We start from the raw sequence: 72,089 nt of genomic DNA, 5'->3' as shown, positions 1-72,089 counted from the left end.
CAAGACATTAATTTGAGCACCCCTAATGACCAGCAAGGAATTTCAGGATGCCACAGTTCTCCCCTCCTTAGAGAATTTCATCCTCGAAATTAGACGTTACTCATGTCCTTTTGAAACAAGTAGGGGTACTTTTTCCTTCATTTGATCTTCATTTTCTCATTTGGCTTCTTCCATATCATGATGTCGCCATAATACCTTAACCAGAGGAATCTTCTTAGTCCTAAGAATTTGTTCGTTTCGATCCAATATTTGTACAGGCTCTTCAATGTACCTCACTTTCTCATCCACTTTAATGGCTTCATGATCGAGTATGTGACCAGGATCCGGTTGGTATTTTCTCAATATCAATACAAGAAACACATCATGCAAATTTCCCAACTTAGGGGGCAACGCTAAATGATAAGCTACATCCCCTATCCTTTCAAGTATCTCAAAAGGTCTAACAAATCTAGGGCTTAACTTACCCTTCATTCCAAATCGATATATTCCTTTCATTGGCGATACCTTAAGGAATACATGGTCTCCTACACTAAACTCTAAAGGTCTTCTACACCTATCTGCGTAGTCCTTCTGTCTACTTTGAGCTGCTTTAAGCCTTTTTTCTGATAATTTCAACAACTTCAGTGGTAACTTGTACCAGTTCAGGTCCTGTCAATTTCCTTACACCTACTTCATTCCAACAGACAGGAGTCCTACATCTCCTTTCATATAATACTTCATAGGGAGCCATGCCTATACTTTTTTGAAAACTATTATTATAGGCAAACTCCACCAAATGCAATCTTTCATCCCAATTTCCTTTGAAATCAATTACACAGGCCCTCAACATATCCTTTAATGTCTGGATTACTCTTTCTATTTGTCCACCTGTTTGGGGATGAAAGGCAGTACTAAACTGAAGTTTAGTTCATAATGCAATTTGAAGACTCCGCCAAAAGTTCGAAGTAAATCTCGAATCCCGATCTGAGGTAATAGTTACTGCAACACCATGTAAGCGTACCACTTGACTTACATATATGTCCGCATATTTGTCCATTGGGTAGTCCATGCGAACTGTTAGGAAATGAGCAGATTTAGTCAAACGGTCCACCATAACCCAGATAGAGTCATGACTACTTGACGTCCTTGGTAATCCTTGTATAAAGTCCATTGTTATATGTTCCCATTTCCATTTTGGTATGTCTGATGGTCTCAAGAGTCTTGCAGGTTTACGATGTTCCGTTTTTACCTGTTGGCACGTCAAACATTGAGAAACGTGCTTAGCCGTATCTGCTTTCATACCATTCCACCAAAACTGCTGACGTAAGTTCCTGTACATCTTTGTACTACCCGGATGAATACTATAATTACTCTTATGTGCCTCCGATAGAATTTCCTTCTTAATTCTTCGTTGTCGGGAACACAAAGTCGCCCCTGGCATCTTACTACTCCGTCTTCAGAGACTAAGACACTGAATCTTTCACTTTCATAAGGTATGGGTCAGACTTTTGTAAGATTTTAACTTTCTGAATAATTTTAAGCTCAATTCTTAATGCACTAAGCATATCGGTAAGACAATCTACTTTTAATTTAAACTCCGAGTCTGTTACGGACTTTAACAAGCTCCATTCTGCCATTCTTAAACTGGCCATCTCCATAGTCGACTTACGACTAAGAGCATCTGCTACCTTATTCGCCTTTCCTGGATGGTATTTTATCTCACAATCATAGTCCTTTAACAATTCCATCCACCTCCTTTGTCTCATGTTCAACTCCTTTTGTGAGAATAGATATTTCAAGCTCTTATGGTCTGTATAGATCTCAAACTTCTCTCCATACAAATAGTGCCTCCATATCTTCAAGGCAAACACTATAGCTGCTAATTCTAAATCATGCGTTGGGTAGTTCAGTTCATGAGGTTTCAATTGTCTAGATGCATAGGCTATGACCTTGCCATGCTGCATCAAAACACATCCCAACCCTTTGTGAGATGCATCACTATACACTGTGAAACCATCATCCAGTTGGTATAGTCAGGATTGGAGCCGAGGTCAATTTCCTTTTAAGCTCTTGGAAACTCCTTTCACTTTCCCCATTCCATTCAAATTTCACGTTCTTTCGAGTCAATTTAGTTAAAGGACCTGCCAATCATGAAAATCCTTCAATAAACCTCCTATAATAACTAGCCAGTCCTAAGAAACTCTGTATTTCAATAGGCGTTGTCGGTCTCAGCCAATTTATTACCATCTCAACTTTCGCCGGGTCTACTGCAATTCCTCCTCCTAATACTACATGCCCTAAAAATATTATCTGGTCCAGCTAGAATTCACACTTACTAAATTTAGCATACAGCTTATGCTCTCTTAGAGTTTGCAAAACTATCCTCAAGTGTTGTTCATGCTCTTTAGATCCTCTCGAATATATCAGGATGTCACCAATAAAAATAATTACAAACTAGTCTAAATACGGCTTAAATACCCTATTCATTAGATCCATAAATGCAGCCGGTGCATTTGTCAATCCAAATGGCATAACAAGGAACTCATAGTGTCCATAACGAGTCCTAAACGCAGTCTTAAGGATGTATTCTTTCTTAATTCTTAGCTGATGATATCCCGACCTTAAGTCAATCTTAGAGAAGACTGAACTTCCCTGGAGTTGATCAAAAAGATCATCAATTCTAGGCAAAGGATATTTATTTTTAATGGTTACTTGATTTAGCTGACTATAATCAATGCACAAGCGCATCGATCCATCTTTCTTTTTCACAAACAAGACTGGCGCACCCCAAGGTGAAGCACTGGGTCTAATGAATCCTTTGTCAAGCAACTCCTGTAGTTGCACTTTCAATTTCTTCAATTCGACTAAGGCCATCCTATATGGGGCTTTTGATATAAGTCCTATTCCAGGCATTATTTCAATATCAAACTCAATTTCTCATTCCAGCGGTAATCCAAGCAATTCCTTAGGAAATACATCTTGAAATTCATTAACTACCCGAATTTCATCGAGCTTAGGCTCTTCCTTAATATAATCTCTAACCATGGCTAGGTACCCTTGACATCCTTTGTCAAGTAACGCACGGGCTTCTATTGCTGAAATAAGTGCTACGGATAGGTGAATCTGTCTTCCCAAAAATTCACAACTAGACTGATCAGGTAAGGTAAATTGGATCACTTTCCTATAACAATCCATCTTAGCCTGATACTTATGAAGCCAATCCATTCCTATGATAACATCAAAATCATACATGGCCATTACGACTAAGTCTATTTCCATATCCTTTCCTTCCATTGTTATCTTACAATTTCCACACACTAGTGTAGACAATAACATATCCTTTAAAGGCGTAGAAACACAAAGAGGCGTCTCAAGAGGCGTAGTTTCTATCTTATTCAACTGTCTATATCTTTCGGATATAAATGAATGCGTAGCACCCGAATCAAACAATGCATATGCATTTTTATCATTTATGAGGATCGTGTGGCATCTTAAAATTCCTTGCCAGTCATTAGGGGTGCTCAAATTAATGTCTTGCATTAAGACTTTGGCCAAGCCTATGGTGAATAATTATTTGATAAAAATTTCTATTTTGGCCACGAAGGATTATGGATTTGGAATTTATTAAGATAGGTCACCAAGTTTTGTGATTTATGAATTTCAATTAGGAGTTTATATAATTAAGGATTAGGTAAACTAATAGGATGAGATATGGGCCAAAGTATTTGCTTAAAACTAGCCCATGACCTCACCTCATTTTCGGCCATTTGGGCCTAGCCGCGAAGCCCAAGAAGAGGAGCTGTCGCCAGCCCATTTGCTGGCCCAAGCCTAGCCGAGAGATGGAGGCCCATCTTGCATGAAGAAGGCCATGTGTCTCCTCCTAGCTGCCAAGTGTAAGTCATGCAATTAGTAACCATTGCTAATGATGGAAGGGAAGAACATTAGGGGGGATGGAGGCCGGTTTAAGCGAGAAAAGAGAGGGAGAGAGAGGGCTTCGTCCAAGGTGAGAAGGAGAGAGAGAGAGCGAGGCACCGAGAGAGTGAGGCACCGAGAGAAAGGAAGAAGAGATCGCGCGAGGAAGAGCTGCCCGTCCGCTCGTCCGTCAACCATCCGTCCGTGTGTCCATCGCCGTCCATGTGCCGTTGTTTGCTCGGTACAAAGGCAAGTTGGGATCTATATTATGCTCTTGCATGTTGTGTCTTGCTTGTGTGTTTGAATGGTGGTGAATCTCAGATGTTTAGGGTGTGAGAAACCGAAGCTTGAGTGTGTTGTTCTTGAAAATGTGTTCTGTTTTTGAGTGTGCCGCCTGACCCAGAATTTTGTAGAGTCTTGCATGTGGGTTTTGAGTTGGATTTCGACTTTTATTTCTTCGCAAAAGTTGTAGATAACCTCTCAAAGTATAACATAATAAAATTTGAGACAAAATGGTTGAGTTTTAAGGGGTGAAACCCTTATTCTACGAAAACGCTAGATCTGGAACTGTTTTGTCGACTTCTTGGTGGTTTTGTGTGTTGCATATCCCTTTTTACCGAGAATCTCACTTTGACTTCTTCCTGAAAGTTGTAGAGAACATCCTAAAGACTATCATACTCAAATTTGAGGTAAAACGAGCAAGTGTAGCCTAGTAAAACGATTTTCTTTTAAAGACGGCAGATCTGGAAGTACGGTACTGGACTCCCGAGACTTTGTAGACTATATGGTGACTATTATTTGAGAATATCACTTAGATACCTTAATGAAAGTTGTAGGGGACCGCTTGAGGAAAAACATATCAAAATTTTAGGGGAAACGAAGAAAGATAAGTAGGCAAAACCCAGATTTTTCGGAGACAGCTAAACTGGACCGTTCGGTACTAGGAATAGGAGCTTCGACCGTCTATAGTAAATTATCTAGATCTAATCTGGCCTATATTTCTTCATTCAAAATATACCTTAGGGTATTGACTATAACCTGATAACATTTCAGAATTTTTGGAGGTCATTCGGATATTTTAATCGAAATATTTCAAGAACTGCGCAATCTGATTTTGTCCGAATTTTGCATGATGTATTGTGTGAGCTATATCTTCTTGTGTGAAACTCTTTTGGGCATGTGTTCTTCATGAAATTGTTACCTTTATGTCTTTTTTATTACATGCTCTGATTGTATGATTTTTGAAGATCATATGGATATTTAATTTATATGTTTTCCAAAATTGTGCAAGCTGGAGTTTGGTAAATTTCAAAAAGACATGATATATGGATTATTCTAAGTTGTATGGACCCCATGGATTGTATTGTCATTAGTGGTTGTATCTTGCTGCATGTATGACGATGATTGGAAATGCATATAAGAATCAAAATGATGAAAATGATCTTGTTTGCCATTACATCATGTGCCATGCTGATTTTGAGACATAAATTGGTGAACATGAATTATGATAAATGAGGAAATTGTTGGAGGCGGCCGATAATGCCCTTGGAGTGTCAGGATGCCCGGAATGGGGGGTGCCGGATGCCAGGTTGTATTGTGATACATGCCCGGATGTCCTCAGGAGTTTCGAGATGCCCGGAATGGTTAGGTGTCGAAAGCCTCGGAGGTTTGTGCCCGAGGGGGATGCCTCGTGATGCCAGTTGGGATGTGAGATGCCCTGAATGTGGGGGTGTCGGATGCCTGGTGGTGTGTGCCGGAGGTTTTTCTCATGATGCCAGGTTGGGGTGCGAGTGATAAAGTGTGGGATGAAATTACCGATCCCAGGAAAAAGAGATGTGGTGATCAAATTGAAAGATAAAAGTGGAAATTGAATCATGCACATATGATGTGATGACATATGTGTGGATGTGTGACATGATGATGATCACCTATGGCATCATGCACATATGATGTGATGACATACGTATGGATGTGTGACATGATGATGATCACCTATGGCATGATGATATGTGTCTGACATGATGATGATCACCCATGGTATGATGATACATGTATGACATGATAATGATGAGTACATGAGGATGTATGTACATATGGTATGATGACATATGCATGGCTGCAAGGTATGTTATGCTTGGATGCATGAATGGCATGTACTATGTTATGATTGTTATGATTGTATTGTGTCATGCATTGAGTAGTTTATTGAATCTTTTACCTGCTGAGTGGCTGTACTCACCCCTTCAGGGACCAACATTTCATATTAGAAAGATGCCGCTCCCTACCATCACGCGGGGCACTTTCTATGGCCTCCCATCAGATGTAGAGGTAGAGTGTACGGAGATTGACTTCGTTACCGTCCATGGACTGACATTTGTGCGAGTGCGAGTGCGAGTGTTGGCTATGTACGATGTGGGCCTAGCTGAGGGCCCTGTCATTCAGTAGTTTCTGTCAATTCATGTTCGCCGAGATGAGTGTTTAAAGGGATGTTGCCGCCACCACCACTCGACGCACCAGAATGGGTGTGATGGCCGCGTGAGGGGTAGAGAGCTGATGTTTCTTTTTGGGAGTAACCTTATTGATAGATGGAGGATGACACGCGATCATTATAGGGGTCGAAATATCCTTTTGGGATGTGGCCAAGTGTAGCTAAAAATCTTGGCTTTCTTTTGTTGTATTGACCCGAGAAAATCCATCAAGAAAATATGTAAATAAAAGTGGCTCGGCTTTATCTTTTCCTATGGTACTTAGTGGTGTGCATTGTATCATGATCGTTGGAGGGAGAGATGGTGATATTGAATTATGCTTCCGCTAATACGTTGCACTGGGACCGTCTTCAAATATATATATATATATATATATATATATATATATGCTGATGTACTGTGATGTTTCTACTAAGGGATGTAATTAGTGTTTATTAGTTGGAGAGATAGGTATCTGTGGCGATCTTAGGTGGTTTAGGGGTGCCGCATATCATACCTGAGATAACATTTTTGGAAGCTTCTGCTTCCTCTTGGGTGATCGCATACACCCTTCCTTGTGCTGGTGGCCTCTAAGGATTCCTTGGTAAGTTTGGCCTAACAGCATTCCGCTATGGCTGTTGCACCGAGCCAATACTCACCTGCAACCTTTCCTATGGGCAGTTTCCCTTAAGATGACCTATTCGTCCACAACTATAACATTTCGGTTGCCCATTGCACCTTCGACACTCCTCATTTCGATAAGGTGCCCTTTCCAAATTCAGACTACCCCTGCCCTTTCCAAAGTTCCCGAAATTTCCGTTCTTCTTAGACTCCCAAGTTTGACCTTGACCTATATAGGGTCTCTTACCCCGTCTCACATCACCAAAAGATAATGGTTTCTTATTCTCCGAATGTTTCCTTACCAACTCCTGCTCCACTAACTATGCCCTTTCATAGATCTCATTATAGTCTCTTATGTTCAAAGGCACCAGTTGTTTCCTAATATCAGTCCTTAACCCTTTCGGAAATCTCTTAGCTTTCTCTTCTTGATCCTCAATTAGCCTAGGAGCATATCTAGACAGTTCAGAAAATCTAGCCTCATACTGGTTTACTGTCAGCTCCTTTTGTTCTAGTTGAACAAATTCTGTAATTTTCTTATCCTTAGCACAGTCAGAAAAATGCTTTCTATTGAAAGCTCTCACAAACTCTTCCCAGTTAGCATCAGTACCTAGTGGGAAGATTGTGTCCCTCGAAGCTCTCCACCAAAACTATGCATTTCCCTCCAGCTGGTACTCTGCCAAAGTTATTTTCTCAGCATCATTGCAGTCCACCAACCTGAAAATTTGTTCCATTCCATCAATCCAATGTTCCGCCTCCTCAGGACTTCCCATTCCACTGAACTTAGGTGGCTTCAGCTTTAAAAACTGTTCCACCAGTCCTTGAGTATGGCGTTTTACTCCAGGTTGTTGCTGTGCTTGTCTTTCCATCAGATTTTCAATATTGGCCAATGCCTGCAGGATGTCTTCCATTCGGGGTTCAGCCCTTGCAGCAGAGGCTTCAGCCCTCGATGGATGAGCACTTCCAGCTCGCACCATGACTTTCTTGTAATTTCCAAGCATTACCTCAAGAATAATTTAAGACTCATTGTCTCCACTCAAAGCAACTACTACTACTACATAAGTAACATATACATGTTACTGGTACCTAAAAACAACTCAAAATAAACTACTAGGGATCTACGAGTGATTACTCATCACCCATTATTCAAAGTTAATCGTTTATTCCGTTTTATATCCTATGGTGTGCATTGCCATCATGTTCCTCAATTTCCAAATGAGGCTCCTTATCACTCCACCTATAACCATTGCTCTGATACCAAAAAGGGCGGCTGTGGCACCCCGAAACACCTAAGGTCGCCACAAGTACGTGTTACTATACCTAATGGACGCTAGTCACATCTCTTATGCAGAAGCATTGCAACTCATAGGCATATATATATATATATATATATATATATATATATATTATATCGGTCTTAGCGCAACTTATTAGCGTAAGCAAAATTGAAATATCATCATATCTCCCTCCATCTATCATGATACAATGCACCCCACTAAGCTCCATAGGAAAAGATAAAGCCGAGCCACTTTTATTTACATATTTTCATGATGGATTTTCTTCGGTCGGTATAACAAAAGAAGGGCCAAGACTTTTGACTACACTCGGCCACAACCTCAAAAAGAGACAACTCCACCCTTTATGTCGATCATGCAAAATCCTCCATCTACTAGTGTCGGCTATTGTCCAAAAAGTTGCAGCTCCTACTTCTCGCGCGCGGGCAGTTACACCCATGCCGGTGCGTCAGGCGGTGGCGGCAGCAACATCCCCCGCATCACTCCATGTGGCATCCCAAAATTCAAAGTCAAGTTATAAGGTGTGTTAAAGCCTCTAATTAGGTAATTTCATTACCTATGGTCTATGCTTTAGCCATTAGTCTTTTTTTTATTATTATTAGGTGATTTGTGCTTGTGTTTATGAGATTCTAAATTAGATAGATTAATGATAATAATCTATGCTTGGCCATGCACTTTATGGATTAAATTCCTATAAATAAAATGTCACAAGACTTTGGCCATGTGGAATTTAAAATTTAAAATACATAGAAGAAATTATAAAAAGGAAAATTTAAATTTTATTAGGTTGGGCCTTAGGCCCATAGGCCAAAGCCTTGATGGGCCAAGCTAGTCGGCCCAATTAGGCCCACGAAAGGTGCTGTCGATCGGCCCAAGAGGAGGCCCAAGAGAAGAAGGCCCAAGCGCAAAAGCCCAAGCCCGAAAGCCCATTATGAAGACAAGTGGCAAAAGGTCTTCATGCATTGGCTTAGAGAGGGATGGCATGCATTGGTCAATTGGAGTGGCAAACAATGATTGCAAATGATGAGGTTTGGGGGAGATAAAAAGGGAAGAGAGGAGAGAGAATGGCCGGTTAGCCATTCGCTCAAAGAGAGAGAGAGATTGTGCGAGAGAGGGAGAGTAAGGCCGAGAGGGAGGAGAAACCGAGAGGAAGGAGTCGCCGTCCGTCTGCCGTGTGCCGCTGTGTTCGCCGCCGTGTGCCGTCGTCCGTTCGGTGTAGAGGCAAGTTGGAGTCCTCTTGCTGCTCTTGCATGTGTGTGTGTTACATGTATGTTGTAGAAAAGTCGAATTTTGGGGGATTAGGTGGGGAAAACCGAAGCTTGGATGACTTGTTCTTGTGTGATGTTGCTGTTTTCGTTTGAATCCGTCCGAGTCAGAACTTTGTGAGAGCTTGCATGCATGTTTAGAGTCAGATTTTGACTTCAATATCTCGTAAAAGTTGTAGCTAACATCTTAAACTAAATCATGCTAAAATTTTGTGGAAAATGATGTAGTTTTAAGGGGTTAAACTCTCATCCTACGGAGACCTCAGATCTGGAACGACTTCACTGACCTTTTGATGGATTTGTGGTTGCATGTTGATTTGTGCTAAGAATATCTGTTTGATTTTTTCATGAAAGTTGTAGGGGACATCTTAAAGTACAACATACTAAAATTTGAAACAAAATTAACAAGTATAACCTAGTAAATCGACTGAATCTTGGAGACGGTAATTCTGGAGATGTAGTACAGGACACCAGAGACTTCATGTACCTAAACGACGACTATAATCTGGATTTTTGACTTAGATCTCTTCCTGAAACTTGTAGAAAACATCTTGATGGAAAACATATCCAAATTTCATAGGAAAGGAAGAAGGATAGGTAGGTGAAAACTCAGTATTTCGGAGAAGCATGCACTGGACGATTCAGTGTTGGATCTAGAAGCTTCGTGTGACTGTATAAAATAATATAAAAATAATCTGACTTGGATGTCTTCATAAAAAATGTAAGTTAGTGTCTTGGCTATAACTCGGTAAAATTTCGTAATTTTTGGAGGTCGTATGGATATTTTAATCAAATTATTGTGGAAACTGTGCATTCTGATTTAATCCGAAAATTACATGCTGTTTTGTGTGAATTGTGGATTTGTGCGGAATTCTATTTGGCCATGTATTTTGCATGAAATCATTATCCTATTGTCTTGATTATCACTTGCCTTAATTTTTATAATTTTTGAGAATTATATAGATATTAAATTTAGTATTTTTGAAAATGGCTCAAGCTGGAAATTTAAATAAATGTAAAAAGGGCGTGATAAAGGGATTATTTTAATTGGCATAAATTCCATAAATTTTATTGTACCATGTAGCATGTATGATGAGGTCTTGATGTATGCATGACAATGAATTGAGATGCATGTATGAATTCCATGCTGAATATGATTTGATTGCCATTACATCATATGCCATGCTAAATTGAGACCGAAATTGGTGAACATGAATAATGTTAAATGAGGAGATTGTTCTAGTGGATGATAATGCCCGGAATGTATAGAGATACATTGCCGGATGGCCCTGGGAGTTTCAGGATGCCCGGAAAGTTGGGGGTGCCGGAAGCCTTGGAGGTCTGTGCCCAGGGGGATGCCTTGCGATGCCAGTAGGGGTGCGGGATGCCCGGCCAAGGAGTGTAAATGCTGGAAGCCTCGGAGGTCTTTGCCCGAGGGGATGCCTCGTGATGCCAGTTGGGATGCGAGATGCCCGGAATATGGGGGGCCAGATGCCCGGTGGCCTGGAATGGCTGAATGCCGGAGGTTTTTCTCGCGATGCCAGGATGAGGCGCGAGTGTATAATATGAGATGAAATTGGTGATCCGAGGAAGGGTGATGTGGTGATCGAATGGAAAGTTAAAAAGTGGAAAATTGAACCATGCATGATATGATGATGATGTGCACATATGATATGATATGATATGACATGATGATGATTATCACCTATGGCATGATGATATGCATGATATGATGATGATGTGCATATATGATATCATATGACATGATGATGATGATCACCTATGGCATGATGATATGCATGATATGATGATGATGTGCACATATGATATGATACGACATCATCATGATGATGATATGCACATATGACATGATATGATGATGTTATGATGATGATGATACGAGTATGACATGATGGTATGCATGTATGTGTTATGATTGTGATGACGATGCATGATAGTATATGCATAGCTTCAAGGTAAGTAATGCCTGGAATGCATGTATGATTTGTATGATGCTTTGAGTGGCTATTGGATTCATTTACCTGCTGAGTGGTTGTACTCACCCCTTTTGGGGACCAACATTTCAGATTAGCAGCATGCCGCTCCCTACCATCACGCGGGGTGTGTTTTACGGTCTACCATCCGATGTCGAGGTCGAGTGCGAGGAGTTTGGCTATCCCTCTGTTCCTGGATTGACGTATATTCGAGTGCGCTGTTTAGTCATGTACGACGTAGGCCTGGCTAGGGACCCGGTTGTCCAGGAGTTCATCTCCATCCACATTCGTTGTGATGGGGTGATGCGAGGGATGTTGCCGCCACCACCGCCTGATGCACCGGGTTGGGTGTGAGGGCCCGTGTGTGACGAGTAGGAGCTGAATTTTTGGGGATAGTTAGTCGACACTGATGATGGGGATTGTTGCACGTGAGTTGTAGCGGGTCGAGGGTTCTTTTTGGGGTTTTAGGCCGGACATGGCTGAGTCCTGGCTTTTCCTTTTGATGCATCGACCCAAAGAAATCCTATCTTGAAAATATATGTAAATAAAGTGTCATGGCTTGTCTATTAATCATGGTGATTAGTGGTGTGTATTTGTATCATGGTTGGTAGGGGGAGAGATTGTGATGTTTTATTTTGCTTCCGCTAATGAGTTGCGCTGGGACCGTTTTTAAAAAGAAAAAACAAATGTTTATGAATTACGACGCTTCTTCTAGAGAGAGGTAGTAAGGTGTAACGTTGGTGCCTGTGGCGACTTCTGAAGGGTTCGGGGTGTCACACTCTGTCTCGACGAACGTGAAAAGATATGAACTCCTGAATGATCGGGCCCTCAGCCAGGCCTACATCATACATCACTAATGCGCGAACTTGAATGAACGTCAGATTAGGGATGGTAGGACAGTCGATCTCCACACACTCGACCTCCACATCTGAAGGAAAGCCGTAAAAGACGCTCCGCATGACAGCAGGAAGCGGCATCTTTCTAATCTGAAATGTTGGTCCCCGAAGGGGTGAGTACAGCCACTCAGCAGGTAAATGACCCAATAAACCACTCAATACATCACACAATACAATCATAACAATCATAGCATAAGACATGTCATTCAAGCATCCATGCATAATTTACCTTAGAGCCATGCATATGTCATCATACCATATGTACAAACATCCTTATGTAATCATCACCATCATGTCATACATGTACCATCATGCCATAGGTGCACATACATCCATGCACTCACCATCATCAGTCACATATACCATCATGCCATAGGTGCACATACATCCATGCACTCACCATCATGCATCCATGCATACATATGGCCATACCATGCATGATTCAATTTCAATTTTCAAATTTTATTCTTTCATTTTGAACCGCCACATTTCTCTTTTTCCCGGGACTAGTATTTGCATTCCACATTTATCACTCGCACCCCACCTGGCATCGCGAGGAATCTCCGGCACAAACCTCCAGGCATCCGGCACAAACCTCCGAGCATCCTGTACCCCAACTGGCATCACGAGGCATCCCCCGGCACAAACCTCCGGGCTTCTGGCTCCCCCACTCTCCGGGCATCTCGAAACTCCCGAGGACCCTCCAGCATTCAGCCATTTAAGGCTATCGGGCATCCGGCATTTACACTCCCTAGCCAGGCATCCCGACACTCTTGGGGCATCGTCGGTTCACATCTCCGACGGCCTTCTCACTTATCATAGTTCACATTTTCAATTATAGCTCAATTTCAACATGGCATATGATGTGATGGCAAACAAGATCATTTTCATCATTTTGATTCTTATATGCATTTTCAATCATCATCATACATGCAACAAGATACAATCACTTATGACAATACAATCCATGGGGTCCATACAACTTAGAATAATCCATACATCATGACTTTTGAAATTTACCAAATTCCAGCTTACACAATTGAAAACATGTAAATTAAATATCTATATGATCTTGAAAAATCATAAAATCAGAACATGTGATAGACAAGACATAAGGGTAGCAACTCCATGCAGAACACATGCCCAAAAGAGCTTTACACGAGAAGATATAGTTCACACAATACAGCATGCAAAATTCGGATAAAATCAGATTGCACAGTTCTTGAAATATTTCGATTAAAATACTCGAATGACCTCCAAAAATTATGAAATTTTACCAGGTTATAATCAAGACCCTATGGTAGATTTTTCATGAAGACATCTACGCCATATTTTCTCTAGATAATTAACTATAGATGGTCGACGCTCTTGTTCCTAGTACCAAACAGTCCAGTTTAGCTGTCTCCGAAAAATCAAGGTTTCACCTACTTATCTTCCAGTATTTCCTCTGAAATTTTGATATTTTTTGTCTTAAGAGATCCACTACAACTTTCATTAAGGGATCTGGGTGAGATTGTCAACAGATAGTCACCTTATAGTTCACGAAGTCGCTGGAGTCTAGTACAATACTTCCAGATCTACCGTCTTCAAAGGAAAAATCGTCTCACTAGGCTACACTTGTTCGTTTTGCTTCAAATTTGATTATGTTAGTCTTTAGAATGTTGTATACAACTTTCATGCAGAAGTCGAAGTGAAATTCTCAGTAAAAAGTGACACGTAGCACACAAAATCACCAAGAGGTCGACAAAACAGTTTCAGATCTGGCGTTTTCATAGAGGAAGGGTTTCACCCCTTAAAACTCATCCATTTTGTCTCAAATTTTATTATGTTATACTTTGAGATGTTTTCTACAACTTTCGTGAAGAATTCAAAGCCAAAATTCGACTCAAAACGCACATGCAAGCCTCTACAACATTCTGGGTCCGGCGGCACACTCGAAAACAGAATACATTTTCAAGAACAACACACTCAAGCTTCGGTTTCTCACACCCTAAACGTCCGAGATTCACCACCATTCAAACACACAAGCAAGACACAACATGCAAGAGCAGAATATAGATCCCAACTTGCCTTCAAATCGACCAAACAACGGCACACGGACGATGATAGACGAGCGGACGGACAGGCAACGAACGAGCGGACCTCCTCTCTCGCGCGGCTTCTCTCTTTCTCTCTCGGTTCCTCACTCTCTCGGCAACCCTCTCTCTCCCTCTCTCTCACTTGGCTTGGGCGACAGCCCCCTAAACCGGCCACTCTTCCTTTTATTCCCCCCTCAATACCATCATTTGCAATGATTAAGAGCCACCCCAAGTGGCCAATGGTGTGACTTTCCTTTTTGCCACTTGGCAAAACCCATGCATAATGGGCTTGAAGGTTTGGGCCGGCCTCTCCCCCCTCTCCTTGGTCGACGACAGCCCTCTCCATGGGCTTCATGGGCCGGCCTTTTGGCCCATCAAAGGTCCACACTCTTGGGCCTAAGGCCCAAGCCTAATTAAATCAAATTTCAACCCCTTTTTAAATACTAATTAAATCCTTATTGAACCAAAGTACTATAGTGTATAAATTAAATAACTATACACTTGAAATCACAAATCCATAAATTCTAACCCACAATACATATGGCCAAAGATAGATCATCCTTTTCCAAAATTTATCCATTAAATTCGGCCATAGTCCTTAATACAAGACATTAATTTGAGCACCCCTAATGACCGGCAAGGAATTTTAGGATGCCACATCTCATACTTTCATGTATTTGGCTGTAAGTGTTTCATCTTGACGAATGCAAATGATCAAGCTAAAAAATTTGAAGAAAGATCATATGAAGGATAATTCTTGGGTACTCTACATCAAGTAAAGCTTAGAGAACAAGAATACTCAATCTGTCGAAGAATCTATGAATGTTAGATTTTAGGAAGATATTAAGATTCAACTAGATCAGACTCAACTTGAAGAGTCTGAACCAGTTTCAATCCTAATAAAGTCTAATTCCCCAGGAGAACGTCAATCTTCTGAAGATCAAGGTCAAGCAAAACAGGAGTTTGAAGATTGGAAGGAGACAAATGATCAGTAGATTTCAACAGGACATGACAAACTGAATAGCAACTAGAAGCACAAATTAAGTCATCCCAAAGAGCTCATTATTGGAAATATAGAAGAAGGAATCTCAGACAAGTCAATATCAACAACGTCTGGGAGCTGGAAGAACTCAGAGAATTTAGTATCAACAACGTTTGGGAGCTAGTTCCTAAATTAAAAAGTAAATATGTGATTGGAACGAAGTGGGTTTTTAGAAACAAGATGGATGAAAAGGGCAAAGTAACCATAAACAAAGCAAGGCTTGTTGCAAATGGGTACACACATGAGGAAGGAATAAACTATGATGAGACTTATGCCCTCGTAGCCAGGTTAGAAGCAATTAAACTACTACCTGCATATGCGTGTTTTTATAATTTCAGGTCATTCTAGATGGACGTCAAGAGTACTTTCCTTAATGGTTTTATACAATAAGAAGTCTATGTGGGACAACCACCTGGATTTGAAGATCCCAGAAAACCAAAGTTGGTCTACAGACTGAAGAAGGCGTTGTATGGTTTGAAACAAGCACCTCGAGCTTGGTATGAGAGGCTGAGTAAGTTTTTGATTAATAATGATTTTGAGAAAGGGAAGGTTGACACAACCTTGTTTATCAAAAAAGAATAAAAAGATTTCCTACTTGTTCAAATATATGTAGACGATATAATCTTTGGATCCTCTAACGAAAATTTGTGCAAAAAGTTTTCAAAGTCTATGCAAGAAGAATTTGAAATAAGTATGATGGGAGAATTAACTTTCTTTCTAGGTCTACAAGTCAAACAATCGAAGAAATGAACATTCATTCATCAAGAAAAATATGCCAGAGATGTTATCAAGAAGTTTAGAATGGAAAACTACAAAACAACATAAACTCCCATGTCAAGTTCTTCAAAGCTTGACAAAGATGAAGATGGAAAGAAAGTCAATCAAAAGCTATACAGAAGCATGATTGGTTCTCTTCTTTATCTAATTGCTTCTAGACTAGGTACTTTATTCTGTGTGTGTATATTTGTTAGATTTCAATCTAATCCCAAAGAGTCACGCCTTAGTGCTGTTAAACATATCATAAAATATACTATGACTTATCCAAAGTTAGATTTGTGGTATCCAAAAGAATGAGACTTTAATTTACTTGGTTACTCTGATGCTAATTTGGTTGGTTGTAGAGTTGACAAAAAAAGTACCTTAGGGACATGTCAACTGCTGGGACAAATGTTAGTGTCCTGGTTTTCAAGAAAGCATAATACTGTGGCTATTTCAATAGAAGAAGTAGAGTATGTTGTTCTTGAAAGTTGCTATTCACAAATTCTGTGGATCAGACAGCAACTAAGAGATTTTTGAATAGAAGAATCGTGCAATGAAATTAGATGTGACAACACAAGTGCTATTAATCTTACCAGAAATCCAATTCTTCACTCAAGAGCAAAGCACATCAAAATTCGCCATTACTTCGTTAGAGACAATGTTTAGAATGGCAATATTAATGTTCAATTTATTGATTCGAAGAACCAACTAGCGTATATTTTTACCAAACCATTGGAGAAGAGCTTATTTGAGTTCATTCGTGAAAAGATGAACATCATTCTTTCGTTTGACTAAAGTCTATGATCATGCAAACTCAACAGATTAGCATGAGGTATTTGCATACATTTGAAAATCCTCCAGACTCAGATAGTTTATTTTATTTTTGGCATGTAAGTATTGAACAGGTATGTTTATCTCTAAATCATCACTTGCCTTTTTTATTTTTGGAAATTACAATTTCCTTGCTGATTTTTCAAATTTATAATTGGCAGATATCTTTTTAAATTTTTTGAAAAGGCACTTTCCTTTATGACGGTTTAGTTGCCTTATTTCAATTTCTTTAAATCTCTCTTATGATTGCAATTGTTTTTCAAAGCCTAACTCTCAAACCCTCATCGTTCTTGATTTCTCTTGCAAACTCTTTGCAAATTTTTTACTTTCCTCTACATGAGCATGTTGTCAAAGTTTTCCAAATCTGCTTCAATGTCATTCCAAAGGAAATCCTCTCGCATTGCTAGTCGCAGGCCTTGAAATATTCCTGAAGGACCAACACATTTTGATATGACCGAAGAAGATTCACCTTCTCCTCACCGTTCTGTAGATGAAGAAGTTACTCAGGATGTAAACCCATTTCAGTGAGAAAGCCCGAGGTACTTCTTAAACACTATAACTTTTTAAAGAAGGGAAGAAGCCTTATGAACTTCATAAGTAACTTTTTGAAAGAAAATGGCTATGAAAATGAAACTGTATTTTTGCAAGCCATGGAACCGTTAGGATTAGTAGAACCTGGAACTGCAAAGGAGTTTGCAAACTTCTTTTTGATCCACATTTTGGGTCAGAAAATCAACCAGAAAACAAAGATGATGATGAAGGAATCTTTAAAATTTCCAACAAAAGATTGGAGTTACTGCTAAAATCCCTAGAGAAAGAACGAAACTGTTTCGTTTAAAAGAGCATAAGAAATTTTTTTCTCAAATGCTTAACAGAGGAATTATCAACCCTCGAACTGTGGATTTTGACTTCCTTGATTCCATCAAGGTTAACTTGAGGGGAAAGTTTGCTAAACTTCAGTTGGAGAAGTTCTGTGTACAAACGTCAGAGGCATACCCTAAATTAACAACATACTTTTACTCTAATCTATCTATTTTGGATCCCACTCATATTTAGTTTACTATGTGTGATAGAGTTTTTGATGTGGATGTGAATCTCTTGGCTGACTTGTTGGGTGTAGAAAGGAGTGGATTCCTGCCTATTAATGTGTCAAATGCGTAGGCCACAAGGTCAATAGTACGTGATAGGATTTCTAGTGGCAATAATACTTACTCGGAACGCTTGCTTTGAATATCTTGCTACACAAAATAGTTATCAACTGTATTAGACCCAAGGCAGCCTTAAAAACTGATATATCCAAATTTGAATCAAAGAAGATGTGGGCAATTTGTAATTGTGTCTCTTTTTCACTCCCTCACACCATCATTCTGCATATGTACTGAACAATCATGAAAGAAAAAGGACAATTGCTGTACTCTACATTGATAACCAGACTCTTCAGACACTTCTAGATATAACTACCATCTCAACTTCGCTCCAAAACTCTTGCTCCAATGCAAATTGGACTAAAGATTATCTCAAAAATGCGATTGAAATATCTCTCTAGAGCACTGGATAGTTTAAAGAAAGAATATGCTAGCAAAATCAGGAAAGGAACTGCGGTTGAGAAGAAACACAAGGGAAAGAGTGTTGTTTCAAAGTCACCAAAGAGGAAAAGATCTATCCTTATGCAGGACGAAGAGGAGTAAGACGATGATTGGACAATCTCTACTATGGCCTTGTGTAATCTTAGGTTTAACTGAGTCAAAAGAAGAAGATGAAAGCAAGAAGAAACCAGAAGAAGAGAGCGATGCTGAAGAAACTACAGTGAAAGAGACTAACGGTGATGACTCAGATGGAGATTCTGGTATGAACCTAGAACAGGACAAGACTGAGAAGGAAGGAGAAGATACTAGGGAACTTTATGCCCTAGAAATTGATGAGACTACAATTGATAAGGAAACTCATGCTAGAACATGAAAGGTTAAAGAGGAAGAAGTTACCTCTCAGCCTGAAGGCATCACAACAAGGGAGTAAGTGAGAAAACTCCCATTATTGAACATACTGCTAGTGATGGCATCAATTGATCCCCGCTAGACGCTGAAGATGTATTCGCATCTCATTTTCCTGAAGTCTCACTTGAAGGTATAGCAAATGGAACTACTATTCAGGGGTAGCAACAAACTACACACGTTCAAGTTGATGTTCTTCACTTCTGGATACTCTACAGATACAATACGTTGAGGCTAGTGCCCAAATAAAACCGAAAGCCAACCATCCTCAGATAGTATAACTACTCTTAGAGATTAAGGCACAACAATATGCTATGGAGTTTGAAACTCAGAAGTTACATGTTGCTCTCGGATCTACCTCATAATTCCTTACAGGCAAGGCACATTCTCTTGACACTCAGGTTCAAACTTTGTATAAGCAGGCTTCCCAGATTGTGGCAAAAGTGGAGGCTATTCATCATTAGTGCCAAGATAAGCTTGAGGATACCATGCAGTCTTTGGAGGATTTCCAACTTGTTCATGTTCCCAGACATCTCTAATCATTTTCGACTCAACCTCTTTTTACAACTCACTGACTTTATCTTTTTGCTGCTGACAAAAAGGGGAAGAACTTATGCAGATTTAAACTTGAATCTTTTGTGGTTGTGTTTTGAGCTTAAACTTGTGGTGCTTGAACTTGTCTTTGAATTTTAATTGGTATTGGCATGTGTTTTATAGTTCTGATGAGACTAATGTGTTTTGTGGATGCAGACTACTATATTATTCATCTATTCTTTGTCATGTGCTGCTAAAGGGTTGTTTTACAGGTTATAATTTCTTATTAAATTTGCATGAAAGTTTTGTCACCATCAAAAATGGGGAAATTGTTAAGAAAACTCCTAATTGGTTTTAAAGTTGACAAAACTTTCCTTTTTTTATTCTTATTCTTTTTCTTATTCGCATTCTTATTCTGAGGAATATTAGACTTCTATGTAATATCATGGAATGCGGTCAAAGTCTATTTTACATCAGAAGTCTTTCCCACTCTGATGAAGATCTAGACCGAACCAATTCTAGAATGAAGACATAATCAGACTCAGGTTTATTGATCTTCTAACTAGGATTCAGTACAATCAAGACATATCTGTCTTTTTGACAAAGATTCGCACATATCTTTTCTAAATATATTGATGAAATCAATCATGGATTGATGAAATCAATTTTGAAGACAAATTCTATTTTGGGAATCATCTACTTATGGAAACCTAGATTCTGATTGTATGGGCGACCAAAATCATCGGATCTTCACCTCAATCTTCAAACGGCTACAAGATTTCCTTAATTGATTCTGTCCAACGGATTGATTAGAATAAATTCCTCTGGAAATTGCCAACGGATATAACGGCATGGAGTATTTAAGGAGGTCATGTGGTTCATTTGAGTGTGTGCGAGAGGATTAAAATTCCAAAGGCTGAAGTTACCAAATCACTTGTTCTTCTTGATTGCATTTACAACTGTACTCAAAGAGAGAAAAACACAAAGGAGTGACTTAGTGAGAGAGAAAGAAACTCTTCATTGAATGATCATACTCAAATTGCCTTAATTCTCTTTTGATTTCATAGTGGAATCCAGCGAGAAGGCTGTCAGTATGGGAGAGTGGACTAGGCTAGATTTAAGCCGAACCACTATAAATTATGTGTTCAATTTTCTCTTTCCTTAACTTCTTTAATTTGGTTGTTGCAATATATTTTTGTGTCTTGCTAAATTCTAGATTATCTTATTTGAGTCTAAATTGAACTTAGAAGTCTAATGTTAATCAGACCTTACTTGAGAAAGTAACTTTTATTGTTTTTATTGGTTAAATTTGTCTTTACACCTATTCACCCCCCCTCAATTGTCAAACTTTCAAACTAGCACTTTCAAACCGGTAGTCAACTAACCAATATTTGTGTCTCCATCAAGTGTCAAACTTCAATAGTACCAATGAAACGGAAAGTGCATACAGTCTAGGTTTATCGTTGCCTTATGCTAGGATCTTTTACCAACCACTTCTTCAAAAAGAAGAGTAGTTGATGAAAATTGTGTAATTTTTATAGTATCATTATCAACTGTTCTAAAAATCGAAACTATTAAATGAAGGCATGATTTAATATTTAATTACTCTAATAAAGCATGCCTTCATCAAACAACTTAAGCTTTTGGAAAAATTGATAGTGGCTTCACAAAATCTCACATGATATTAGAGCTAAAGCCACAATTAAATTTCCATGCTTAGTACTAAGCAAAAAAATATCAGACTTAGTGTGAGGAGGAGTGTTAGAGTGATAAATATTAAATTACGTATTTATCTAATAGTTTAAGCTCATAGAATAGTTGGTAATAGTATTGGGACATCTCACAAGAATCACAAGTTTCAGTTACTCTAAATACAAATATTTGAGAAACTTTACTTCTAAGAAAAGGTTTTAAAGTCAATTAGAAGAAATTGTTAATTATTCACCTAAACACAATATAAAATCACATTAGAGCTGATTGTCTAATTTATTTCACTATCTAAATGAGTTCTAGCAGTAAGATGATGTGTGTAGTTCAGACCTTTTGTTCACCATTGATATTTTTGTCCCTGGTAATAAAACGATAGACAGTTGTCTAACCAACCAAAATAAATTAACATTTGACTTTTAAACTTCTAGATGTTCAACTTAAATTAGGTTTCTAGGTTAGCTCTTGCATCGAAACCAGTAATGATTCGAGAGGCAATAACATCTAAAAGCCTTCGTAGAATATGAAGTTTGAAGTCTCGATGTAACTTTGCAATATAGGTGAACAACACAATAGTTTCTTCTAGCAATCCAACTATAGAAAGCCTACTTTGACTGGTCATATGGACGATTACAAAGCCAAATGCACACTTCTTCCGGGAATCAATTTCAAGCAAAGAAAAGTTTAGTATTGAGTAGATTTGGAATTATGCTTATGCATGAATCCAAAGCAAAAGAGTAATTAAGGTTCTGTGTGTCCTTCAGAATCAACCTCGCCTATATTGGCAAGATCCCAAACGATGCACTTATTTCTTGGTAGATCTAATGGATGCCGCTTTTAGAACATGGATGGGGGAACTCATGAATCTCGTCCATCCATGGATTCTTCTCCTTCGCTCAGTCGACGGTCCTCAATGCATGACAAATTGCACCTTTGCACTTAAATCCAGACCTGAAAGCGATCTGCCATGTCCTATCGCCTTTCCTAATCCTTCCTTTGGCCTCATAATAGGCCAATTTGTACCACAATGGGCTACTTGACGTGCTTCCAAATCAAAATAGAGTCATTCTTGATGGCTCCATGTGCCAATTAGTGAGCTCAAGGTTCTTTTGTACCTCATCAAGAATAGCTTGGCCTCCAGCATGGATGCAAAAATGCTTGAAGGCCATCTTAAAGTCAGGAGTGTACAGCCTAATCTTCATCTTGAACATCTTCCTCATGACCGAGGTGGTGAAGAACAAGAGCTGCTCTGAGATCGGGAGCACTAATGGGCCAAGGGTCGTGATGTTGGTCTTCAGGGCTTCCCTGGCAACCGCCATCAAGTCCTTGGAGATTGATAAGCTGATCTTCTTCTTCTTATCATCTCACTGGAATAGGCAGTTATAGCTTTTGTCATCCAAGCCTTTGTGAATGCATACAATGTGGATGAGTTGATACTTGGAGCAGCAATGGTCGGAAGACTAGTTGGAGAGGAGGATCATTGCACCGCCCATCCGGAAGGGGCAGTTCAAGATGAGCATCGACATGAGCCTCGACCAATCATTGCCAAAGTACTAATTGAGGGTGATGTTCTTGATGCTCACTACTAAGGCATAAGAGTTATGGTGTACCTGGTGATTGATTCACGAAAGAAGTAATAAGATTAGACGCAAGTTTCATTTTCGTCAAACCAGCATTTAATTTCCCAGTAAGAAAACATAGAAACTTTTGTACCTAGTAGATAGAACTCATAGTAAATTGAGAATGTGCAAAGCTATATCCTTGTTCGATGTCATCTAGGTTTCGAGGATTCCGAGTTCAAACCACTCACAAACTCCTTCTTTCACACCAACCTAAGTGTAAGCTAAGGAAAGAAATTAATTAAAGTTTTACTAGGGGCACCACCTAAAAAAAGTTGGTTTTTTTCTTTTTAATGAAATGTTTTTAAATTACAAGACACAGTTTCAACATAAGATGGCATGCTATTAACTAGTGAACCTAATAAAATTCGTCTTGCCTGTCGTGACCTCTTTTTTCAGCGCCCGATCAGGGCGGGCGCCAGTGGAGGCTAATGGTTAGGCTAAGTCTATTAAACTTAACCTAAACTCTCTCTAGTCCACTAATTCATGACTTAATAATCCAAGTTTTCAACCTGTAAGTTAATTTTAAAACGGAGTTGTCACTAATCAATTTGGGGTGGGTCAATTAGAAACACAAACGAAATATTATGAGAAATACTCACTCCTGCGCAATTAGAGAAACTAGGTTTGGGGACTTGATTACACTAGTTAATCAGTAATGCCCTTCTCGTACTTAATCTTGTTTAAACCCTTAGACTTTATAGATTTTTTAGGGGTTTTCCATGCATTTATGGAGGAAAAACATTTTTGGAATTTTTTTTGACTTTTTTGGCCTTTTTTAGGAAAATATGAGATATTTTTATTTTATGGAAAATAGTTTTTGATTTTTATTAAAAATATTTATTATTATTATTATTATTTTTTATTATTTTTATTTTTATTATTATTAACAAAAATGAACGGGGTCGGATCCGGGTTGGGTCGACCCGGATCGGCGGCGACGAGCCGAGTGGGCTCGAAATACGGGCCCGGCCAGATTCCTTTTCTTTTGGATGATTTAATCAAGGCCCACGAAATAAAAAGAAAAAAACAAACGGGCTGGTCACTCCTAAGCCCATGCGAGCAACCCATGTGCGACGGGGCTTGGTCGGCCTAGATCGACCGAAACTCTACCTGGTCCACACCCGAATGGATCCCTACCCGAACGACGACCCGCGTCCGACCTGGTTCAACCTAATTTCGCAACTCTCTCCTCTAATGCTTCTTCATGGCGTTGAGAACAGATGGATCGTTGGCGACCTGGCGATGGCGACGTGACGGGTGATGGTAAGGTTGATGGCAACGACACGACAGGTGATGGCGATGGCTAGGGTTTCCACAAAGGGGACGATGTCGAGGTCTGCAAGAACGGGTAGCGGTGGCACAGCACTGGTGACTGAGGGGGGCGTCGAGGTGAGCAATGGTGGCTCGGTGTTACTAGGGTCGGCATAGGGGTCGAACAACATCAGCGTTGGGCTTACTGTAATGACATTGGCAGCATGGGGCTATGCTACGACAAAGCTAGATCCCGCGATGGCTCAAGGCTATGAGGGTAATCAGTGGACGGAGCTTGCGTAAGCTAGGCGATCGTGGGCTTGGCCTACTCGGTAGTGGGACAACAAGCAGGAGGTCAAGGGGATGCTCACCATCTTCAAGGATGCCAACTGGACGTTGTTGAGGTTGGCAGAATTGCAATGGCAGGCGACGACGACTCCCAAATCTGATCCAGCAAGGTCAAATCTGGCCCTTCTACCGCCCCTCGCTCTTGAATCTTCAGATCTGGTCTTTGCATCTCGGTTTCTCACCCATATCTCGCTTGGGCCTTCCTCCGATCTCCCTTCTCTCTCCAAGTTCACTTGCCACTAGCCTCCGCCAATGTCTCTCAGTGGGAGGTTGTTTAAGCTCATGACCCCTCTCTGCCTTACTCGCTCTTTGAGTTCCCCTAAAGTCTCTTAGGGGATCTTTCTAAACTCGATGGTTTCTGTGTGTTCCTCGATAGAGGTGGTGCCCCCCTATTTATAGGCGAGGAGGAGGCCGGTCAATGGAGGTTTGGCCGACCGACCTTAGGTGTGGCCAAACCTATGTCTCCTCAGCCGCCCCACTTATACGTCCCTTCTAATACCAATCTACTCTTCTTATCTTCGTCGTAGGCTGTCTTCGAGCACGTCGTCGTCGCTGCGCGTCGCCTATAGAGGCGGAGAAGGAAAGAGCAAGGAAGAAGAAGAAGGAAGAAGGAAGAAAGAAGCCGGGCTGGATCTGGGGAAAAAAAGGGTTGGGCCTTCTTTGCTTTTTTTGGGTCTTTTTTATTTGTTTTTATTTATTTATATTTATTTATATTTATTTTTATGTTGCTTTTGTTATTTATTATAAGGATTAAAAGAGAGATTAAGGCCTAAAAATCTAATTAAAATTTAGGTGTCAATAGTTGCCCTTCTTTGAAGGTGAGCTCACAGAGGTTGCATTAAAAAACAAATCAATACCTAAATTTTGTCCATGCATATGCAATAGATTATATTTTATTTGGAACCTAGTATCCTATGCAGAAAATGAGGAATATAACAATACACATACTAAGGCAGATAAGAATATACATGTAGTTACTTACTAGGAATGAGTGAGATAGGGTGTGAATCCCGAGTTTGGTAAGTATCAGGGTATCATCTTACCTAGTGACGTAAGGAGGTTGCTTTTCCAAGATCGGAACTTTTTTTTCAGTTGCCTTGATGGAAAATTGCTTTTTTCAGGAGCCGAACCATTTTTCGGTCGCCTGTTAGAGCAATAAGTGATTTCTTTAAGACCCAAACATTTCTTTGATCACCTTGACGAGAAATTGCCTTTCCAGGATGCGAACCATTCTTTGGTTGCCTATTAGAGCAATAAGTGTTTACCTGACTTTTCTCGGGAGATGTACCGACCTTTCTTAATGCATCTGTTTGTGGGGTGTCTGATCCTCTATCAAAGACACCGGTTGTGAGGTGCCTAATCCTCTATCAAGGATACCAGATGTGGGGTGCTTGATCCTCTATCAAGAACACCGTTTTGGGGGTTCCTGATCCTCTATCAAGGACACCGGATGGTACGCGACCTTTCTCGAGGGATGTGTGACCTTTCACAGGGCATCTGTTTGTTGGTTACTAATCTCTATCAAGGACACCGGTTGGTATCCGACTTTTCTCGGGAGATGCGTCGACCTTTCTCAGGGCATTTGTTCATTGGGTGTTTGATCTTTGTCAAGGACACCGATTGATACTCGACTTTTCTTGGGAGATTTGCCAACCTTTCTTACGGCATCTGTTTGTTGGGTGTTTGATCTCTGTCAAGGACACCGGTTGGTCACCCAACTTTTCTCAGGGGATACGCTGACCTTTCTTAGGGAATCTGTTTCTTGGGTGTTTGATCTCTGTCAAAGACACCAGTTCGTGACCTGACCTTTCTCAGGGGATGCGCTAACCTTTCTCAGAGCATCTATTTGTGGGGCACCTGATCCTCTATCAAGGACACTGGTTGGGGGGTGTCTGATCCTCTATCAAGGACACTAATTGGGGGGTGCCTGATCCTCTGTCAAGGACACCGGTTGTGGGGTGCCTAATCCTCTATCAAAGATATCGATTGTGGGGTGCCTAATTCTCTGTCAAAGACACTGATTGGAACTCAATCTTTCTCGGGAGATGCACCGACTTTTCTCACGGCATTTGTTTATTGGTGCCTAATATTCATCAAGGACACCGAATGGTACCCGACCTTTCTCAGAGGATACACTGACCTTCCTCAGGGCATCTGTTTCTTCAAGAGATACTTGGACATTCACAAGCATTAAAAGAGTAATTGGATATTAATAAGTACTAACCTGGAGGATACCTGGTTGTTGCAGGTATTGAATGGGTACTTGGATGATCACAAGTACTAAATCTAAAGGGTGCTTGGACATTCGCAAGCATTGAAGGGGTACTTGGATGATCATAATTGTGAACTCTTTGAGGATACCTGGACGTTTGCAGGTATCAAGGGGTACCTGGATGATCACAAGTATAAACTCTGGAGAATACTTAGTCATTTTTTAAGTTCTCCTAGTAGATGGAATATGGAGGACGTACTTGGGATATTCGTGAAGGTTTCTCACCTCCTGGTAATAGGAATATTGAGGATGTACTTGGGATATTCGTGAAGGTCTCCTACCTCCTGGTAGTTAGGAATATTGAGAACGTGCCTTGGCTATTTGTGAAGGTCTCTCACCTCCTAGTAGAGGGAATATTGAGGACGTACCTAGCATATTCGTGAAAGTCTCTCTCCTCTTGGTAATGGGAATATCGAGGACGTGCCTCGCATATTCATGAAGGTCTCCCACCTCCTGGTATTATAAACTTGAATGTGGCACTAGACTTACCTAGATGGTTGCAGGCACTCAAAAGGGCCGTAACACCTGGATAGCCATAGGTGGACAAAGTACTAGAATACTTGGATGAACACAAGTAATTAATGATACAATATGGGACCATTCGAGCAGGTTTAAGTGTCATGATGATAAGAAACATACTTGGGTAGCCGCAGGCACACGAAGTAGTGGAATACTTGAATGGCTACTAGTATTCAAGGATACAATTTTAAGGACAACTCGGGCAGGTTGAGTGTCATGAAAATGGAGTACCTGGATGGTGGCAGGTACTAGACAATGGAAGACGCTCAAAGGTAGTGGGATACTTGGTCAGTTGCGGGCATTCAAACTATGAGGACAACTCGAATAAGCCGAGTTTCAAGAAGAGCGAGTATCCGAACGGGGCCGATACTCAAAGACAAGGGGATACCTAGACAGTCACAAGTATCTAAACTCTGAAAAAGCTTGAACAAGTCGATTGTCGATAAGAGAGTACTTAGATAGTGGTAGATACCCAAAGACAAATGGGGATAGGGATATGTTTATCTAGTGATATCTTTGATCTCTGAGAGTATGTCTGCTATTTGCATAGTATGTACACATGATTATATGTGCTATAAATTCATGAATTTAAATGTGATTCATGCATGACAATTTTGTTAGTCTTGCATCATCCGAATTCCATTGGGGAATATTTTGAAAGACAACCTTCATTTAGAATGTAGATGTCTTGAGCATGCCAAATGAGGGACTTTCAGTCTGAAAGGACTTTCCACTCATTCTCATGGAAAAGGCTATCCTGACTATTGATGCATGATTTATAAGGACCACACTATCTCACTATCATCATGTCAGCAAGGGTCCAAGTATTCTCGCAAGCAGTACAATTTTACCAATGTGAGGCCTTTGCTGGGACTATAATGTAGGCTTGTTCAACGGCTTATCAAACGGGGCTATCAAGGTCACAGCTTTATGAAAAATATGCCTCACGATCATCTCCGGGTTTACAAGTCATGAATCCTATGAAAAGAGATAGAATAATCTTACTTGTACTTCTTCAAGCGATGCTTAGAAACATATGAAATCCGACGTTAATTGAAGTGCCCTAGTATAAGAGACTTTTACAATGGGACTCGATTTAAGCTTGACTCGTGTGTAATAGGGTGAGAGTTGGTAAATGCCTTGGCATTTGTCACTAGTCTTTCTTCGCACTGTCAGATGGAGGCTCTATTAATTGAACCATACATCAACTTTTCTTGGCTGTATTTTTTTGTCTAGGGGGTATTTGCCTTGCTTTTACCAGGAACACTGCTTTTTCATGCCCCTAGTTTTTTTTTTTTTTGGTAAGATTCATGCCCCTAGTTTTTATTCCAATTTTCCATTTATGGGCATTGACCTTACTTTTACTAGGTACACTGCTTTTTTATGCCCCTAATTTTTTGTTGTTTTAGGAACTGGCCTAGGCAACTTCTAGCAAAACATTGTTGTTAGACTCTTGAGTCTTCATCTTCAGTTGGCGCTTTGGCACTTGGGGTTATGCTGCTTGAATGGCAATAACTCTTTCTTTGTCTCAATGTGAGGGTAACAATTACAAACTCATTTGGGTTGTACAATGAATACAAATGCATAGAGAAAGAATTGCTCTTTGTCATTCTAGGGCACTTAAATTAACATGAGTGTTCATACGCAATAAAGACATTTCAAGATTGATGCAAGTGTGAGCAGGAAAATTTCTATCCCTCTTCTCACCTTGCGATGTTGTCTCGCCACCAATTTTCCCCAGTGTGGGGTGGTTCTTGATAGGGGGTAGGACAGAAACTTCACCAGTGTAAGGGCTCAAAGGGGGTGAGCAATGAAATGCCTTTCACTATTTTGGTTATCGTACCATTTGCAAGAGAACTCTTTACCTTGCAATCATAGAATCTTCTGCACTCATCTCACAAGTTTATAAATGGGGGACTATGTGTAGGATATGGCTGGCCTTTCATCGTCCTGATGTGCCTCATCTAGCATGTTCGATCAATCTTGTATTCTTCATTTAGGTATCTATTCTGATAATCCTTAGTGGAAAGTGATTTAGGCAGACAAAATCATCATGCAAAATCAATTTGGAAAAGGCATGGAGGGTTTTAAATGTGAAAGATTTTGCACAAATGATTGAATTTGCTCAAAATGCTTTATCAACAAAATTGTATTTTCAAATATGTTAAGTTTTGAACATCAAAGGAGTTATTCACAAAGGGTTATTCACAAATGGGTGTAGATGGGTTGTCCTTATTAAGTAGGGAAATGACACAAGAAGGATCAGCCGAGGTTGGGAATTTGATCATTGATCTAATGAGAGCTTCTGCTTTTGCCCCTGCAGGAGAGAAGATGAAAATGGATCAATCAACAGGGCCAAAATTAAGTATGAATTGAGGCCATAAGGGTTTCTGTCATTTGCTTTGGCGATACTTGAGAAGCCATTTTACTTAGGAGAGCTATTAGGGTCTGACATGCTTATCATTGATTCCTTTTCCGCATCTTTGACGATTAGGTGATCCTGCAACAGACAAGAGGGAATGTGTTAGCCATGAACTCTTTCAGGAGTTGAATAACTGGAAGCGATACAACCTTACTCTTCACTAGTTTGCAGATGATTGGATGGACCTGAAGTGAGAGATGGACACAAAGTCATACGTCCCTTGCTTCGTTAGGTCAATCATTCTCTGAATTGGCTCCTAGATGACACGTCCTTTTACACGAAGTCAAGTGAATTTGATACGGGTCATTTCCATGTACTAGCTTGGCCAGTATTGATTTGCCAAACCTAACCATCAAGTTTGGCTCTTGAATCCCGATGCTTCCTGCCCATAGAGAAAATATGTCAAAAGCGAGTTCAAAGAGAGGGAGAATTGCAAACGATACGGAATTACCCTTCTCTAGAGTTTGTATTTGCTGACTCTTAGGGATATTTGAATGTCAATGATGGCCTCTTTGTCTCGACACAATTCAACGTCTCCTTTAATGGGCCTTCCTCATTTGTGGCCAAGTGTGCAAGATTGATGGTCGTTGATTCATCTTCAACGCCTTTCTTATGTGAAATGTTTCTTCTATCTTATATGAACATTAGCAATATTGGGTAAAGTTATGTATCTCAAGCTTCCATGAAATTTGAGATGGACAATCAAAGCCTCCAATTTTCTGATGGCAATCACTTCTCAACTGTCTAGATTTTCTACTTGTTGATAGTAGACAATTCAAAGGAAGAGAGGAAATTTCTTCTTTGTGTTTCATGGCTTGTCGAAGCTGGAAATCCCATTAATGAAATCGTAGCATCTAGTTGTTAAGGCACGTTGTGCAAAGAATATATTGCTTCGGCTTGAGACGAAGTTGTGCAGGAGCGAGGTAGAGTGCATAGAGCTACCGGGGGTGGCTCACCAAACGAGAAGGGAGATAATCCTTTCTGTTTGCCCCTGCTTTCTTGAAAGGGTGTCATAACATGCCATTTTCAAATGCCCCCTGTCGTATTAAGTCAAAGGGGATGGTATTTTGAGACACGAAGTAAATAAACAGGATTAAATTTAACATCATGTTTTGACAAAACTTTTGGTAGTGAAATATTTTTTGTTTTCAAAAGTATACTTCTTTGGGGGGAGGAAGCATGAGGAAACCCAGGCCTAAGATTTCTTCTTTCATTTCCCGGCTGGATATCATCAATGGGCTGGTTTGGTATGTCTTTTCATGCCCTCAGAATGTTTTCAGCTTTATATAGTAATAGGTGGATTTACATTTTGGAAGAGTGATTTCAAAAGTTAGTTCCTCAAGCGGAATTGATGTTGAAAACAAAACGAGCTAGAAAGATGTATAGGTTCCCACGTAGGAAAATATGCAAGGAAATTAAAAATGGTTCTAGTTGAGCGGGCCGGCACCCATTTCCCCTATTGATCCTTCATACTAGTCACCAATCGTGCCTCCTTGTGCTCCCAGCTTTGTGAATTTCATATCATCCAAGCCTCCCCATCCATTAGAGACGATGCTCTGATAATGGTCACAGAAACCTTAGGAGATTGAATAGTTGACATATTAGTCAAATTTACCACTCGATTGGTCCAAAGTGTCCATGATTGCCTTTCCTCTACGCGTCTCCTTAGCATGTTCAGGGAACATGGTACGGGTGCTTGATACCACGAGAAGATCATCTTTGCCATAACATAGCCATGGAGAGCGAAACGTGAATACCCCAGCATCCAAAAGATCCTGAACCTTGTTTTTCAAAACAATATAGTCATTTAATGAGTGCCTCAACTCCCTCGAATGGTAGTCATAATACTTGGATGGATCATAATCAGGGAAGTATTCGGAGGCAGGGCGTCTCAGTTCCTTAGAGATCATTCCTTACTCTAGAAGGATGGGAAAAATAGTGGCCATCAATTTAGGAGGAGGCGAATATGGCTACATGTTGCATGAGGACTAGGGTAGTCAATCCTCTTGCCAGATCGTGTCAATAGGGTCTTCTTCATTTATTTTGGCCGCTAACTCTTCATTGCGACGAGAGCGGAATGCACAAGTAGCTTGAGCAAAATTTCCCGTTAAGTGGTGTACTGTCCCGCTTAGTTCATCGACTTGACATTAAAGCTAGGTGAACGAGAAATCATCGCCCGTTTCTTCTAGTTGTTCCTCCTCGATGGCACCTACAAAAAGGTCTCCAAACATAGCGGTCATGTCATCTAGCCCTTCTTTCTTTGTTGCTAAGGGTGATACTTCATTGCCTGAACAATACCTAGCCTCTACTAGCCCTTGATAAATGTCAGTGATATGTGCCTTGACGTTTCTTATCTGACTGAATTCAGAACTGAATACCGCATTTACTTTGTCGATGTGGTCAAGGAGCAGATTGCTCTGGACATTTGGTTCAGTGCTTTGAAATGAGAAAGCTTTAGTGTCTAACAAGTTCTGGATTCGATTCCTAAGGGCAAAGCACTCATCGATCGAGTGCCCCACTTATCCTAAGTGATAGTTCCATATCTTCGATGGGTCATAGTTGGAAAAGCTTTTGACGTTGGGTCGTTTTGGCTCGATCGAAAAGAGGTTCTTCTTCTAAAGGATTGCCAGTACCTATGATGGTGATCTAGGAAGTGGAGTAAATTGTCCCATATTATTGTAACACTGGAACGGTTGACGGCTGGTGGTTTGTTGTTGTCTTGTGCTTATCTGAATGGACGGGGGATGACTGGTGTTTGCGGTGTGGGTCACATTAACATCCACCAAGGGTTCTTTCTTCATGTTGAGTCTCTTGCTCGCAGGTACAGGTTCAGTGAAAGAACCATCCCTCAACCCTATCTCTATTTGCTCCCCTACTAGAATGAGTTTATTAAACGATTCAACGATTGTGGTTACGATTCGATTGCCGTACTCGTAGGGGAGGGTTTTGATAAACATCTTTCTCCGCTCAAAATTGGTTGGTTCAGGACTAATTTGGGCTGCCAAATTCCTCCATCTAATAGCATATTCTTTGAACAATTCATGCTTTTTTCTTTTTGGTACGCTCAAGATCCTCACAAGAAGGGGTAATGTCCATTATGAACTTATACTATTTGAGGAATGCCTCACTCACTTCACTCCATGTTTCGAGGAGGTTCATGTTCTTCGTGATGTACCACCTCAAGGTAGGGCCTACTAGACTTGATTGGAACAACTGGATCATTAATGGTGCATTATTAACGTATTGGGTCATTTGAACCAAGTATATTTGCAAATGAGCCCTTGGGCAAGTCGTGCCATCATATTTCTCAAACTCAGGCACTTTGAATTTTTCCGGCATTTTAACCTTAGAATAAATGGAGAGGTCCGTCAAAGTAGGATCTTGGAGGCCTTGTAGTTGTTTCAACCTTTCCTTAAGCTTTTTGAGATGTTTGTCATGCTCGGTTTTAAACAAACTATCTAGTTTAGCTTTCTCAATCGCGGTTTGGTACAAATCATCGTCTGATTTGAGCATGTTATTGTCGATATCTCTATCTTGATCACCTCTAGTGGATGATTGTAACAATACCTCGGATGAGGCTAGAGTTGGAGTAAGTTTGCCCTAGATTAAGTCTATCTGCTTTAAGAGTTGTTGAAGCACATTGAAAACTTGCTTCATTTCGCTTGCCATGACCATGACACGGCTTGGTACGTTCTCTTCGGCTATTCTTGTTCTTGCTTTTGAACGAGTCTGGATCAGCGAACGTTGACGTTCCATGATTACCCTGGCTATGGATAAACAAACATGTGTAAATACAAGGCATAAATAGCGAGTCGGTCCATGATGACGACCTAATCCTACCCTTTTGTTTATTTATGAAAATTTTGTACATGTAGAGGATTTCCTAAGCATGTATTGAAAAAAGGCATGTGACATGTTAGTATAGACTAAAAAGTTATTCAATTTGACAGGCGAAGAAAGCAAGAATTGCAACAAATTTTGAAAAAGACTTCTATCCCTTTTTGAAGCAAATGAAAATTCTTGTGGAAAAGAAGTTTGTAACATGCTTGAGGAAAAAACACCAATTGAAAGTAATTTCATTTGCCAAAGTTTTGTTTTGTTTTTATTTTTTTAATACTTTATGACAATTACTTCCAAATTTAAATGACCATTGTATCAAATCCTAGACTAATCATGGACTGCTTAATATATACAAGAAGGTAAGTGAATGGCAAAGTACACAAAAAAAAAACTTACTTCACGCGAGAAAATTGATGACAGTCACATAGACATACACATGATATGTGCGGCTCGATTTCTAACCAAGAAGGTTTAGAGAAATTAAGGGGGAGTCTACCTATCATAGTCTCGCGTTGACATCATACCCCCTTAACCTCGACTAAAGAAATTGAGGGAGAAAAAAGGCAACCTCTACATCATAGTCTTGCGTTCGAGGCCATATCTTTCTTAACACCATCCTAAATATCTTATGGCAACCCAAGTCCGGCGGCCGGGTTGTGTGTGTCATGTGTAGTGATAAAACAGTAAAGCATGTACAACAGTTTATGCTCACAAAACATTTATTTTCACGGAATAAAAAAAAAACTATAAGCTACTAACCCTACATAAACAAAAACAAAAACAAGTCAGTGAGGTTGCTTAAACAAGAAAAAATGGCCTAAGTCCTCAAAATGTCCCCGGCGGAGTCACCAAGCTGTTGCGACCTCTTTTTTCGGTGCTCGATCAAGGCAGGCGCCGGTGGAGGCTAATGGTTTGGCTAAGTCTATTAAGCTAAACCCGAACTCTCTCAAGTCCACCAATTTACGACTTAATAATCCAAGTTTTTAACCTGTAAGTTAATTTTAAAACGAAGTTGCCACTAATTGGGAGAAATACTGATTAGAAACCCAAGCAAAATATTGGGAGAAATACTCGCTCCTACACAACCAGAGAAACTCGATTCAAGGATTTGATTACACTAGTTAATCACTAATGCCCTTTTGGTACCTAATGTTATTTAAACCCTAAGACTTTTTAGATTTTTGAGGTGTTTTCCATGCATTTGTGGAGGAAAAACATTTTTGGATTTTTCTTTGGTCATTTTTGGCTTTTTCTAACTTTTTTGGCATTTTTTGGGAAAATATAAGATATTTTTATTTTCTGGAAAATAATTTTTGATTTTTTATAGATATTTTTTATTATAATATAAAAGTAAACAGTGTCGAATCCCTAGTTGGGTCTAACCTAGATCGGCGGCAGCAATCTTAGGCGGGCCTAAAATGCGGGCCCAGCCCAGGATTCCTTTTCTCTTGGATGTTTTAATCAAGGCCCGCGAAATTTTAAAAAAAAAAGAGGGCCGCCCACTCTTAAGCCCATGCAAGTTGCCCATGTGCGACGGGCTTAGTTGGCCCGAACCAACCGAAACCCTACTCAGTCCACACCTGAACGGATCCCTACTCAGACGACGACCCGCGTCCGACTCGACTCGAGCTAATTTTGCAACTCTCTCCTCCAATGCTTCTTCGCGGCGCCAAGGAGGGACAATTGGATCGTTGTCGACCTAATGACGGCAACGTGGCGAACGCTAGAAGGGTTGATGGCAACAACGCTAGAAGGGCGATTGTGGTGGCTAGGGTTTCCAAGGAGGGGGCGTCGTTGGGGTTTGCAGGAACGAGTTGTGGTGGCATGGCACTGGTGACTGAGGGGGGGTGTCGAGGTGAGCAACAGTGGCTTGGTGTTACCAGGGTCGGCATAAGGGTCGAACAACGTCAACGTTATGCTTACCGTAACGACATCAGTGGCGTTAGGCTATGCTGCAACAAACTTGGATCCCACGGTGACTTAGAGCTGTGAGGGCAGTGGGCGGGCGGAGCTTGCGTAAGCCAGGCAATCAAGAGCTTGGCTTACTCGGCAGCGAGACAACAAGCAGGAGGTCAGGGGACGGTCATCGTCTTCGGGGATGCCGGTTGGAGGTTGTCGGGGTTGGTGAAATTTGCAGCGGCAGGCGATGGCGACTCCTAGATCTGATCCAGCAAGGTCAAATTTGGCCCTTCTGCTGCCCCTCACTCTCGGATCTTCAAATCTGATCTTTGGATCTAGACTCCTCAAGCAAATCTCGCTTGGGCCTTCCTCCAGTCTCCCTTCTCTCTCCAGGTCGTTTAAGCTCACAAGCCCTCTTTGCCTTGCTTGCTCTTTGAGTTCCCCTGAAGTCTCTCAGGGGATCTCTCTAAGCTTGTTGGCTTCTATGTGTTCATCGACAGAGGCGGTGCCCCCCTATTTTTAGGCAAGGAGGAGGCCAATCGACAAAGGTTCAAGCATCGGCCCTCACACACCGATCGACCTTAGGTGTGGCCAAACCAGCGTCTCCTCGGCCGCCCCACTTGCGCGTCCTGTCTACTACCAATCTACTCTTCCCCTCTTTGTCGTAAGCTGTCCTTGAGCGCGTCCTCGTCGCTGCACGTGGCCTACAGAAGCAGAGAAGGAAGGAGTGAGGATAAAGAAGAAGGAAGAAGAAGAAGAAGGAAGAAAGAAGCTAGGCCAGATCTAGGGAAAAAAGGGCTTGGCCTGGGCCCGCGTGAAGGGGGAAAAAGGGAAAGAAAAATGGGCTCGGTGCAAAGGCCCAGCCCCTAGCAGCCTGTTGCTGTTTTTTTTTTTTATTATAAGGATTAAAAGAGAAATTAAGGCCTAAAAATCTAATTAAAATTTAGGTGTAAACATTGCCCAACTTATATTTAGAAATTCCTTTGACGATGAGAGTTTTCATTCCTTGTTTGCTTGGATAGCGCTAAGGATGCTGTTCATAAAAAGTTCTTATTATCAAACTTATACTTTGAAGAATAGAAAAGGAGAGGAGAAAAAAGACCAAACTTGTTATAACTTCTTAGCAAGGTCGGTAGAAATCAAACTAGCACCGCAACCTGAGCCATAAAGATTGTAACCTAAGAAATTCACTTGAAGCTTGTAGTGGTTCATGATCATTGCTGATAATGATGGAGTCGGGTTGAATAAGCTATAGTTCACAATGAGGATCCCTTTGTCCTTGGCCTTGACTAGAGGTATGCATGGTCCAGGTGGGCGATTCCCAGCCTAGAACTAGGAACCGCTTGTTAAGGATTAGTTTTGAAAAATTAGAATTGGGAATTGCCAATTAATTGCATGGATCCACCCGGGAACCGGACCACCAGTTGGTTCGATTCCCAGGTGGATATTTGGAACCAGTCTGAGCAAAAGATGAGTGCCAGATCACCCATGAAACGATGGAGAAACCAACTCTTCATACATCAAACTTGAGCCAAAGTCAAGCTCCATACGAAACAACAAAGACCAACTCAAAAGGAAAATGACTCTCTCTCTCTCTCTCTCTCTCTCTCTCTCTCTCTCTCTCTCTCTCTTATGTACTATCTACATCTCAAAGCTACTAAAGATAAAAACCCACCATTGATTTACCCTCCATAGCCAACACTCGACAGTAGTGGCCAAAACACATGACACACATGGAGGAAAAATCATTAAACTCGAGTTACAAATCGCCCATGAAACGATAGAGAAACCAGCTCTTCACACATCAAATTTGAGCCAAAGTCAAGCTCCACACGAAACAGCGTTCGTGTGAACTTGAACAAACACAAAAGCATAAGTGAATGGTTTGACAAAAGAAGCCCCGCAATAGAAGTGAGGAAACATTGCCAGATTGCTAAACCCCAAGCAACAAAACCACCAACGAAAGGGAAAGGTGGATGAGCTCCAAGCTGACATGAAGCTTGTCATCCAACAGCGGCGACATAAAAGTAAGTGGATGAGCCCAGCAACAATGAGGACGACGGTGACAATGAATGAAGAGGTGGCAACAAGGATGGCTACGGTGTGGACAAAGAGTTCAAGTTCGAGGGAGGAAAGGAGAATCGATCACCGTTTTGCCAAGCCAACTACTTCCGAACTAGGACTCGAAGGGAGATGAGCATATTTAGAGGTGAATTGGAGAGGTAGAAAGAGCGGGGGGAGAGTTCAAACTGAGAGAGACCGGATGGAGTAGCCTAGTAGGAGAGCGGTGAAGCGAGAGATTGGAGCCCTAAATTTCAAATTTGGTAATTTAAAAAAATAATATTAAAAAATAATATATTATTATAATAAAATGGGTCCGGTTTGGGTGGGCGGATGGGTGGATCCACCCATGGAATCGGGAACCGGATTAGTACCCACTGGCCCCCATAAATTAGAACTGAAAACCAAACCGATTTCCCTAAGAGCCACCGATTCCAGGCAGTTTAGGTGGGCTGCAGTTCTTTTACACACCCCTAGCCTTAACCTAGTCTTGGCTAGCAATTGGTTAGCGGCCCAAACATGATGGCCTCAGCCTCCGCCCATGCTTCTGCCATGCATGAGGACGAGGGGAATCGAAGCAGGGCCTCAAGAAAATATGTTTGCTAAGCGAGCCCAGACCGCTCAAGGATCTGCCACTGTAAAGTGAGGTTCTCCTCAGTGAAGGCGGTCGTGAGCTCTGATAGCTCCATGAAGGTCTCACAAGTGCATATTTGAGCCGGGTGAGCGTTGTAGCTGGCGAGGTCAACAAGGTAGACATTTCTAGGTTGGGTCGTGTAGGGAATTACTGATTCCCTAAAACGGATTCAACACTAAATCGAACCCCTAAAACGAATGCGGAAGACGAGCCCAAGAAGAACATGCATCACCGATCAAAGACACACCACGGAATCGAGCGTACCTTATTGTCCACAGATTAAACACCAACGTTGATTTGAGGAAGAAAAAATTGATCCCGTTCTACCGAGGAGCATGCTGTTGCTATTAGGGGGAGAAAAACAGAGCGTATTCTTTTCTATTTTCTTATTTTGAGAGAGAGAGAGACTGACGTACGTTGAAAAGGTACGTTCCTCTCTTTTCTTTTCTCTCTTAAATACGTCTCCTCCAAGAGACGTAACTCTTCAACGTAATACGTTCCCTCAAAAATCATAACCCCTCAACGTAACACCTCTTCATACATGGGCCCTTATTTAGTGGGCCAGGCTTTTAGGACCAACATGGGCGAATGGCCAACTTAGGCCCATCAACATACAAATAAAACCATCATCTCCCACTCGCACATGGTGGGCTGAACAGGATCCTCTTTACCTCTCTACAACATTCATACCGGTGAATAATCCGTGCGACCAGCATACTTTGAGAGATTGTTATCATATATCTGTTAGGAATATATAGCAGCTCATAATGGGCATCACACTTTGAGTAGAGTTAGTATGCAATACCCTAGATCGATCGATCACATTTATCTCTCTCTTGATCTACTTTCAAATAATGATATATTGTATTCACAATTACGATTATCCCAAAGACAGTCATAATTGCTCGACTAGTGAATACAAAACTTAGAATGTGATTCTCCACATTCGATCTTCCTCTTTCATTCAAACTCTCAATTTCAGTTCAGCTTGCTTTTCTAGGAATGTCCCATCACGAATCAATTCATGATCATTGGCAACATCCTAAGATAGCAATCACTGAATAAAAATCTTGAGAATAGGTAAAAGTCATGAGGGCACTAAATCGAGGAACTCTTTTCCTCAAGAGTCTCACGTGGCATAAAAGTTGAGATCAAACTTTTGCCACTCTTATTGGTCGTCTCATGCATACGTAGTATGAAATACGTATTACAGTATTAACTCATTTCCCATGGAGTGTATGTCTACACCTTTAATACCACACAGATGATAATTCAAACATACGCAATGTCTAACTTGAGTTCACATATCTACTCATACACAAAATTCATCAGAACTCATATCTAGCATCATAGACAGATAAAGTAAAATATGTGGGTTATTTTACTTTCGGACATAGTAAATATTATATTCTCATCTTAACACTTAGTCAAGACGACATATATATTTTAAGCTTGAGCTCTCGATTATCACCTACATAATAAGCTTAAAAATCGTCTCATCTCTATTTATCACATAGTAAATAGAGGTGATTACCCGTGTGAGTGGGCTAATCTTATATTTGTCCGACATACTTTCTCAACTTAATGTAATGCACTAAGCATTAAGATGCATAAAGGTCAAATAAAGATTCATAGGCATTAATGATGAAAACACAAATTCATCAAATGTGAACACTTAGGGAAATTACAATATTCAGTACATCAGCCTCTACGCAATCCTAGAGATTTCACATAACCACAAAACACATCTCTAGGTATTGGCTTTGTCATAGGATTTGCTATCATTATATGCGTAACATGTACTGTAAGTTCACATCTTTTCGTGCAACTATATTCTTGACAAAATTATACTTTGTATCTATATGTTTAGTCTTGCCATGATTTTTTGGATATTTGGTGTACTCTATTGCTGCTTGGCTATCATAGTTAACCAACAATGAGTATGCAGCATTCTCAATAATACCTAAATGATCCAAAAATCTCTTAAGCCAAACACTTTCTTGTATTGCTGCTGATAATGCCATGAACTCAACTTCCATCATGGATAAGGCTATACACGTTTGTTTCTTACTGCTCCAACAAATGGCGCCATTATTCAGTAAGAAAACAAATCCAGAGGTATATTTCTTTTCATCTAAATCTCTTCCCCAATCGGCATGTGAATAGCCTTCGAGTTGCAGATCATTTTCTTGATAACTCAACATATAATCAGTAGTTCCCTTTAGATACCTCAATATTCTCTTAACGGCTTTTCAATATGCTTGACCTGGATTGGATTGGTATCTACTCAACATTCCAACTGCAAAACATATGTCAGGTCTTGTACACATCATAACGTACATCAAGCTCCCAACAGCACTAGTATAAGGAACATGTTGCATTTGTTCCTTCTCTTATGGAGTCCTTGGACACAATCTGTGGCTCAATCCTTCGCCTTTTGTAATAGGAGTATCTATGGGTTTACAATCCTGCATACAAAATCATTCAAGAACCCTATTTATGTATGTTTCTTGCGAAAGAGACAATGATCTCTTTGAACGATTTCTTGAAATCTCAACTCCAAGAATGTATACATCATCACCCATGTATTTCATCTCAAAGTTGGAAGATAACCAACTCTTCACAGTATTAACAAACTCCATATTACTTCCGGCAATTATTATATCATCAACATATAATGATATGATCACAAATTGATCTTTGGATCTTTTGATATATACACAATGATCCTCACTATCATTGTAAAATCATATGCCATTATGGCATTATGAAAACGTATATACCATTGTCTCGATGACTGCTTAAGGCCGTATATCGATCTAAAAAGTTGACATATCTTTCCTTCTTGGCCTTCTATAATGAAACTAGCAGGTTGTTCCATATATATTTCTTCATCTAATTCTCCATTGAGGAAAGCAGTCTTTACATCCATCTGATGTAACTCAAGATCCATACTAGCCACTATTGTCAGAATAATGTGAATCGAGGTAAATCTCACTACAAGAGAAAATGTTTCTTCATAATCAATTCCTTCCTGTTGATTATACCCTTTCACCACAAGGCGAGCCTTATGCCTTTCTATCGAGTCATCAGCTTTACGCTTTATTTTAAGAACCCACTTGTTCCCAATAGCTTTGTGTCCTTTTGGAAGATTAACCGGTTCCCAAACTTGGTTTGACTTCATTGACTCCATCTCCTCTTCCATTGCATGAATCCATTTTTCCTTATAAGGGCAATTTAGAGCCTCATTAAAATTTCTTGGCTCGTCTTCATCTTGTACAGCAACCATGAAAGTTTCCCCTTCAATGTTAAAACATTGATGGGGAATACTTTTGCGACTTGTTCGCCATATGGGAGATTGTACACTTTGCACATCATTCTCCATCATGCTCCCACTCAAATTAGATAATGACGATATCATCTCATCATGTGGTTGTAATCGAGAGTGGGTTGAATTAAATTCATCACTTATCATGTTACTCCCACTTGGACGAATTCCACTAATATCATTATCTTGATCCAAGGTTTCAAATAGGGAGTAATCTTCACCTATTTCGCCCTTTTTAGGAAATTCATTCTCTAAGAATGTGACATCCCGTGATTCAAATTCAGTTATACTCCCACTTTCCTGCTTACCTATGAACACATACACTTTCAAGTGTTTGGAGTATCTTATGAAAATACTCTTCTTTTCTCTGGGACCCAATTTCCTAAAATTGTAAGAGGGCTCATGAGTATAGGCAGCACAACCCCATGGCTTAAGAAAACTTAAGTCTGGTTTTCTACCTGTCCATAACTCATATGGAGTGGAAGTAACTAATTTGAAAGGCACCCGGTTAAGTATATAGGCAGCAGTTAACAACGCATCACTCCAAAAAGTGATAGGTAAGTTAACATGCACCATCATGGACCTAAGCATTTCCAGTACGGTTCTGTTTCTTCTTTCCGCAACACCATTTTGTTGAGCAGTATATGGAATAGACAACTATCTTTCTATTCCTTTTTCATCACATAATTTTCTGAACTCATCAGATAAATATTCTCGACCTCGATTGGATCTCAATAATTTTATTTTTTTATCTAATTGATTTTCTACCAAGTTCATAAATCTTTTGAAACAACTCAATGCTTCAGATTTATGAGAAATCAAATAGACATGTCTGAATCGAGTATAATCATCTATAAATGTGATGAAATAAACAGCCCCATGCCTTCCTCTTACATTCATCAGACCACAAACGTCAGAATGGATTAATTGCAAAGGAAATTCAGCTCTTTTACCTTTTTCAAATGGTTTTCTTATCGTTTTCCCTGCTAGGCAATGCTCACATATGGACAAATCGACTTTTTCAATATTGCCTAACAAGCCATCTTTGGCTAGTCTATTCATACGTTATTGGCCAATGTGACCAAGTCTAGCATGCCATACACTCACATCATTATCATATGAATTAGGAGACGTGAAAATGGAATAACAAATATTGGCATTACTATAGTCAACATTTAGTACAATAAAACCATCTAGAAAATGACTACAACCATAGTAGTTTGTATCCAAATACAAATCTACACCTCTATTATGGAAGTTCACACTAAAACAAAGCTTAACCAACACCAAAATAGACACTAAATTTCAACGAATCTCCGAAACATATAAAACATCATGTAGGAACAAAGTGTGTCCATCACGCATGTTCAATTAGCAGGTGTCAATCCCTTTAACTTCAGCTTTTGAGTTATTTCCTACATAGATCAACTTAGTTCCAGTCGGTACTCGTCGAAATTCCACGAAGGATTCTCTATCCTTCACTACATAGTCTGTTGCTCCCGAATCTATAGTCCACAAAGGATTAAATTCAGTTAAGAATACAAAACTTGACACATTAGCAAAGTTCTTAAGAGCACAAGGGGTAAGTACCTTCTTTGACTCGTGACAATCGCGAGCGTAGTGACCCATCTAGTCATAGTTGTAACACTTCACTCTTGAAATACTCTTCACTCGATGACATTTTCCTCTCCTATGTTGGTTAGCTTTTGGTTTCTTTCAAAAAGGACTTGATCACTTACATTTCCACATATTGAACGAATCAATACGCTTGCGCTTAGAGCTCGAAGTTTCTTCTGAGCTGGAAGCAATATAGCAAATATGTGTTTCCTTCTCAAATGCCTTGAGGCAGTCCTCTGCTACCTCAAGATGGCACATAGCATCCTCAATTTCTTCCATAACATGATCAAGAGCTTCTAGTGCTTTTTACTTTTCAAGCACATATTGAATTTTCATATTCAATATTTCACAATTCTCGCCGTTCATTTTGTCTTCTTTGTTCAAATCAGCAATTGTGTTCTTAGTTGCTAAAGTCATCGATCTGAACATATCAAACACATATGCACGAATTATTAATGCCTATCATTTATGCATCTATTTTGCATAAAATCATCATATTAATGAATAATTTCAAATTAGATTTTAGAATCAAGAGGTCACTATGTTTCCAATCATCATCCATAATCCTAACTTGGAGTTATTATTAATATAACATTCTATGCAAAATAAATTCTTTGAAATTACAAAAATTTCAATGAACTACCCACAACAGTTAATAATAACATAAAGCAAATAGTATTTGATATCAAACAACTAACATATCAGTTGCCACACCAACAACAACTAGGTAGAAAACATTGCATAAGATGCACACAAAGCACACCAAATAAAGACCAACCAAAATATCTAACACCAAGTCAATATACGAACTGGGAAAGATCCTCTTTTGTTCAATTTCTTGATCTTTTCCCTTGTAACAATCCAGTAATAATCATCTATAAAAGCCATCACAATTCTCCTATACAAAGCAGCTCTGTTGACTTCTCATAAGCGATTCAACACTCCTTGCCATTCTTGTGGAAGAGTGTTCATGAAAAATCGCATCATCTCAGACTGTGGCATGGGACGACCATTCCATATGACCTTTTGTATTTTCCCGTTTACTTCAAGAACGTGATTAATTAAGTCGCCATTCTCCCATCGATGATCAGTCAACTCAGCTATCAACTTAGAAAGTCTTTCCTTTTGTTCATCGGTAATTGCTCGAATAGGTGTGCGCAACCTAAGGGGAGGCATTGTTCCTGCAACAAATACAAAACAAATAAGGGATTACATATAATCCACATAGACTTAATTGGAAAAAGAAACACATTCCTTTTTCTTTTTTTTTGTTAACGGTCAAAGTCAACGGTCAACGGTCAAGTCAACAGTCAACGGTTAGGTCAACGGTCAACAGTCAACCGGGTCGAGGTCAACGGATGGTCGAGTCGGACCGAACGGGTCAGGTTGGACCGGATGGATCGGTCGGGCCGATCGAACAAATCTACCGACACGTGCCACGCTCGTGCCTAGCTGACGTCAGCCGGCGCGTGTGTGGCACGCGCCTGTGGGGGACTAAATCGGCACTTGCAATGACCCCCGTTCGATTTGGCCGTGCGTGGTGGCATGTTCGGCGGTCCCCGGTGGTGATCCACCAGTCATTTTTCCCATCTCGACGAGGGCTTTGATCCTACGCTTTTAGAAAAAAATATTTGACTTATAGAAAAACAAAAACGGGGCATACAGAATCGGGTGTCGGGATTTTTTTCATCCCCGATCGACCGGCAGCACTTTTCTCGAAATTTCAATAAAAAGAAATTCAATATCATAAAAAGGGGATCAGGAAACATTAACTACGGCTCTAATACCAATGTAGAGAATTACTAATTCCCTAAAACGGATTTGACACTAAATCGAACCCCTAAAATGAATGCAGAAAACGAGCCCAGGAAGAACATGTATCACCGATCAAAGACACACCACGGAATCGAGCGTACATTATTGTCCACAGATTAAACATCAACGTTGATTTGAGGAAGAAAAAACTGATCCCGTTCTACCGAGGAGCGTGCTGTTGCTATTAGGGGGAGAAACAGAGCGTATTCTTTTCAGTTTTCTTATTTTGAGAGAGAGAGAGAGACCGACGTACGTTGAAAAGGTACGTTCCTCTCTTTTCTTTTCTCTCTTAAATACGTCTCCTCCAAGAGACATAACTCTTCAACGTAATACGTTCCCCCAAAAGTCATAACCCCAACGTAAGACCTCTTCATACATGGGCCCTTATTTAGCGGGCCAGGCTTTTAGGCCCAACATGGACGGACGGGCCAACTTAGGCCCATCAACATACAAATAAAATCATAAGGTCGTGAAGTAGAGTGTGACCAGAAACACCATGAAGGTTGAGCAGAGCACGATAGTGCTTAGGCTATACCTGAGTTGGTCCCAGATTTGGGCCAGGTCTCGGGCCGTGAGGGTGGAGAGGTGGGCCGAGGAGATGCCAGGAGTGACACGAGAAGTAAATACGCAGCGCTGGAGATGAGGTAGCGGAAGCCAAGCTTCACGTACTTGAGTCTCACTGACAAGTGCAAAGTTTGGGAGGTTGTGGTTTGATGTTCTGTCCGAGTCTTGGCTTCAAGGTTCGACTGAGACGAGACTATTTGATCTGGGTTTTGTGGACTTAACTGTTCTTGTTGTCGGTCATTTCTTGCAGAAAAGAAGAGATTTTTGCAGTTTCGGAGGTTTCCTATGTGTCTTCTTCAGGTTAGGGGGTTTCCTGAAGAATAACAAAGGACGAGAACTTGGAGTTCCAAAAGCAAATGGAGGGAAAAGGCAGAGAGAGATAGGTCTTAGCAATGCATGAGGAAGATTGGGGAGTGTGGCTTTAAATAAGAGCCATGGATAGTGTGGAGGAGTTATTATACACTTATTACTGAGATTAAGGGAAAATTTTTAAATAAGAGCCTAAAGTTAATTTTTTTTAAAAGAGGTCATACAATGGATTTTGTCTCAAATTAGTATATGAGATGATCAACTTAATCTCAGGTAAAGGTATATTAAAAGTCAAATCTTATATATAGTCAAGGATATTTTTCCAGCAAATGCTTTTTTAAAAAATAAAATTCTTTCTTTTTCTCTTTTTCTTTTTGTTATTTTTTTCTTTTTTTCTCCTTTTTTTTCATCGTCTTCCTCACGTCTCCATCTTACTCTCTCCTCCTCCGAAGTCCCTTACTGTCTCCCCCCCATGATGCCCTCAACCTCATCCACCATTGCCCTTGACAGCAACTCTAGCACCTTCTTCATCAGATGGAGCCAATTTTTGGGCCCTAAATCGAGCACAAGCAATTCGGGATCTTATACTCATGCTCGATTTGAGACCATGATCTCATGATGCTCATGGTCGAGCATGGTGATGATGGAAGACGAAGCTTAGAGGTGTAAGCCACTAGCTCGCCTCCCTCCCCTCTATTGTCCTCAATGCTCAAACTCTAATTTGTCCTTGATCTCTTGTTGGTCTTGACAATGACACTAGCTTTATTAGAGGTTCTTGTGGCCAGATTGTTCTCTTCGTGTTGTAATTATGGTGGGTTAATAGATCAATGAAAGTGATCAAAACAAGATACATCTCTTTTATTCATACAACTCTTGAATTCGTATATCTCTTTTATTCGTATATCTTTTGAGTCCATATCTCTCTTGAATTCTATATCTCTTGAATTTATGTATCTTTTCAATACATGATTTCTCAAACTCTATAAATTGATTTGAACTATTCTTTATTCATTCAAAAACAAAAACTCTCATATCTTCACTTCAATTTTCTCTAAGTGTGCTGAATTCACATCTCTTGAGTTTATGTATCTTTTTAGTACGTGACTTCTCAAACTCTATAAATTAACTTGAACTACTATTCTTTATTCATACAACAACAAAAATTCTCATCTCTTTACTTCAATTTTCTCTAAGTGTGCTAATTTTGAAAAGTGTTCGATAGAGTTCTAGTTGTACAATACTAATTCAAACGGGTTCAAGGTGTTTTATCATACAAGGCATAGTTCATAGAGATGCTTTCATGGAGCTGCTTAGGACCGTTGATAGAAACTAATCACCTTAAAGAAATTTTGTTGACCATATCTCACCTCCTATTCAATTTTATTATAATTTTATAGTAATTTTGCTAGTCTCTATCGGGTTTGCATTGATGTACTCTTCACTTGCATTTGGGTCCTCATTCAATTGGTCATGATTAAAGTTGTTACTACTTTCTCTAAGTTTTTATTTTCCTAGTTATTACAGACAGTGTTACATACATTTCCTCCAATATATTATATTCCAACACTTCGATCCCTTCAAACTGATCATAACCCTAGATCGAGCATGAGTAATCTGAGATCTAACGCTCGTGCTTGATTTGAGACCTTGATCTCATGCTCATGGTCAAGCATGGCAGCGGTGAAAGATGAAGCTCAAAAGTGTAAGCCATTAGCTTGTCGTCCTCAATGATTAAACTTATATTCGTCCTCGAGCAAGCTCTCCCTGATCTCGACAATGAAATTAGATTTATTAGAGGTTTTTGTGGTCGGATTTTTCTCTTCGATCCCTTCAAACTCAGATTCGTCCACGAGCAAGCTCTCGTCAAACTCGTCAACGAGACTGGATTTATTTGAGATTTTTGTGGCCGGATTTTCATCTTCATTCCCTTCAATCATTTACACCTCCTTCTTCAACCTCCAGCTTCATCCTCCTCTCCCACTCCTCTGCCACCAGAATTGTTATTTCCGCCATTTCTCCATCTTGATTCTTTTCTGATAAATCACCTCTAAATATCAACAATTGCGTTATCTATTCATGTTTATAATTCTAAATGTACGGGGTTTTTGATGATTTTGATCACATTACAAGTTTGATGTGTGTTGATTGGTTCTATGAGTAGACAACAAGCATGCGCAGCACAATTGGGACCCTCTCAAAAAACCACATATTCCACCTTAATGCAAACTGCATCTATGAATGTCATGAACCGGATAACCCAGACCATCAGAGCATTCCTAAGAAACTATAAATTGAAGAGCGGCTGAAGGTGATAGCAGTTGGTTTGTGGAGATGAGAGAGAGATTGAGAATTTTTTTACTCGGGTTTTGAGTGTTTGTAATTTCAGTGTCTTTGGTGATTAGAAGGTTTTATAAGTTTTCAGTGGTTGGATCTCCACTTATGTATCAACCATTAAGTGGTTGTAAATTAAGATGGACGTGATGTAGGGCCAAGAAGGAGGTGTGAAGAAGATGAAAGAAAGAAAGAAAGAAAAGAAAAGAATTTAAAAAGAATAAGAGAGAAGAAGAAAAAATGAAAGAAAATTTTAAAATATAACCATCAACAAAAATACCCCTAGCATTATATAAGATTTGATAGGCCAATGAGCTTAAATCTTTCTTTGAAACTAAGTTGGCCCTCGAGGTCCACTATAAACCATCTTTTGAAAAAACGGTTTTGTTTAAGCTTTTATTTAGAATTTTCTCTAAGATTAATTTAGGTCAAACGCCTGTTGTGTCAATCATTGGATGATGAGGGCCTCACATAGATTAAGTGGAAAGTACACGTTTTGGGATTATAAGAACAATAATCTACTCCCGAAGTTTGTGAGAGTGCTAGTATGAACAAAATAAAGGAGTTAGGGAAGAGAATAAGAACACAAGATTTATAGTGGTTCGGCTTAATCCAAGCCTACGTCCACTCTCCCACGCTAACAGCCTTCTTGGCTGGATTCCACTATGCAATCAACAAGAGATTACAACTTCGAGTGCAAACACTTAGTAGTAGATCACACTATCTCACTAAGTCACTCTTTTGGTATTTCTCTCACGATTACAAACGTTTAAGCTCTCAAGAGACAAGTATATGATCAAAAGTCGCTCAGACTTTGGAATTATAAATTCTACGCTCCGTCTCTTACTTGCTCATCGGTCCATGATCTCCTTAAATACTCCTCCACTTCCAAACTACCCGTTGGACAGTATCCCGGAGAATCGTCTTCCAATATACCCATTGGACAGCTCTGTATCTAGAAGATTTGGTAGCCGTTGAGTGACAAAGGTAAAATCCCAAATTGATTCCGATCGCCCATACAAACGAAATATTGGTTTCCATAAGTAAAGCTTCTTCGTGTAGAAAGTTCTTGTCTTCAAGATCCAATCGTCAATCAATTAGATTGAATCAATCAAATCAATCTTGATGTGGAATCCAAACCAGATCACTAGCCGTTGTATGATTGGGCTTGAGTTACGATTCATTGAATCTGGTTGTAAAGTCTCGAGTCTCGTAGACTTTACAATATGAGTCTGTAGACTTTACAATCTGGGTCTGAACATATCTGCTTCTGAACAAATTTAGCTTTAAGGTCTGTACCCAGTTCAGCTTCAGCATAGAGTCTGTCTTCTGGTTCAGCATTCATGTTCAGTCTGGAATTTGTCAGAGTGAGCAGACTTCTGATGTAGAACAGACTTTGACACTAAAGTCTGGCAGTCTTCAGACTTTGAGTCTTGAGTCTCGGCGGTCTTCGGACTTTGACACGAAGTCTGGAAATCTTCATAATATATTTGGACATGTGTTACGTTCAGTCTTCTGGTCGTCTTCTGACTTTGATAATATCCTCTACATGTTCTAACATCTGCATGGTCTATTACTCAACCATCAAACATGTTAGTAGCCTTTGATTTATTTTGTCATCTTCAAAACATCATAAGGGATTTCCCTAACAATCTCCCCCTTTTGATGATGACAAAACAATCTCTGAATATGCAGATTTGTAAACATGCTTTTAATTTAAATCAAAGGATATAAGAAGATAGCAAATAAATTGAGCATAATAATATATAGAAAATAATCGCAGCTCAATATTATGCCATAGATAATATAATATTAACCAATCAGCACATATGCATATTCATATCTTCTCCCCCTTTTTGTCATAATCAAAAAGCGATAATAATGGATTCACGTAGAGAATGATAACAAATATGTCTTGCATAATTTCTAAAGATCAGCTTTTATAAAGCAAGTTGAATATTAAAGATATACATTATAGCTCACTTCGATCATATATATCAGCAAATATTCAATAAAAATCACGGATGCATCATAAAATGCACGTACCTTTTTTGTCATAATAATATCAATAAGAGATTTGTTAATGACAAAAGGTAATAAAAAATGCACTAACCGGATTTTTTAGAATAAATTCTGACACATTTACCTTTCCTTCCATCCATAATAAGATCACGATCAATCCAAAAAGATTTTTCCATAATTGATCAATGCTCCCCCTCAATTTGTTGTCTTTTTGAGATAATCACGATTCTTTTCCTTTTCTTTTGGATTTGCTTTCTCCCCATTTTGAAATTTGAGGCAAAAAATTATTTTCTTCAATCAAGCTCTTCTCGAATTCAACCTGCATAAACTTAACAAACTTTTTGCACAGATAAGCTGTAATAATATCCACGTGATATATAATACCATTTTCTTCAAATAGATAAATTGAATAGCATATATAAAATTATCAGATATTAAAATTCAGAACTATTCAACCTTCCGTACGACACATAAGGGATTTCCTCATCAATTTGCAAAATTTTGCATAAGGAATGGAATCTTTGAACCTCCAGAAGATAGAATAAAATCTTCATGGTTTTCTAATCGAGTTTTCCAAAATCCATATGGAAGATTCTTTTGTCACCTGCAAAATCTTGTATAATAGATAATCATCTTTGCAAAAATGTCACGTAATATCTTCATTTGATTTGCGGATCAAACTTGCTAGATATAATATATCTTCTAAGAATATAGCAAGAGTATCCATAAATATGCAATCATATCTTTCAAGATCAAAGAGATTTCCTTGAGCATAAATTTCAGATATGCATTTTGCAAAAGGAAAATAGATATTTCTATCACGTGCTAAAATTGCAATATCTTATATTTATGACAAAAGATATAAACAATCATCCAAAATCATAATAAATGCACGTAGAGATTTGCAAGGCGGGATGATAAAAATATTCTCTTACCCATGGTATATGTTTGCAATAAACCATTGATTAAAAAAACATTACCAATCTTCGCAGGAGATGCATTTCTGATCGCATCATGATTTGCATAGATTTGCAATCATTCATCCCTTAAAGAATTTCCTGCAATCAACTCATTTCCCTTTTTGGTATCCATTCATTTGGATCCTTCCTTGACGTTAGAGTAAAATATGAAATCTCCATAATCAAATATTCTTTCTTAATTCATCATAACAAAGTATTCAAAGAAAGATTATTATGCACAATAATATCTTGCATCATAAATTAATATCACGTAAAACAGATTTTTATTTGGCAAAATATGATACAATCTGAGAGTATAAAATCAAACCAAATAAATTCATTTGTCTTTAAGCATGATATAAAAAATGATCACACGTATCAAATTAAATCTCGAATCACAAATCACACAATTCTTTCTTCAATAAAGCAAATCAAAAAATGTGATCATTATAAAATCTGAATCAATCAATGATATATCGAATTTCAAGCATAATGAGAATTATGTGCCCAAAAACATTCCTTACCAACTTCTTCTTTTCCTTTATTTCCTTGATTTCCTTATCGGATTCTGAGTCTGTGTCTAAGTCAGACTCTGATTCTGAGTTTGTGTTTGAGTCAGACTCAGATTCTGAATGTGCCATCAAGCATAAATTTCCTTGCTCATCATCTTCTTTCATTGTTCTTTTCTGGCCATTCTGCTTGTATTGTCTTCTTTCACTAAACTTCCTTCCTTTTCTACTCAGCTTTTTGAATTTCTCGATCATAAAAGCAAGCTCTTCGTCGTCCATGTCATTTTCTGAGTCTGTTTCATCAAAAACAGCATTAGATATTAAAGCGATGGACTTCTTACCTTCGGGATCTTCATCGTTAAGTTGCTCCACTTCATAGGATTGAAGAGTGCCGATCAATTCATCAACGGTGAGTGGCATAATCCTTTGAGTCTCCCGGATTGAGGTCTTGACATGGTTCCAATCTTTTGAGAGACCTCGCAAGAGTTTGTTGACCTTCATTGGGGCAGAAATTTGCTAACCTTGATATGCTAAACCATTTACAATTTCTGTAAAACGGCTAAACATATCTCCAATCGATTCTCCTTGCTTCATCTTGAAGGATTCATATTTGCCGAGCAGGAAGTTTACTTTTGTCTCTTTTACACGATCGGTCCCTTCATATGTAACATGAAGTCTATCCCAAACTTCTTTTGCTGTTTCACATGAAGAGATTCTGTTATATTCAGCAAGAGACAAAGCGCAATATAAAGAATAAATAGCTTTTGCATCAAGCGCTTCTCTTTTGGACAACTCCGTCCGAGACATAGGAGCGGGGGCTTTGGTGTTTTTGTCTTTGCCATTCTTATTTGATGTAGACGCAGCAATGGGGTTGATTCCTCTTTCCACAACATCCCACTGTAAGAGATCTCTGGATCTTAGGAATGCTTTCATTTTGTTCTTCCATACGTCGTATTCCTTTCCATCAAAATATGGTGGCCTTGTGTTGCTTTGCCCTTCCATAAGTCCTGGTGCCAACATACTAGCCATAAAGAATCTTTAGCTCAAAAGTAAAAACACTTTTATAAACCGAGCACTTGGCTCGATACCAATTGAGAGTGCTAGTATGAACAAAATAAAGGAGTTAGGGAAGAGAATAAGAACACAAGATTTATAGTGGTTCGGCTTAATCCAAGCCTACGTCCACTCTCCCACGCTAACAGCCTTCTTGGCTGGATTCCACTATGCAATCAACAAGAGATTACAACTTCGAGTGCAAACACTTAGTAGTAGATCACACTATCTCACTAAGTCACTCTTTTGGTATTTCTCTCATGATTACAAACGTTTAAGCTCTCAAGAGACAAGTATATGATCAAAAGTCGCTCAGACTTTGGAATTATAAATTCTACGCTCCGTCTCTTACTTGCTCATCGGTCCATGATCTCCTTAAATACTCCTCCACTTCCAAACTACCCATTGGACAGTATCCCGGAGAATCGTCTTCCAATATACCCATTGGACAGCTCTGTATCTAGAAGATTTGGTAGCCGTTGAGTGACAAAGGTAAAATCCCAAATTGATTCCGATCGCCCATACAAAAGAAATCTTGGTTTCCATAAGTAAATCTTCTTCGTGTAGAAAGTTCTTGTCTTCAAGATCCAATCGTCAATCAATTAGATTGAATCAATCAAATCAATCTTGATGTGGAATCCAAACCAGATCACTAGCCGTTGTATGATTGGGCTTGAGTTACGATTCATTGAATCTGGTTGTAAAGTCTGAGTCTGTAGACTTTACAATATGAGTCTGTAGACTTTACAATCTGGGTCTGAACATATCTGCTTCTGAACAAATTTAGCTTTAAGGTCTGTACCCAGTTTAGCTTCAGCATAGAGTCTGTCTTCTGGTTCAGCATTCACGTTCAGTCTGAAATTTGTCGAGTGAGCAGACTTCGATGTAGAACAGACTTTGACACTAAAGTCTGGCAGTCTTCAGACTTTGAGTCTTGAGTCTGGCAGTCTTCAGACTTTGACACAGAAGTGTGGAAATCTTCAGAATATATTTTGGACATGTGTTACGTTCAATCTTCTGGTCGTCTTCTGACTTTGATAATATCCTCTACATGTTCTAACATCTGCATGGTCTATTACTCAACCATCAAACATGTTAGTAGCCTTTGATTTATTTTGTCATCTTCAAAACATCATAAAGGATTTCCCTAACAGTTTGAGTTATCATGACCTTCATGTTTCCTCTTGAGAGGGAATCGATTTGATGACATAGATTTGAATATACGCAAAGCGAGCTCCGCAGATAAAGTGTTGTTGAGAAACAATCTATATGAAAGAATGAAATGGGTGAAAGAAGGTGTGGGAAATCGGACTGAGAACTCTTATCTATAAATGAGATTGAGATGTGTTCTCATTCCAGGAGGACCCTAAATGTGGAGTGGCTGCCATTGCCATGGGTTGAAAACCTATGTACGTCCTGAAATTGATATGTACTTGCGTACTTGCTATCACAATACGACGAGAAGTATACGGTGCAGTGAAAATGTGGTTAATACTAATTTAGAGAAAATTGAATCTCCAAACACAAGAAAAAGTGTTCTCTCTCTAATGTATACTAATTAACGATGAAGAAGCTATCTATTCTCGATACATACCACTTATTTATAGTAGAAAAAAACGTCACCCGTAAAAAGGACAAAATATCAAATCCCTAATTCAAAATAGAAGCAAATCAATGTCCCTTTTTAATAAATAAATTTAAAAAAAAAAAACTAAACTAAATAATCAAGACAAAGAAGATATAAAACTATATATGAATTTCTACTATAAAATATCCATCACATCTCGATATCTTGTTGAAAAATCACATAAATCTTCATTGAATCGCTTGTCTCGAGCTCACTGACTATGTTAAACTTATTTGAATGTTCCGGAAAATTTCTCAGCAACCGCATCCACATCAAAACATATTGATATCTAAAATGCTTCTTATCATGAGGAAATCGATTCAATGATGAAGGCGTTAAGGTGTATATAAAGAATGAAGCTCATAGGTGGGTAAAAAGGATACCTAAGAATTTAAATTTGAAACCTCTAAGTTAGATGTACCAACTTGAAACTTAGTATTTAGTAAAGTATGGTACAAAATTTTAGTCAAAAAAGCATGGTACAAAATTAATTCTAATTATGACCGTATCCACTACATATTAAGTTATATTTAATAGTCCCATAAAAAATAATAATAGGTTTTGTCAACAAGTTCTTTAGGTGCACTAGTTAAGAGTACTGCAAATGATAAAAAGGTGTATCCATGCATTTTTAAAATTTGAAAAGGTGAACATTTCCAGAAATCACCTACTTCAAATATAATAAAAAAAAAATTGTACAATTCAAAAGTACAATTAAAGATCGTTAGCAATTGCTTTGGGGAACCTTATTAACATTTTCCAATTCATAGTAAAATGTCGTGCAAAAGCAGAGTATAGTTGAGAGAGAGCGAGCAGCATCTAATTCATAGGACAATTAATTCCTTAGATGAGCATGTGCATTGAATGGACGCCCTTTTCTGGGTCGGGAGGCGTTGAATCATTTACTCAACTGGGGAAACAGCGGGTTTGATAAGGTATAGCCACGTCGTCACCAATTTAACATGGAGTGCGAGAGGGACAGCAGGCGCTCCTACCGCATCAGTACCGGTCAAAACTCGATGATTGGACGTGACATGTTGAACAATGCATAATTGCCACACCCCATCGAAATTGCTAGGGATAGCAACAAAGCCTTGAGGGGAGAAGGATCTTGACTTAACCATGGGTGGAGAAGGTACTGCGATCAATCAAGTCACGTATCACACCAGGTTGGTCGCCGATTGGGTAAAATAACTAATTAATCTTTTTTTCCTTTTTTTCTTTTCTTTCTTTTAAAGCAATGCTTAGCTTGTCAATTCAAATTCAAATATCAACATCTAGATTATCACAAATACATAAAACATTCAAATACCTAGATAACCATAAGTATTTGAAAATTTGTGTAAACATGCACTTACACAAGCGACAAGGCTTGGAGAGGAAGCACTTGGATAATCGCAAATACTTGACATATTCAAATATTTTGATAACCATGAGCATCAAAAAATTCTCGACATATTTAAATACCTACGTAACCATAAGATTTGGAACGATGCTTGCTTATGAGCACAAGGCAACAGAATAATTAAGGATTTGCGTATCCTTCGGAATCAACTTTGCCTATATTGGCAAAATCCCAACGGAAGCGCTTATTTTGTGTTAGATCGATGGACAACGTTTATGGAACATAGACGGGGAACTCATGAATATCGTCCATCCATGGGTTGTTCTCCTTCGCCGGGTCAACGGTCCTCAATGCCTGCCAAACTGCACTGTTGCACTTGAATCCGGCCCCGAATGCGATTTGCCATGTCCTATCACCTTTCCTAATCCTTCCTTTGGCCTCCAAATAGGCCAATTCATACCACACTGAGCTACTCGAGGTGTTCCCGAATCGGTATAGAGTCATTCGTGATGGCTCCATGTGCCACTTGGTGAGCTCGAGGCTCTTCTCCATCTCATCAAGAACAGGTCGGCCTCCAACGTGGATGCAAAAATGCTTAAAGGCCAACTTGAAGTCGGGAATGTATGGCCTAATCTTCATCTTGAACACCTTCCTTGCGACCAAGGTCATGAAGAACCAGAGCTGTTCTGACATTGGGAGCACTGCCGGGCCAAGGGTCGTGATGTTGGTCTTTATGGCTTCCTTGATGACCGCCACCAACTCCATGGATACCGACAAGCCGATCTTCTTCTTCTTATCCTCTTGCTGGAACAAGCAACCATAGCTTTTGTCATCCGAGCCTGTGTGGGTGCGCACGGTGTGGATGAGCTGGTACTTGGAGCGGCGGCGGTCGGAGGACCGGTTGGAGAGGAGGATGGCTGCCCCACCCATTCGGAAGAGGCAGTTTGAGATGAGCATTGACCGGTCATTGCCGAGATACCAGTTGAGGGTGACGCTCTCGATGCTCACCACTAGGGCATAAGAGTTACGTTGTACCTAGTGATTAACCCATAAGAGAAGTAATAACATTGGCTGAACTTTAATTTTGGTGAATCACCCTAGTAAGAAAACTTAGAATTTTGAGTACCTAGTAGATAAAGCATATAGTAAATTGAGAATGTACAAAGTTTAAATTGTTCAACTTCGTTGTCATATATCGAATTCATAAATGCAAAAAGTCCTATTTCAAATCTAGCTATATTTTGTGGCATAATAAATGTCAGGTTGACTTATCAGTGGATCATTCTATTCAACGACGTCTAGGTTTCGAGGGTTCCAAGTTCAAACCACTCACTAGCTCCTACTTCTCTACCAACCAAAGCGTAAACTAAGGAAATGAATTACCTAAAATTTTACTGTTGACACAACCTAAATAAAGTGGTTTTTTTTATTGACTTTATTAACGTACCAATCTTGGGGCTACTATGTAAATAATAATTTGTTTTGAGCCATAAATTTTTAAAGGATTTGATCCCAAAATAATTTATAATTATTTGTTGAATGGATTTTTGTGGTTTAGAACATGCTGTTATTTTCACATTAGATTAAAAACTGTCACTTAATCATCTCTCTTTTTTATTTTTGTAATGATTCTAATTTTATGAAATATTTTAAAATTGAATGGTGCTAGCATCACTGTCTCACGGTGTAACAGTTAAAAGATCTCCACAAAAATTTCCTTTCTCAAACACAATACATGGAAATTTCCAAGCAAGACATAGTTCTCCCTCTCTCTCATTTAAAATGTGTGGCTCAGGATTGGCCGTCCATTTTCCAAGCTTAACAATATAGCTAGCTAAGCATTTTCCTTTTAAATCACATGACACATTATCAACATAAAGACTATTTTGATCATTCAGATTTCTAAAGAGGATGAGACTAGATAGCATATGATATGGGATCCAAAAATTTTGTTATATCATATCCATTGTTTGATGATTGCAGTAATAAAGTCAAATACATTTATATTATATCATGTATGTTGTTTGGTATAAACAGCATATTAGTTTAAATGAACAAAAAATTTTACAAGCAAAGATGGTAAAAATCTCTCACAACACTCTTGCCTACTTTATTTTTATTTGTTTTTCTTATTTTATTTTCCTCTCTTTTTAATTAATTTCTTTTTATTTCTTTCTTCCCCTTCCATCATTCTCTAATGAAATTTTGTTAAATAGTAAATTGTACAAACATACCTAAAATAATAAAATACCTAAAATATGTAATAATATAAATAGATTTTATATTTATATATTTAATTTATGTTGTGAAATAGAATTAATTTGAATATATAAATATAAATAAGATTAAATGAAAATAACTAAATTGTTTTTTTATTGTGAATTTATTATATTAGAATTCAAATATTATTTATATTGAAATATAATTTTCATTTTTTTAATTTAAGAAATTTGTTATTCAAGAAAAATAACTTTCCTATTATGAATGTTACAAATCCTATATACATTTATCCCACCTCTCCCATAGGATAGTTTTATCCAATCTATTTTTCCCTTATATCCGACTTTATCTTATGCATTACATGTAGGATAGAATAAATTTTATCATATCATAAATTGTATCTTAATTACCAAACGCAGTCAAAATGGATGCTATTTGCTAGTGAACCTAAGAAAAAAATTCCTACTATCCAACTTATATTTAGCATTTCATTGGTCAATGGAAGTTTTCATACTTTGTTTGCTTCGATATCATTGAGGGTGTTATTCATAAAAAGTTCCTATTATCAAACTTATACTTTGAAGAATAGAAGAAGAGAGGGGAGAGAAGAAGCCAAACCTGTAGCAATTGCTTAGCAAGGTCGATAGAAATCAACCCAGCGCTGCAACCCATCCCACCAAGATTGTAGCTCAACACGTTCCCTCTGAGCTTGTAGTGATTCACGATCATTGACGACAGGGACGGTGTCGGGTTGAACAAGCTACAGTTCACAACGAGGATCCCTATGTCCTTAGCCTTGACCCCGGTCTTGGGCAGCAGCTGGTCGATGGCCCCGAACATCACGGCCTCAGCCTCTGCCCGTGCTTCTGCCATGCATAGGTTTGGTGGGACCTGGAGCACGGCCTCGGGCAAGTAAGTCCTCTGCCCGAGCCCGGACTTCTCAAATATCTTCCGCTGGAAAGCAAGGTTCTCCTCGGTGAAGGCAGTCGAGAGCTCCGAGATCTCCATGAATTTCTCGCCGGTGCATATCTGGGCCGGATTGGGCTTGTAACAGGCGAAGTCAACAAGGTAGACTTTTCTTGGTCGGGTCATGAAGTAGGGAGTTCCCAGAAACACCATGACGGCAGGGAAGAGGACGACGGTGACGAGGTTGAACCTCAGTTGGTCCGAGAGTTGGGCCAGGTCTCGGGCCGTGAGGGTCAAGATGTGGGCTGAGGAGATGCCGAGGAGTGGCACGAGCAGTAAATACATGGCGTTGGAGATGAGGTAGTGGAAGCCGAGCTTCACGTACTTGAGCCTCACTGACGACAGGAAGCTTGGGAGGTTGGGGTTCGATGGTCTGTCCGAGTCTTGGCTTTGAGGTTCGACTGAGATAGGGAAAGCTTGGCTTAGGCTTTGCAGACTTATCTGTTCTTGTTGCTCGGCCATTTCTGCAGCCATTTCTGCAGCCATTTCTGCAAAAAAACCAAGATTTTTGCAGCTTCGGAGGTTTCTTGTGCCTCTTCTTCAGAGGCGTTTCCTAAGAATAACAAAGGACGAGAACTTGGAGTTCCAAAAAAGCAAACGGGGGGAAATGGCAGAGAGGGAGAGAGAGAGAGAGAGAGAGAGAGAGAGAGAGAGAGAGAGAGAGGGTCTTAGCAATACATGAGGAACATTGGGGAGTGTTTGGGGTGGATTTATAGAGAGTGCGTGGAGGAGTTATTATACGGTTATTGCTAAGATTAGGAGCAAATTGCATATAAGGATTTAAAGTGAGTCATTTTCTTAAAAGAGGTCATATGGTGCACTTTATCTCATATAAGAATATAAAGTGACCTATTTAATCTCAAATAAAGATATGTAGTTATATGGTCAAATCTTATATATAGTCAGGGGTATTTTCGTCCTGGTATTTTAAAAGTTTTCTTATTTTTTCTCCTTCTCCTTTTGTTTTCTTTCTTTCTTTCCCTCTTTTTTTTTTTTTTTTTCCATCGTAATTCCTCACGCCTCCATCTTACTCTCTCCTCCTCTAAAGTCCTTTATTCTCTCCCCGCCAAACTCCCCATTGACGCCCTCAAGTTCGTTCACCACTGTCCTTGACCGCAACTCCAACACCTTCGTCATCAGATGGAGATCGATTTGAGCCCTTGATCAAGCGCAAGCAATCTAAGATTTGACGCTCATGCTTGATTTGAGACCTAGATCTCGTGCTCGTGGTCAAGCATGGCAACAGTGGAAGACAAAGCTCCGAGGTGTAAGCCATTAGCTCATCGCCCTCCCCTCACTCATCCTCAAAGCCTAAACTCTAATTTGTCCTCGAACAAGCTCTCGTTGGTTTGGACAACAAGCCTAGATTTATTATAGGTTCCTGTGGATGGATTCTTCTCTGTGTTGTAATTATAGTGCATTAATGAATCAATGAAAATTAGCAAAATGAGATACGTCTCTTTAGCTCGTGTCTCTCTTGAATCCATGTATTTCTTTAATTCGTATGTCTCTTGTGCACTGGTTCGGTGGGACCTGGAGCACGGCCTCAGGCACGTGTGTCCTCTGCCCGAGCCCGGACTTCTTGAGGATCTGCCGCTGGAAAGCAAGGCTCTCCTTGGTGAAGGCGGTCGTGAGCTCCGATCACTCCAAGAAGGTCTCGCTGGTACATATCTGGGCTGGTTCAGGCCTGAAGCAGGCGAAGTCGACAAGGTAGACTTTTTTTGGGCTGGTTCATGAAGTTGAGAGTGGCCAGAAATATGACGAGAGTCGAAAAGATTACGATGGTGACGAGGGTCGAAAAGATTAGATTACGATGGTGACGTGGTTGAACCTGAGTTGTTCCCACAGTTGGGCCAAGGAGATTTAAATGACTGGCACGAGGAGTAAATACATGGTGTAGGAGATGAGGTAGTGGAAGCCGAGCTTCACGTACTTGAGCCTCACTGACATGAGGAAGTTTGGGAGGTTGTGGTTCGATGGTCTGTCCAAGTCCTGGCTTCGAGGTTCGACTGAGAGGGAGACTGTTTGGGCTGGGTTTTGTATACTTATCTGTTCTTGTCGCTCGGCTATTTCTGCAGAAAAGACAAGATTTTTGCAGCTTCGGAGGTTTCTTGAGTCTTCTTCAGTGTGGTTTACTAAAATATAATGAAGGACCGGAACTTGGAGTTCCAAGACCACACGGAGGGAAATGGCAAAGAGAGAGAGTCTTAGCAAATGCATGGGGAAGACGGGGAAGTGTTTGGGGTGGATTTAAAGAGTGTGTGAAGAGCGACAGTGTAGAGGATAGCGGTAGCATATCGGATCACTTAGATCGGATTGGATCGGCTAGTTTGGTCTGATTCCTGGGGGCATCAGTTCGATTCCCGGTTCCATAAAAATATATCCAACAATTTTTGGGCCGGTTCCTAGTTCTGAGGGGGAACCAAACCGACACTTTTTTTAAAAATATATTTTTTAATTTCTTATCAATAGCAATAATGCTATAATTGTAATAACTCCAAAAAATATTTTAATATTTTAATTTTCATTTGCTAAGTGGCTGGTTCCAATGGACCGGTCCGGTTCGGTCCGGACTGGGAATCGATCACCCTCGTAGAGGATGTGCCTCCCGAAATTGTTGTGTACTTGCTATCAAAAAACGACAATAAAAATATGATGTGGTGAAAATATGGTAAATACTAACTTAGAAGAAAACTAAATTTTCAAAGACGAGAGAAGGAGAAAATATTGAATCTCTATTTCAAATTAGCAGCAAATCAATATCCCTTTTTTAACTAAATCTAGACAAAGAAGATATCAAAACTATATATAAATTCCTATTATAAAATACCCATTGCATCTTGATATCTTCTTGAAAATTCTGGCGTAAATCATCATCAAATCTCTTGTTCCTAGCTTGTTGACCATGTTTTGACTTATTTGAAAGTTATAGAAAATTCCTAGGTAGTTGCAGTTGCATCCGCATCATGATATATTGATATCTAAAAACGCTTCTTTTAATGAGAAAAGCAATTTAATGATGAAGGTGTTAAGCTGTATTAAAGAATGAAACTCATAGATGATGAAAAAGGAAACCCAAGAAATCCAATTCAAAACCTTTAAGGCTATGTTTGGTCGTTCAAATTTCTAATCATGAAAGAACTGAATAAGATAAAATATGAAATCTATGGGATTTTGATAAATCATATCCACTGTTTGGTGATTACAGTAATAAAGTTGGATATATTCATATCATATCATGCACATTATTTGGTATAAATGACATATTAGTAAAAATGAACCAAAAATTTTATAAATAAGATGGTAAAAATCTCTCGCAATACTCTTACTTAATTTATTTTATTTGGTTTTTTATTCTATTTTCCTCTCTTTTATTAATTAATTTCTTTTATATATTTCCCCTCCCATCATTCTCTAATAAAATTTTGTTAAATAGTAGATTGCACTAACATAACCAAAATACTGAAATACCTAAAATATATAATAAATATATCTATATTTATATATTGAAATTATTATACAAAATCAAATTAAATTTGAATATATAAAAAATTAAATTAAGATAACGAAATTGTTGTTTTTTTGCTATGGGCTTCACTTGATGGGAGCACGAGCAAGGAACTTTAAGTTATTAGAATGCCGTGACAACAAGGGCAAAGGGAAAGGAGAGGGAGCCTATCATCATGAGGATAAATAGAGTGGCTAAAAACAAACTCAAATGAGACATAATTGCTAAACTTGGTGTCGAAGAAAAGAGTTTAGGTTGATGGTGCTAAGATCTGAAAGCCCAACGCTTAGTCAATTAAGCAAAGCCTTGCAAGCATTTTGCTCTGCACATAACATCGAGGAGAATGAGTGGAGTTTAAGGCATCCTTTATTTATATTGAGATATAATTTTAATTTTTGTTAATTTAAAAAGACTTGTCCTCAAGAAAAATAACTATCTCTTGTGACACTCTTGCTTACTTTATTTTATTTTCCTCTCTTTTTAATTTTTTAATTTTTTTATTTTTGCCCTCCCATTGTTCTCTAATAAAATTTTATTAAAAGTAATTTTTACAATATACGTAAAATACTAAAATACCTAAAATATATAATAAATATAAATATATTTATATATATAGATATATTGAAATAATTTAATTTAAATATTGTTTATATTGAGATATAATTTTAATTTTTTTAATTTAAAAAATCCGTCATTTGAGAAAAATAACTTCCCCATTGTAGATGCTAGAAATCCTATCCATTTATCCTATCTTAAATAGACATCAAATATATGATAGGATAATTTTATCATATTATGAATTTTATCTAGACTGCCAAACACAGCGTAAGTTGGATATACCAACTTGATACTTAGTATGTATTGAAGTATGGCACGAAATTATCTTTATATTGCAACCGTATATGCTACATATTAAAATTATATTTTAATAGTCCCATAAAAAAATCTTAATAGGTTTAGGCAACAAGTTCTTTAAGTGCACCAGTTAAGACTATTGCAAATGATAAAAATGCATATGTGTCGTCCATAATTTTCGCCTTTCACTGATAGTATTTAGGATGATTTTCCAAGGTTGTAATCACTAAAGTGCTATTTTTTGGGATTAAATTGATAGGTGTTGACATGTATGTCAACGATGTTGAGTGGCAATAATTAATTTACCACCATATTAGTTGTAGTCCTCAAATTGCAGTTTTGACAATATTCAAGTTTTAAATTTACCAAATTGAGATTTTCTTGGCATCCGTTATTTTTCACTAATGTTTTTATTAAGGTTCAAAGTATTTTTCTAATTTATCCACACTTGAAATGGACATTGATTTCCTTATTTATGTATTGATTTTCAAGATTCTTTAATAACTTAACAAAATATCTAATTTGGAAACCATACAGGTGAGCCATTTGTCCATTTTTAATTTATATACTCTTTCTTCATTTTTCCACTAGGTATTTTAAGCCCCACATCCTTAGTTTGTGACATTGAACTTAGTTTAACCTTGATATCATGCATTACATAATCTCTTTCAACTTTAGCCCGTTAATGCTCTCGATTACTCATTTCTTTTACTTGGACAACAAGGAGTTCTCTCACATTTCAATCAAAATATCTCATTTTGGCTACTTTTATTAAGCCACTTTTGAGGCCACTTGTATCCTTTGGAGTAAAGCACCATTCCTCTCTTTACACCTAGCTTTTTTACTTAAGATCATTATTACTTGGTTTATCCACATTAGATGATATGATTATGTCACTTCTGGTTTTCTAACTTGACCATCTCTCTTGCATTTCTACCTAGCATATTTTTTTAACCTTAATTCATCATTTCTGTTAACTTAAGTTACTAGTTCTCACCTCCCTTGGCCTATAAATAAGTCTCCATATGTCTTCAACTTTAAAAAAGAATTACAACTTATTTTTGCAAAGAAAGAAAAAGAGATCTTCCTTTTATATTTTCATGTTCCTGTCTTTCATGTGAAACGAAAGATTTTATTCTTTTGTTGTCAAATCTTCAAAATTCCATTTTTCAAGAGCTTACAAGGTGAAATTGTGGGTTTTATTATCTTTTAAAAGGTTGAGAGATGTTAATCTTTCTTCTTGATTATTTGCTTTGAGGGTGATGAAAGCTTTGATTTTATTCCAACCTTCTATTTGAGGTAAGTGAAGACTCTAAAGACTAAGTTAGATTGATCTACTTAGTACTCTTAACTTGGATGATCTTTGATTGTCAGGATGTATTTGGCTTTTGTTGTCAAGTGTAGATAAGCCACAATAATGGTATGTGAGATTTTTGTATTCACTTGAATTGGATCATTAAGTTTGTTACATGTCTAAGATGTGTTTGATAGATTTCTTAGGGGTCTTCTATTGTTTTTCTAAGATGTGATGGCAATCTTTTAGTGATAGGAACGTGAAAACGAAGAATATTAAATCTTAAAGTGATATCTTTGTAATTCAACTAAGCTACCAATTTACTAGCTAAGTGTTGTTGATGTTCATGTTGTCAATAATATGAGTTGCCAATGTCACATTGTCAATTATATAAGACAATCGAGGGATGCCAAAGTGGGACCTTCTTTAGCAGGTGTGTGGTTTGGGGATGAACCAGACTAAAGCTAATAGGCCTATAATGACCAGGTCTATGTAGGGAAGGGAGTGATCATTGAGGCCATAAGGCTCGAACAATAAGTGGCTCATGGCAAACTTTGAGATGGCAAAGGGAGTGGAAATGAACTAAATTGCACACCGAACGGGAGTAGAGGAATGCTCTAGGAGTGTCAAAATGCCTCATAAGTAGAGATAGGTCCTAGCCAATTATAAGTATGAACTCATCTATATATATTATATATCTTCATGATCAATATGAACTCATATGTGTATGTTGGTGAGCTTCATGACAAATATGAACTTGTTTCTATATACTAGTGAGCTTCATGACCAGTGGGGAATACACATTCCCTATGTATAAATGTGAGCTACTAGGTGATGCCGCTGTATCATAAAATAATGTCATTTGCTTGTTTTTGAGTGAATGAACTTGCATTTTTTTAATTGTTTTCATTGGCATGTCATGATCTTAAAAAAAAAAAAAAACACTTTCTTATGGATTTGTCATGCATGGTTATTGCCTTGGACTCACGTTGTTTGTATATATACTAGGTTGAGTAATATGATAATCTCCTACCTTAGACTTAGAGATTTCATTTAATAAGTTTCAGCTCACCACCAATTTTTTAGCTTATCACTTATTTTTGTAGTTTTGTAGGATAGATCACCATCCGCCACTATGATTTGGAGTTCCTTTTTATTTTGATTGTACCAAGATGTGCTTATACCTGAATATATACTAGGTATGTTTATTTTGCGGAAAATTCAAAGATAAATGAAAATTTCCAAAACATTTTCCAAGAAAATGGTTAATTTTTTTTTTTGGTAATGTATGATCGAAAATATTTTTTGATGTTTGGACCTATTGGAAAATTATTTCAATCTCATGAATTCATCTCAACCAATTTTTTAAAAAATTTAATTTTTAAAATTTTTTTGAAAAGTTTAATTTCTAATAATTTTTATTTTCTTTTCTTTTTCCTCCTTGCTCCACCGCAATTGGTTGGCGATGGCCATAGGCGAGCTCGAGTTCATCGAATATGGTGAGGCCCGAGCTCAAGGTCAAAGCTCAAGGTTAAGGCAAGCTCGAGAGACCTCAAGCTCGAGAGCCAAGTCGCAGTATGAGTTCGAGGGCCACGTTACAAGGCTTGTGAGGTTAAGGTGAGGTCAAGGTGTGACATTGCCTGGATCTAGCAAGTTGCGAGCTCACCATGATCAATCGATCCACAAGCTCGCCCACCTCGGCAAAGCTTGTACTCACCTAGATCTGGTGAGGCACAAGCTTGCTGGTCTTGGCAAAGCTTGGGCTATCTTGAATTGATCGAGCTGCGAGCTCACTAGTCGCATCTTGGCTAGTCGTTGGACTACTGGCAGTCACCGAGGCACGCGATCGACAAAGGAAGAAGGAGGAAGGAAAATAAAGAAAAAAAAAAAGAAAGAAGAAAGAAAAGAAAAGAAATTAAAAAATTCAATTATTTAAAAATAAAAATAATTTAAAATTCATTTTGTATTAAAAAAATTAAGAATAAACATTCCTACGGACCCGAGCCTAAGGTTCGGGACTAGAACTCAAGCGTTGGAGACATGAACACAACCTTTCTAAACCCAAGTTTAGGTACCAGAGCATGAGGTATGGGCATCAAGGGGTTCGAGCCTAGCCTAGCTAGAATCGAATGTGGGTGTTGAGGGCCCATACCCGTCCACAAGAAACTTGGTTTTGAATGCCTGGACCCGGTAACCAACGTTGGGAGTTTTGTGTCCAAACGTAGAATTTCAAGTTCAAATGCCAATAAGTAGTTATATTTTAGAAAATATTTTTCGATTCTTTTAGAGAGAATTTTTTTTTTTTAAATGTAAGCTTTAATAAAAAAAATATTTTTCCTTGATTCATTTTTTTTAAACGAATTAATTACTGAAAAATGAGGTAAATGTTTTTCGAGAAAATGTTTCATGCAAAAAGACGAACCCTAAGGATATAGTTTGTTAGATCATTAAGGGTTTCGATGGTTGCCTTAGTTTCGATGGCATTGATTGGTTGATGGGATAGTAAATGCATCGGTGACCTTTGACCCTTACCCTTTATAGGATTTATGCTTTGTAATTGTGTTGTGCTTGAACATTGCATTAAAGAGAAATCAACTACTCCGACCGACGATTGATTTGGTTAGTTAAGAAATGGCCAGTGAGTAGTTTTTAAATAGTTTTGGTCGGGAGGCATTGAATCGTGAAAGCTGGGGAACAGCGGGTCTAATCAGCTTGTAGCCACGTCGTCACCTGTTTGACGTGCAACACTTGAGCCCATGCGTAATAATTTTTGGCAGGAGGGACAGCTAGCGCACCGTCACATCAATGCTGGTCAGAACTCGATGATGGGCAAAACGTGTTGTTGTTGAACAATGCATAATTACTATATAAGTAGTACTGATTTTGACACATAACGCGAAATGACACAACATATGAATATATTATTTTTAAAAAAATAAAAAATCATAACACACTGAGACATATTATATATTAAATATATAGTTTTATATATACTATAATCATTTCAATAAATTAATTTGATTCACAAATAAATAAATAATAAAAAAATTTAGAATAAATTTACACCAAAAACATTAATCTACATTTTATTGATATCATTCATTATTTCAATTTGATAAATTCAACTACATTCTAATAATTTATAAAATTTGGAAAAAAATAAGCAATTTATATTCTAGACTTGCATGTCAAACATATTGTAAGAGAAAGAAAAAAAAAAACTTAAGGAATGAATTGTGTATCACGGGATCGCGGGAAGTGAGAATCAAAATAGAAAAGAAAATTAAGTTTTTCTTCATTCCCCATTATTATTATTATTATTATTATTATTATTATTATTATTATTATTATTTTTCACATGTAAACATTTTGATCCCTCATTTATGGAAAAAAAAATTTAAAATTGACATTACGTGTTGGAATCATGTGTTGAAAACTCGCATGTAAGAATTCTGACTCAGGTATTGGAGAGTGTCGGAAAAGTTGATCGGGTGTCAAATTTTCCAACACATATTAACCGAGTGTCGAAGAGTGTTCGAGAATGTCCGATATGGTACAAATGCCTCTGAATAGTGTTGGTGCTTCCTAGATAACCATCCCGAGATAGCAACAACAAAGTGGAAGCTGAAGAGGAAAGTCCATGAGATTACGATGACCTAATTTCGTAAAAGAAAAAAAAAATGCAATTTACGTAAACCGAAAAAATATAGAGCCTTGAGTGGAGAGAGCACAGAACGAGAAAGCCACATGGCTCACACACAGCCACAAGAATACCACACGCGGCAGCATAGGTCTATCGTTACTTTAACATTCGGACAATTCGCTAAACACGTGGAGTGATGAGATAGTTAAAATCCCAAAGATGAAGCAGTAGATGGAGAATTGCTTTAAGCCAAAAATTCAATCAACTTTTCCCAACAAATGTTTATCCGAATCGATTAGTAAGGGTCTATTTATTAACCGATTAAATAGTATATATTTTTTTCTTTTTCATAATAAAAAATAAAAATCCGTTTAATAACTTTTTTATTCTCAGAAATGTATTTGGAACAGAATAAAAAGATAAAAAAAAGTTACTTATCTATTCTTAAAAATAATTCCAAAATCAAGCCAAATTTCTTTTTTTTTTCTTTTCTTTAGTTTGCTCTTCTTCTTCTCATTATCGTGGCCCAACTACCAATTAGGTGAGGACCGATGAGCTCGCTGAAGCCTTGCTAGGCCCCACTATCAATTGCCGCGAGACTCAACCTTGCTAGTGGTCAAACGAGCTCACCCAACAACCCTAGCAAGGCTCCGGTGAGCTTGCTGAACCTTGTCCTAACCTAGAGAGGCTCTAGTGAGGTTGTCGGACCGTGCCCAACTAGTCATCGGCCATTGCTCTGGCTGGCAATTAGTCAGAGAAGAAGAAAATGGATGAAAAAAAAAAAAAAAAAAGGAGAAAAATATAGTAAAATTATTTGAAAACTTAAAAATATTCTAAGCTACAAAAAAGTTAAGGGACATATCAAATGTGTTTGTCTTATGAGAATAGAAAATTTGACCAATTATCAAATACCTTAAAATGCTTATAAACTCGTTTATGGACCAGAATAAAATTGAAACATTTTTAAGTAGAAATTATTCTCAGAAATAGAATGGTTATCAAACGCATCCTAAGTCAACGATCCTAAAGTCTTTAGAGAACTAGGCCTTGTGACCGACACTACAACGACCGCTTTAATTCTCTTCCCTCTATTGTCCTCGGTCACTCAAGGATGAACAAATCGCACAAGAGCTTGTCGCTAGTGGAGCTCAACACCCATGCCTACCCACGGCTGGTGGTGGTGGTGACATCAGCGGAGAGCAAGATTTCAAGCAGAAGAAATTTTCTCATAAAGGAAGAAAGCCAAGGAGTCGCTCTTGAAGAGGAAAATTAGGGGTTTAATCCAAAGTGTATGAGTCAATTTCTATATTAGGATTTTGTAGGTTCCCATTTAAGAAACATTTTTCGCCTTCATGTTGTGTTGGACATTTTGATACTTGTTTGACACTTTCAAACGCTCTCTAATACTTGGTCAATACGTATCTGAAAATCCAATAGTTGATCAACTTTCTTGACACTCCTCTAATATGCGTGTTTCCGACACATGATTCTAATATACGAAATCAATTTTAAAAATTTTAAATAAATGAGGGGTCAAAATGTATTATATGTGAAAAAAATAAAATAATAATAAAAATAATAAATTGGAAAAAAAAAACTAATATTCTCTTCTTTTCTCTTCGACTCTCATTTCTGTGATACACAATTAATTTCTCAAGTTTTTTTCACTTCTCTTCCAATATGCTTGACAAGCAAGTCCATAATATGAATTACTTTTTTTTTTTTCTTTCCAAGTATTATGGATTATTAGAATGGAGTTGAATTTGTTAAATTGAAACAACAAATGATATCAATAAATTGTGGATTAATGTTTTTAGTATAAAATTCATTCTAGATTTTTATTTTTATTTATTTATTTATAAATTTGAATCAAATTAATTTAATCGAAATAATCATAAAAAGATAAATTATTATGTAAATATAAAAATATATATTTAATATATAATGTGTTACAACGTGTCAGAATTATCTGTTTTTTGAGAAATAACGTGTTGACATGTCATGTTATGTTGTGTGGCATGTTGTGTACCGGTGTCAATACTACTTAGGTTCTTGGTTCGGCTCTCCCATATTCCTGAGAAACTAGTAATTGGACCAAATTTCCTTAGAATCTGAAACTAGACCGATTCTCATTAGTCCATGTTGACGCCTAACTTTTCCTCAAATGCATAATTTAAAAATATATATAATAATAATTATTAATTAAAAAAGAAGAAAAAGAAATTGAAATTGAGAGAGGGCAGGTCGGGCTGAATCAAACTTTGGCTCGACCCGCCTCTTTTTTTTTTTTATCCCTACACGGCCCAAGCCGTTTCCTCATGGGCCTGGCCCACGCTAGCCTCTACCTCCTCTGCCCATCTTCGTGCAGGAAACCCTAGAGAAAGGGGAACAACAGAGGCAAACGGAGAAACATAGGGAGGTGGAGAGAGAGCTCGGCAGAGAGAGCAGGAGCGAGAGAGAGAGAGAGAGAGAGAGAGAGAGAGAGAGAGAGAGAGAGCTGGAGAAAACTTGCCGTTGTCGTTCCTGCCGCCGCTGCCACCCGACCAACCACGACTGCCGCTGTCTCTCTGGAACCCAGATCTGGAGCAAAGGCGCCGGTGTGAAGAAGCAACGCAATAGAAGACAACATTGAGAAGGAACGAAGGGGAAGAGGGTAGCGGCGGTGTTGCCCAACGCCGTCCGAGCCGAGCTGCTGCCCTCCTGCCCGTCGTCGTCGACCTTGCTGCCTTAATGTCGCCAACGCCGCAGCAACCATTAGCAGATCTAAGCCATGACGCCGCTGTAGCACCAGTAGCCACGACGATCACCGTGCTAGTAGCCCGATCTTTCCGCCGTTGTCACAGCACCAGCCTAGCATTACCGCCATTCGGCGTTTGACGTTGCCACGAAACCGCTCACTTGTCACCGCCGCTCCACCAACAACCCATGCCTCTACCCAACGCCATAACAACTCGTCTCTGTCGCCACCAGGGCTTCGAACGCCGACGCTTGACGGTCGCTTGCCCCCTCGCCATGACACCGACACCGCTGAACCGACGCCGAAGCCACCACACCCGAGTGCTGACTGCTTCCGGCCGTGACGACTTGACGCTCCCGCTCGCCTCCGATGTAGCCGTCACCCATTCTCGCAGGCTCTGACGTCACTGTTGCCGCCTGCCGCATTGCCGCCACCATCAAGCCCATCGCCATCGTCATCATCGCCGCCAATAAGCCCTAGGGTTTCGGCCAAAAATCGGGTCGGGCGCGGGTCACGGAACGGGTAGGTTTTTGGGCAATTCGGGCCGGGTTTTGGCTGGTTTAGTGTGGGCTTTGTTTTTAAAAAAAAAATTAGACCAAAGGCGGGCTTGCACATCGAGCCCGGCTTAGTTGGTTTCTGCTATTTCGGGCCTCTTGGCCCAATTCAGTCCGGGTTCAGGCTGTCTAGCCTGACCTTGGGCCTTATTCACCAAACCAGGTCGGACCCAACCCGAAGATCCGACCCAGTTCGTTTTGAGTATATTATATTATTATAATATTAAAATATTTTTTTAAAATTTAAAAAATTTCGAAAATCCAAAAATATATGGTTTGATTAGGAATTGCTATGTTTTACCATTTTTAGTGTAATTAAGCCTTTATTTGCTCATATATTGATTATATTGTATGTTTAATTTGCATATCTAATTATGTTTAATTGCACGTGTTTAATTTTGCTGCAATTAGGATCTTGGTAGTTATGATTGTTACTTTAATGATTGTGCATTCGCATAATGACCTCACATGTTAGTGAATAAGTATAAAATCAATCTAAACTGCCTGACAAAAATCATTTCCTTTAAAATGAACAAGATTAGGTACCAAAAGGGCACTCATTGGTTAATTAGTGTAATCAAGTCCTTGACCTTAGATTC

The 72,089-nt window shown here is 38.9% G+C and overlaps 1 protein-coding gene and 1 pseudogene across 1 annotated transcript; both read right to left on the bottom strand.

Annotated features, from left to right (window-relative positions):
- Positions 1 to 22,171: 22,171 nt before the first annotated feature.
- Positions 22,172 to 47,880, bottom strand: LOC104416129 (annotated as a pseudogene).
- A 7,893-nt stretch (positions 47,881 to 55,773) lies between these two features.
- Positions 55,774 to 59,556, bottom strand: LOC104456150 (3-ketoacyl-CoA synthase 11). Its single transcript, XM_010070887.3, has 2 exons — positions 58,552 to 59,556; positions 55,774 to 56,748 (listed from the first exon to the last, which is right to left on the bottom strand). The coding sequence occupies exons 1-2, from the start codon at positions 59,383 to 59,385 to the stop codon at positions 55,987 to 55,989; spliced, it is 1,596 nt and encodes a 531-aa protein (XP_010069189.1). The 5' UTR covers positions 59,386 to 59,556; the 3' UTR covers positions 55,774 to 55,986.
- Between the last annotated feature and the right edge of the window lie 12,533 nt (positions 59,557 to 72,089).

Source organism: Eucalyptus grandis, chromosome 8, assembly GCF_016545825.1.
Source record: "Eucalyptus grandis isolate ANBG69807.140 chromosome 8, ASM1654582v1, whole genome shotgun sequence".
In the NCBI taxonomy this organism is placed as follows: domain Eukaryota; kingdom Viridiplantae; phylum Streptophyta; class Magnoliopsida; order Myrtales; family Myrtaceae; genus Eucalyptus; species Eucalyptus grandis.
This window is presented reverse-complemented; position numbering and strand designations above follow the sequence as displayed.

Coding starts and splice junctions, on each gene's coding strand:
- LOC104456150 (XM_010070887.3), bottom strand. CDS start 59,385: ATGGCTGCAGAAATGGCTGCAGAAATGGCCGAGCAACAAGAACAGATA. Junction 56,749..58,551: donor TTGCTAAGCAATTGCTACAG/GTTTGGCTTCTT, acceptor GTTAATCACTAG/GTACAACGTAACTCTTATGC.